Source organism: Neopelma chrysocephalum, unplaced genomic scaffold, assembly GCF_003984885.1.
Source record: "Neopelma chrysocephalum unplaced genomic scaffold, ASM398488v2 Primary Assembly neopelma1_26b, whole genome shotgun sequence".
Classification (NCBI taxonomy): domain Eukaryota; kingdom Metazoa; phylum Chordata; class Aves; order Passeriformes; family Pipridae; genus Neopelma; species Neopelma chrysocephalum.
The window spans coordinates 1380481-1452569 of NW_020897696.1; the positions used below are offsets into that span (position 1 = coordinate 1380481).

The 72089-nt window shown below is 42.0% G+C and overlaps 2 protein-coding genes across 2 annotated transcripts in view; one reads left to right on the forward strand and one right to left on the reverse strand.

Moving 5' to 3' along the window:
• Positions 1-12473: 12473 nt before the first annotated feature.
• NEDD9 (neural precursor cell expressed, developmentally down-regulated 9) lies at positions 12474-50217 on the forward strand. The gene is made up of 7 exons (XM_027676197.1): positions 12474-12539; positions 28580-29020; positions 44350-44451; positions 45619-45720; positions 46162-47385; positions 47723-47812; positions 49102-50217. The coding sequence occupies exons 1-7, from the start codon at positions 12507-12509 to the stop codon at positions 49609-49611; spliced, it is 2502 nt and encodes an 833-aa protein (XP_027531998.1). The 5' UTR covers positions 12474-12506; the 3' UTR covers positions 49612-50217.
• Positions 50218-63316: 13099 nt separating this feature from the next.
• The window catches only part of SMIM13 (small integral membrane protein 13), a 14264-nt gene continuing 5491 nt past the window's right edge, over positions 63317-72089 (reverse strand). Inside the window, exon 2 of the mRNA XM_027676198.1 lies at positions 63317-66704. Coding sequence (XP_027531999.1) covers positions 66511-66704 — 194 coding nt within the window. The 3' untranslated portion in view covers positions 63317-66510. The remainder of the gene's footprint in view (positions 66705-72089) is intronic.

The window sequence follows — 72089 nt, forward strand, 5'->3', positions numbered from 1 at the left end:
CAAATCCACAAGTTTTTAAGGAACTCTTTCATTTTTCGAAAGAATGAAATAATGAAATATCTACTATCATCCTCAAAGATGAGAACTGAGGTCAGAAACAGAGCAGCCTCAAAGCCTGAGGGAACGGGGCAGGAGGAGCACTTGCTACTCACCATATGAATGGTAAACAAAGAAAAAAGCAGACCTGACCTTTCAGGGAGACCTGGAAACAGCCCCAAGAGCGCTGGTCATTAAAACAAAACAAAACACACAAAAAGGCATTAAGAAAACCTCACTCCAATGGGAGGAGGAAGTGGTTTAAGGGGATTAGCTCCTGAAAAACAAAGCTCCACTCTTCCTCAGACTGCCGAGAAGCTCCAGAAATATTCTTCTATATTGATGGGGCTGTGAAAACCGACAAATGTTGGCAACCACTCAACAAATGACAATAACATGAGGTGACATCTCTGGACCTCAACCAGCTAGCACACAATTGTCTCATTTTCATGGTGTGTCAAATTAAATTTAGACTTAAGCTCTTTGCTTGTCTTGCAGTGTTATCTCATTTCCAGAGCAGAACACAGAAGAATATTTACAAATTTACACTAACTTTGACCTGCAAACACAATTGCCAGCCCTCAAAAACTAGTGCTGAATCACTTCTTTTCCTAGCTGCGACCTTTTTACCCTCCTTCCCTTTCATGTCAGTCCATTTCTTCATGAGAGGCTCTCATGCATCTGTATCACAGAAGAATTTGGGAAGATTCAGTAAATTTGTACTTGATTAGCTGCAGGGAAATTTTCTCGGCCAGGAGCCTTTCATGTTGGGCAACAAACACAGTGCCCCTTTTCTGACTGTCCCTCTCCAACAACCAAAGCAACAACTACAAACCCCACAACAGCTTAGTAACCTATTTCACAAAACTGAAATGCCCTAAAATCTCGGGATGTTACAAACCAGCAGATTGGCAAGACATTCGTGGATACAAAATAGACACAAATTTTGTCTTGGCACTGTAAAAGTGTGATAGCTGACAAAGTCTTCTCTATCTTGACACTAAACTGATGACACAGTGGAGTCACAGCCATGCTTAAGTCAGCTTTGATAGGACCAGGATTACACCCTCTCATTCTTTTACTGGAGCAATAGCTGTGCAAACCCAGCTGATCTGGAAATGCTGTTACTGAGATCAGACTCTTTAAAAGCATTGATGCTTTTTTTGAAGCTGGCATTAAGAGTCCGACATCTTGCTGCATCAAGGCAAAAAATATCACTCCCTTGAGTTGCAAAATTACTCAGAGATTTGAGCTTGAAAACGGGAGAGAGTTTATGGACTCAAAACAGGGCTTAAGTTAAAGTGCTTGAAGTTGGTTGGTTGATTGTGTGACTTCAGGAGACCCTGAATTTGAATCTCAGACTCAACAGAGAGCAGTTGTAGAGATGGATGAGGAAACTGCATTGGGGACTTTTTAAAAAGAGTTATTGGCATGACTTCTAGATTAGATCTGAATTAGTCTGAATTTACCACAGAAGAGGAGGGGATGTCTCATACCACCAGCTTCTGCTCAAGCTGGAAATACTAGAAAAATTCCCTCTGCTTGGGCATTTTGGCACTTCTGGGTTCCAAAGATCAGTACACTGAGATGAATAAAAAGTGGAGAAGGGCCTAACCAGAGCTCTATCCAATATCCATAAATCTGAGAACTCATTGCACATGGTTAAAACTTTGTGGCTAAGTTGGATGCAGGAGAAAAAAACCATGATGACTTCTCAAAAAGATTGAAAAACTAACTCCTCTGAACACAATTTTGTTGCACAAACAAAGAGTTATCAAGGACCCAGTTCAGTGAAGCACAGACACACAAATGACTAAGGAAGGAGTTGAGCACGTGCATGAAGTTAAGCACGAGTTCAGTCACTCTGCTGAACACCGAGCATAGGTTCTACTCCTTAGCAGTCATTTCCCATTTGGAAACTAGTTGGGGAGAGAAAGGGGAAAAAGGAGGCTTGTTTAGCATGATATTTTTAGATAGATTTTTAATGGAATGTTTGTTAAGCTTTCTTCCACCCTGACTCCCCCTGCCCGCTGTCTGGGTTTTGTATGTGTTTTTTTAATGGTTAGCAATGCATCACAGTACGGCTGCTGTTTAAATATTTGCCTTAAAAAAATGTAGTCTGTGCTTAAGAAAAGTGGTTTGGCACAAACTGGACATTTTCAAATATCCATTTACCAGATGGACCACTTTGTCCAATTACAAAGAAAAAAAAGATGGTGAAGGAGTTGAAAATCTAGTGGAATGTTCCTAAGCATACAGCATTGTTTACTATCTGCATGTCTCCTGGCATCCTGTGAGAAATTATCAATAAGCTCTTCAAAAATGTTCCTTTCCTTTAAAGAAGTCTGCATTTTTAACTATAATAAAAAACTCTACAATAGCCTGATGGAAAAATGTGCTTAAGTATTTCTATAAATCAAATGTAGCAGTTTGGCACTAGCTCTGAGGCAGTAAATTTAGTAAATTAGGACCAGATGATTTTAAAATAGAATCTTACATAACTTTCTAGCGTGATATATATTTTTTTTAATTTAACACAAGTTTGTCTGTCTTCATAAAGTTATCTTGGCTGCTACCAGAATGTGGTTCAGTCTTTAAGGACCATGTTTTTTGTTATTTATCAAGTGCAGAATGTTTTAAATATCAAAGTAAGGAGTGGAACAGATTTCTCAAAAGACAGAAAAGGCCATAATCTGTACTGATCCACATAAGGTGTGGGGTGCTTTGTATCCCTGATGCTCCTGACTATTTCACTCTCATTATTTTGATTAATAATAGTCTATTTCTCTATTCATCTTCCTTTTCTTGCCCTCCTTCCCTTTTCCCACAAATTCAAGGAAAGTCTCCCTCCATTCCTCCCCACAGTGGTTCCAGCTCCTGTAAAAGCCTCTTGGTGTGACAGACTTCTCTCACCCATGTGCTTAGGTCAGGAGTCAGCATTTGGGACTTTGCATTCCTTATGCTATCCCACTTTTGATCTCTGCACCAGAATATCCATCTCTGAGAAATAAGGAAAATGAAATAGTAGGAACAGTCTAAGGAGCTTATGCCACTGGCTTTAGTCCAAACCTTTTGATGCTATATACACATATATCCCTGGAACCTGCTCTTTCAGCATATCTTTGACTTTCACATGCCTTAGCCAGTGTTTACACCACTAGACAGTCATGTCAGACCACTGCTTATGTTCTAAGGAGAAGGGATTGCATGCATACATACATCCTTCATGGTCTTCTTTTTGGACAAACACTCAGCCGTACCATGGTCTTTCACTGGAAGCAACACCTTCTGCAGTAGCTACTCTGGACCCATCCCACAGCAGCTGTGCTCACTACGGTGCTACAGTGACTTACTTTGGAAAGCACGACTTAAGATCCTTTTACAGTGCCTACTTACAGTCTGGGGAGCCAGAGCCAAAACACTCTATATCTCAAAACTTTGAAGATAAAGGAGAGCCTCTCCAGTACCCTGACTCATGGCTTCCAGACGTACATACTTCACGACCTTATGACACAACAAATGAGCTAAGCCCCTCCTCAAAAGTTGTAAGTACACATGGAGACAGATCTTTAGAGCTCCCAGACAGGGCTGAACTCTGAGGACGTGAGGTGTCAAATCCTCGTGTCAATTCTTATGACTCAAGCCCTCATCAGACTTCAGGAGCAAACACCATGAGTCAGATGGGATGTGAGGAAAAGGGCAGACAAAGAAGAGAAGAGAGGTGTTGAAAGAGAGGTCAGCAAAGACTTGTGCGGAGACTTCCTTTCATGTGATCCCAAGACTTGTGCTTCAATCAGCTGTGCAAGTGTAAGTGTCCAGACTGAAGCAAGCAGAAGAATTACTGTGGCAGATACTCATGAGAGTCAAGTTATCTGTAAGTGCTGCCTCTCTCAGCAGAGGCAGTCTACTACAAGGAACCAGTTAAGTCCTTAGCTTAAGGCTTGGGATGCTACACGGTGTGGGCTAAATCCTGGTCCCAGTGAAGTTGAGGGAAGCTTTGCCAGTGGGTACATGCTCTGTCCTTTTCACCCCATCTCTGTCTACCCCACTGCTGGAAGCATTCAGAGTTTGCAAACGATAGCAATGGAAAAGAGAGGGAACAGAGTTCCCACGTTCCTTCTCTTCTAGTATTGTTTCCTAAGAGTCCTGAAACACACAGTAGAGCAATGATCTTTTCTTTAAATGACATCAGACTGAAATGCTTGTTAAAAATAACAGAAGAGGAGGAGGGGTTTGGAAATCAGTCATTTTCCTTTAAAGAATGACTGGGGAGAGTAGACCATAAACAGACTTAGATGGCAGCAAAGATAACCATTTTTGGCAGTTTTGTGGAGATTCAAATTTTCACTGAGTATGAGATGAGAGCTTAAACACCAACACCCAAAGAAGAGAAAAATAAGTAGACAGTGTGAGACATTTCACATGCTGTTCTCTGTTGTTATGGATATCAACTGACCTCCACAAATCTGGTTGAGACAAAAGGGAGAAAAGATGATCGCTTTCCTTATATCCTCCCTTCAAACACCTCCAAAAGAAGGAAATTTCCTTGAAATTCCTCAAGGTTCAAAACACTTCCAAGGTGAAATTTCATGGGAAGCTTGATGGTAAAGCCAAAACAGAACTTTCCCCTTTGGAATGATTTTTTTTTAAAATCCCAAACTCGCATTTCATTCAATTCTTATTTTTGCTTCTCCTCCCACTGGAAAAAAACTGGCTGCTGGCTAATGAACAACTACTGAGCTGATGGCCTTGCCAGAGTGAAATGCTTTTGGTTTGAAAGAGTTGCTGGTGAGAGATGGGGAGAGGGAAAACATGAAGATATAGAGTATAACAGCAGCAAATTACTTTTGCTAAAAGAAGTGTGGGAGATATGCAACAAAAGGTTCCTAAAAACAGACAGAACAAATATAACAAGCTTTGCAAGCAAAATGGACACAGTTGGCTAATCCAGTCACAGGACAATTCCTTGGATGATGCGTAAAACTGATGGGCAAATTACAGTAAGGAGAGATTGTATTTTAGGGTCATTTTTGATGTTTTTCCAAATTAAATAGCATGCATTTTGCAAATCAGGGGGAAGGAGAGAGTATTTAGAGAAAGTTTTCTTCCGTCCTGACTCCTTGAGATGGAGTTAAGACAGAGAAATGCTCTACATAGAGGGTTCATGGGATTTCAAGGATTTTGATGTAGTATTTTAAATCTATCTAATAGATGTGTAGGGGCTTCAACGCACACTCCTCTTTATACACCATTTTGTAGCTTCATGTTTCTGTGCAACCTCCTTCCACACAAGTTCAAAGGGAAGTGCTAACGTGTTCTTTGAATTGGGGCTCTCCACCCTGCCAGCTGTAGGACTGGGAAAACAGGAGGAGAGGAAGGAGAGACAGGTAACAAAGGTAGACAGGAGCAGAGACAGAGGACAGAGCAGGACAGAGACTGGAAAGAGCACAGCTTTGCACTGCTGTGTTCAAGAGAAAGCTTCTGGGAATGGGAATTGCTGCATATTACTCTGTGTGTGCATGTGCAGAGGCAAGAGAAAATGCATCTCCTGAGAAAAAACTTACTGATGCTAGTCTACAAAACCTTATCTTTTTAGGCAACAAACACGATGTCAGAGGAAACTGAACCTTTATACTCCAGACCACTGTTTCCTACTTAATTGTCCACACTCACACTCCTGCTTTCATGAAGAAACTCCTTTGCAGGTGGGTTATATGCTATTTGAGTCAGGACTTTGTTCCTACAAACTAGTATGTAGGACACGTACTCAAGAGAGCCTGGTGTGCTTCCAAACTGGGATCATAGTGCTGGGATGTGCTGGTTGACCTCCACCAAAAAAAAACAACCAACCAAACAAAAATCCCCACAACCCAACCCAAAACCAAACCAATCAACCAACTAAAAGAAAAGAAAAACCTTACTTAATTCATTCCTATTTTAACAATTTCAATACCTGGTAGCATAATGTAAGATGATCCACGTGGATAAAATCTCAGCTCCGGAGTTTCACCCAAACTGGGGAAAGTTCAAGTACAAAGTTCAGGTAAAGATCTGTGGTTTTGGATGCCAGCACCACGACTTCTTACAACTGCATGAAACACTTAACAGGCCTAAACTTTGTGCCCAAGTTCCTTGTCTAAGACAATTCCAGTTCCAATTCTGGATTCCTTTAATCTTAAATGAGCTGTGATATCTAAACATACATTTCCTCTTGAGCAACCTCCCTATATCACATTTATCATATTTCATCTGCGCAACTGTGAACCGAGAGAACAGAAGCCTTTTGCAGTCTCCATAGTTGCGCTATTTCTGTTTTTCTTAAGAAAAACAAAAAACTCCTCTTTTGGCATCAGTAGGTTGAATGGCATGCACGCCACACGTCTGGAAGCAAGCCTGTATTTTTTAACCCATTTATTAAAAAGATTCAGTGCTGGAGGGGAATATAAAGGCGTGTAGTCTGCGAGCACGACTATTAGACTGGTTTGTTTGTTTGGGAAATGAATAAGCCTTTGACAGTATCTCTGGAAGGAATAGGCCAGTGCGTGCTCCATGCTGACATTCTTTTCCCTCTCCAGTCTTCCCTGCATACCTCACATTCCTCTTCCCCTCCCAACACCACCGGTTTGTGGGCAGGCAAGCACTGGAGATCCCGTCTGCCACAGCTGTGCACCCATCTAGAAGCCAAGGGCTTCTGCCATCTCTCCTCTCACCAATGTCATCTGCACCAGTGCACATATCAAGGTCAGCAGAGCTCTTACTTTGCCTCAGCTTTGCAAATGGCGTGTGACAGCTCAGCTACAACTGATGTCTTCCACAAATTCCTCCCAATGCTGCTGAGAACATGAAGTCCTCCTGACCCATGTGCTCCACACCAGCCAGATGGCTGGGGAGCTGCTGTGCTGCATGGACCTGAAAAAGCTATTACTTTTCATCCTCATTTGCAGTTAGTGCTCAGCACTGGACCAGAGATAAATTTACTTCTTTTAGATTTTACATTCTCCTTTCACCAGAGTGAGAGTGTCCCTCATGCTGTTTTAATAGTGATTCCATTGTTTCCCTTTGCCTGTGGTCATTTTCCCTTGAGAAGATGACCACTTGCATCTCATAAGAAATGAAAATTGTAGTGATATTTATTTTCCTCCCTTTAAAACCAAAAACCAAAAAACAAAAAAACCTGAATAAACTTTTCAGGTTTTATTCACTGAGGCAGGCTGGTGGCTTAGTGACAGCCAGTGCCAGAATATCTAAATTCCAACAGCCTTCCGTGATTTCTCAAGCTAACAAAGGCTGGATTCACTTTCAAAACCTTTTGGGTGGGAGTACACCAGTATGTTTCTTTCTGGCTGGCATTTGAAGCGAAACAGAGAGGACAGAGGGAGCTGCATTTATTTGCTTTATCTGAAGGAGGGTCACTAAACAGGGCCTTACAAAGGTTGACTTACAAAGTTAAATGAGCGATTCCCAGCGAAACACTGCATAAAATGCCCTTCTCAAGAATGTGAACAGCTTTTGTGCTTTATAATGAAAAAAGGTGGGATGCTTGTAAGATTAGTTTGTATATACTAAAAGAAATGTAGAATTCTAAAGCAAAACAAGTGAGATAGCTCTGTGGTTAAAAGAGATCTTAAGTAAAATGGCAAAGGGCAGTCAAATTTAAAAAGATAATTCTCTACACAATTTTTATTCTCACAATTTTACCCTTGCATTTAAACCTTACCACTACAGCAATTTCTACCCACCCCTCTGTCTGCCATGACAGACTTCTGTTACTGTTAAATGGAATAGACCGCTTGCTTGAAAAGATTTCCATTACTGGTCAAAGAAAAACAGACCAGACTTTGTTTTGGTTTGCTGAAATGCAAAATATTCCCTTCTTTGGGTGAGAATTAAATCTTTTTTGCATTATCTCCTAGTGAGGTGGGAGAGGGAGCCTTTCTGTGCAGACAGACACTGAATCCTGTCCATGTCAGTGGTGAACTTTTGTTGACGTTCTTCTCAGGAAACATCAGCATTTCATCTTTTTTAACAGATTTGTCCAAGTAAGCAAATTCCACCACTCTGAGTGTGTATAAAACTATTCAGTACCGAAGAAATTCCATCCACTGCATACCCGCTGAACCAGCCTGGGTAGCATTATAGAGGTGGCAGGACACGTGGCTAATTATGATGACTCCTTTGCTCATAAAGTGCAGTGGCACTATAACTAAAATAATTTTAATTCCAAACCCCTGGCCAAGTATCACAGCAAGAAGCGATGTAGATGCCACACAACATTATCCAAGAGATACTTAGGGCTTTGTGAAGGGGGAAAAAAAAGACAGCTCAATGTTTCCCAAACACAGAGCTCACAGACCCTTCCTGAAAAGACTCTCTCAACTGTGAGGGAGACACTCCGCTATGTCTCTTTTCTCAGATTGTGTCAATGGGGAAACAGGAACAAGGGATTTTTGTTTGAGTAACCTTTCAGAGCAGGATATCTGTCTCGTGCTCTCCTATCAATTGTCACAAGGTGATAGCTGGCTGATCTCCTTCAACAGGTATTCCCTTCACAGCCTGCAGACAGCTCCATTTCATGTTGTACACCAAGGGTTGTGGCAGGCCAGCCGCAGAACCTAGCTGACAAGCAGCCCCTGTGGCTGCCCTATCATTTCTCCTGCTGCCATCCCCCAAATACCCCAGAATCCCAGCTGGCAAACAGGAGGGCACCAGGAAGACAGAGCAGCAGTGTGGTGAGAAATAAAGCAAGAGATAGCTTAGCAGGAATGGTGTATGAGAGAAGGACGCAATCAGTAGGTTGCCCAAATGAGCAGAGGGTAATATTAATTGCCCACGGCAAAAGCAAAGAAACAAACAAAAGCCATTGCTAGAACGCAAGACAAAGTCACAGAACCCATTTGCTACTCTGCTAGAATTGCAGTGGAATAAAATATGAGGCCGTGAATCAAGCCATTGCTATGCTGCGAAGCAAAAAGACACATTACATGAATTACCCTCCTGAGAACTTCAATAGGACCCTGTAGTTATAAATCCTGGCAATACAGCTCAAGTTGCCTCTAAAACACAGACATCAGTAATGCCAGGTTTCGGCTTTCTCATCAGCAGGTTCCATTATATAATTGAGCTGATTGTCTGACGCAACCAACTCAAAACTTTCCTACACTATGCCTGAAATACAATATTACATAGTAAAGGCATGGACATCGACAAGGTCATCAAAAGCAGCAGAGTGCATGCACTAACCACAAATGTGCCTGCTGCAATCCTGACTTCTTACAGTAATGCGTCGAGGTTAGGGGATCACATTTACAAATCTCTCTTTCAAGGTATATCTAATTCCTGATATTCGTGATAGATCACAGAGCTCCACCATGCTGCTAGCTCTGCTAGAAGTGTTGCACTAAGTAGGAGTGCAATCGTTGGGAAAATTAAAAACCCCCTCAAAGTAAACAGAGTAGGTGAGAGAGGGAGAAGGAGGGTGTGTGAATAAAATGAGCAGTGGGACTTCACTGTGGAGGTGGTGTGCGATGGCAATCCCTTTTCCTCCCTGTAAAATACCAGCTCTCACATCTGCTTCTTCAGAGTTGTAAAGTACAGCTATGAACACCAGTAGACTTTGTGGGTTTGTGTCCAAAGTGTCATTGCAGTGGCATCTAAGTAAAAGTTTTTAATATGAGTTATGGAGAGTGATAAAGGCAAAACAATATACGCACGGGAACAATCCAACTAGAATTTCATATTAACACATCTGTTACTTCATATTAAAATCAGTCAGGGACTTTTTATGCACATTAAAAGCAACGCAAGCTAAAACAAAAGCAGAAGGCACAGCTTTTTGAATGTGCTTAGGTTTCATAATGTGATTGTAAAGTGTTATGAAAAAATGCCAATTACAAGAAAAGTATCATTATTGGTAGGATGACTGGAAACCAGATGCACCCTATATTTAAATATAGGTGAAGTCAGAAATATGATGCTACTTTTCTTATTTTTGTCTCCAGTACTTATCCGGTTCTTATTGATGTCGTTTTACAATCTTTATCTTCATGGCAATGGTGCCACATAAAGAGATTATACAGACCTAATTCAAGGAACTGGATTTGGATGCTAACACCTTATCCATTGCATCCTCTGTACTTAGCAGAAATTTTCTCCCTGCAGTATGAAGGGCAAAAACACGCAAAAAGAAAACCAAAGGTTCTTTGATTCATAACTCTTCAGTTAAGAAATACTCAAAAGAGATTTGCACTCTCCTAAGAGTAAGCTGGTAATACATAATCACTGGAAGAATTCTCTTCTTAATTAAAGTGTCTAAGGACACAGCATACAAATGGGTTTTATTTCTCTCGAAACTACCCAAATTTATTTTGATGCTGCACTTAAAACAACACTGCCCTAAACCCAGTGCATATAAAATATTATCTGTTTCACATATCTTCTTGGGAAATCAGAAGAATCAATAGCAACAACAAAAACTGAAAGAAAGACCTAGGGAAAAACCCCTAGGAGGGGTCAGAGCTGGTGAAGCTACAGCACTGCATCTGGAGCCCAGTCACAGTGGCACGCTCTGCACTGCAGAAAGCAGGAGCTCACTCTTCTCACTAATTACTGAGACATCTTTTGTTCTGACAGGGGCTCACACTGATGAGCTATTAGGGCATGTGCAGTCAGGAAGACGACATAAAATATTTTTGCATTAATTTAGTAAATTTGTACAGTACAGCCACATATTTTATGCTGTAATTAGAGGATGGAGGAGATTACACATAAAAGTATGACATTCTTTATCAGTCAAAAAGCCATTTTAGCAACAGGATCCCTCTCTAGAGGATTAGTCACATGAGAATTTAAGAATAATGATGTAGTATGGAATGTAGTTATGTTTGTAATCTGGTAGTACAAGATTATTCTTTGCTGTTTTTCCTTAGGCCACTAGAAATAGCCTTTTGTCCATCTGTGACCTAGAAATGTTGGGTAAGATCCAGATCAGGCAAAAAGGAGAGAATTTATTTCCTGTTCATCTAAACAAGCTGGAGTATGTCCCATACACAAAGGTTCCTATTATGTGCACCATATTAATCATGCCTGATTAAGGGATCTGACTTAAAAAGCATGGAGGATCATGACACGTTTTATTTTCCCTGGTCTTTCCTGCCCCCAAGATACCAGAGTTAATTATTACTCTCTTCCAAATAATCCATATTTACCATGGTCACTCTTCATAATGGACATCTCTAGACCATTAAAGCATTCTTGGCCCCTGGTGTCTAATCAGTGTTTAAATAGCAACCAGGCAAAGCGAACACTTGGCATTTTGATTTGAGCAGTAGTAGTAAAAAAGATCATCTTCTGGGGACAAATGAGAACAAAAATAATTGCAAAGACGGAAATGGAGCAGTGTTCAGGCCCTCCAAAAGTGACAAAAGTGGCTAAGGAAGGGATGGATGGAAAAGGTTTACACCATCACAGAATCATTTAGACTGGAAAGACCTCTGAGATCACTGAGTCCAACATCTGACTGAACACCACCATGTCAGCTAGACCATGGCACTAAGTGCCATATCCAGTCATTTCTTAAACACTTCCAGGGTTGGTAACTCCACAACCTCTCTGGGCAGCCCAATGCTTACCCACCTTCTCCATGAAGAAATTCTTCCTAATACCCAATCTAAATCTTCCCTGGCACAACTTGAAGCCATTTCCTCTTGTCCTGTTGCTGGCTGCCTGGGAGAAGAGACCGCTCCCCACCAGGCTACGACCTCCTTTCAGGGAGTTGCAGAGAGCAATAAGGTTCCCACTGAGCCTCCTCTTATACAGACTAAATAACCCCAGCTCCCTCAGCTGTTCCTCATCAGACTTGTGCTCCAGACCCTTCACCAGCTCCATTGCCCTTCTCTGGACCCGCTCCAGCACCTCAATGTCTTTGTTGTAGTGAGAGGCCCAGAGCTGGGCACAGGATGTGAGGTGTGGCCTCACCAGTGCCCAATACAGGGGGAACATTACTTCCCTAGTCCTGCTGGCCACTCTATTGCCGATGCAGGCCAGGATGCCACTGGCCTTCTTGGCCACCCGGGCACACGGCTGGCTCACGCTCCGCCGGCTGCCGACCAACACCCACAGGTCGTTTTCCTCTGGGAAAAAGTCGACGCGAGCATCTTTGAAAAGGCACGGACGGGGGTCCCAGGGAGCAGGGCCGCCAGCGTTCGCTTTCTGAGGGGGCTCTGTCTGGACACCAGAGTTAGGAAGCGGCCAGACCCGCCGAGCCCGGTCCCGAACTCCGGTCACTCCCCCATCTCCCGCCTCCCCTCTCCTCACCGGCGGGGAGCGGGGCCGGGGGCGGGGCCGCTCGCGCCGGGCCGTGGCCAATGCGGAGGGCGCTATGCAAATGAGCGGGGCAGGCTGGCGGCGCGGCGGGGACCGGGGCGGGCACAGCCCGCGGGGATGCGGCGGGACGCGGAGTAGCTGCCGGGGGAATGGTGGAGCGCGCCGTAGCCATGAAGTACAAGGTGAGCCGCTGCCGGGCGCCGTTCTTGGGTGGGCTCAGGGGCTTGGCAGGAGCCGCAGCCCGGACAGGAGGCGAGTGGCGGAAGGCTCGGGGCTCGTTTCAAGGCAAGCCGTGTGCGCGGGAGGCGGCCGGGTATCCCTTCCCCTGCGCTGTCCCCAGGCGCAGAGCCCCAAGGAAGGTGTCTGTGGGGAACGAGGGTGCAGCGAAAGGGGACCCCGGGTGCTGTGGGGTGTTGGTGGGGAGGAGAAAAGGGGCTCCCCTCCCCGCCTCTCCAGCTGGCGCTGGATAACGGCGCGAGCCTGGGATCGCGGGAAACGGAGAAGGTTGGTGCGCGATGGCAAGACGCGGTTTGGGGCAGGTACCGCCGCTTCTCCCCGTGAGGTGATTTATCCCCTTTCCAGCCCTTTGTGTATGTTTCCTTATCACGGTGCTGTCTGTTTGATGGTTCACAAGCGAGAGAAAAAAGCCCACATGTATTTTTAAAAAAGTTTGTAGCCTATCCTCCTTATTAGATCCCATTATTCCCACTTATTAAATAATCGCTTTTAGCAACCTTTTGCCAGAGGTGGTTGGTTGGTTTGTTTTTTTTTTTTGGAGAGGCTTTTTTTTGGGGGGCGTTGGATTCTTTTTTCTTCAAAAGACACAAATGTGGAGGCTTTCATCTTAATATTACTCAAAAACGTCTGGGCAAGGTACAGAATTGCCCACAGGGCATTAGATTACAGTACGGACATACCGTAATCTTGTGTGATTGGAAAAAAAGGGGGAGGGAAGGAAAAACTTTCCTTCCCCTGCCAAAAATAACTTCAGCGTCAATAAAAAGGTGATTTTGGAAATGGCACGCTATATACTTACTTGGAGACTAAGTTTCTTTGGAAGTAAAGTCCATCTTCTTACTGAATTTAGGCAGTGTAGTGTAAAAGAGTGCTGATGCTATAGCATTGTATAAGGCTTTTAAAGCTGGGCAGAATGAAAAGTACAACTGATATCTCTGTAAATATGCACATATTTTCATGTTTTTCTGTAATCTCTTTGTTCAGACCAAGCTTTCTGGATCTCTCATACCCAAACTTTGGGAAAGGTCAGAATTAAGTTTTCAAAGCTGCTGGTGGTTTCTCCATCTCATGGTGGTTAAGAATAATAAGGAAAAAAGAAATTGTATAAGATGTATATCAACAAGGATAATCCACAACTTTGAAAATTTGATCTGGATCTGATGGCTGTTGTTTTTTTTTTTCATTGTATATCAAACAACTGAATGATCTGAAGTCTGAGATCAATTTCATCTCTTTTCTCCTATCTATTCTGCCTATAATCAGTTCAGGTTGACTTTATACCTGCTTAGAGAAGCTGTTACTCTGAGCACATTACATCAGGCACTTGAGGGTAGAAGAGCACTGTTGCTGTTAGTCCAGAGCTCACCAACTGCTTTCAGACTGCCCATGGCTAAGCAACTTTTGTATCACAGTAGCAAAATAATGGTCCTGATTTCTTGTCAAGTCACCACCTGTCCTTCCTCGACTGCAAAGGAGATCTTGTGTCCTATGTGGCCTAGAGGCACTGCAAGAATAAGGACCGATAAGGTGGCTCAAAAGGAGGAAGTCTTCCCTGCTCTGTAATGTTTCCTTTGCCCTGTCTAGTGGAAATGAGAATTTTGGTTTGGGTGTGTGATTGTGTAATACTAGATAGAGAAAGCTAGACACAGTAAGAACCAGCCATTAAAAAAAAAAAAAGACAAGACTGAGGGTTTTGGCTCAAAAACCTTCTCCTTAGACTAGAGTGTTTACTTTCCCTGGGAAATGTGAAGTAGTTATTTACACTGTTGAACTGCGACAAACATCCTTAGATCTATTTCTTATCCCTGGAGTATCGTATAAAGAAAGTACCTGCTCATTCAGTATTTGTTCTTCTGGTATTTTCTTTCTTTTATCTTCCTACAGGAAAACAAAAGTGTTATTTTTTATGTTGTATACATGAAATAAAGGAACAGAGAGTGTTCGTGGCACACATGATGCCTGGAGACATACCATCACTTCAGAGGCTTAGCATCCAGGTGCAGATTCGGCTCTATTTAACTGCTTCCGGTGTTATACTGGGGCCTGTCATTCTTTGCTTCCATTGTGATAGTCCATAAGGCCTCAATTAATGAAATAATTGAAATTCTTACTATAGTTTAATTTAGAGTATTAACAGCAGGACAGAAATGAAACTGATTCATGGATGAGACCCTGAATACGTCTCTCCATCAGTCATGGCTTTGCTTTCAGTGTGACTAATTCTGAGGTCATTTCTGGTCTAGAAATCCTTTCTGATACTCAATCTACCAATTTTTTACTCAAACATTTTCAAAACTTGTTCCCTCTCTCTCTTCCTTCACCTAAAGTCCATCTCCCTTTTTACGCATTCTTCCAACTTAATACTCAAGTCTGAATCCTCTGAAAGCCATGGGAAAATCCCCGTGGATTTAAGCAAGTTCAGAACTGACATGACTGTTTAAAGCAAAGACAAATTTGACCCCAGGTTAGGTCTAATCTACCATTCATGTACTAGTTAAATATTGGAGAACACAAAAGTTATTCTAACTAAGCTATGGATAGATAGGAAAGCTTAAGCATAACAAATATTTATGTTGTTTGTTAGCATGTCTTAGTACTAATTGTCTAAAAGGTACTTTGAGAAACAAATTGCTGCAGGGGTGTGGCCGTAATAGGACAACACCTCAGTTCTTTAATGACAGCAGCTTGCTTTTGTGCTAAATCTCGATGTACCACATAACTGCATCCCATCAAGTTCTCACAGGATGCCATTCCAGTATTCTGTGATCCAGAAGGTAAGGTCATCCTTTTCTGAAACGAAACCTAGACTATGATTCCAAGGATGGAGCAGTTACAGCTATAATATACTCTGTAGGAACAGAAATACCAGTGAGTTATCATGATCAGAGAAGAACATGGATTGGAGAGGATATATCTGGCCAGCAATTCCAATGCTCTTATTTCAGGCCATAAAAGTAAAAGTGCAACAGAAGAAAAAGGAAGAAGACGTTATCATAACAGGGCTTTTGTAGCTTGTGGGCTGTTCACAAGCAAGACAAAATAAGAGGGGGGAGGAAAAAAGGGGGACTTATCTGTTTACTAAAACATCCAAACTGTTAGTGAAAGAGGAGAGGAAAAAACGCTGCATTCCTTACCTCATTTAAGCCAAAAGGAATGACGTAGATGTAAAGTATGAGGTCTTGATTATCTATTTTTAGATAATTTGTTGGGCAAGGAAGAAAACTAAATAGGGTTTGAAATGCCTGCCATTTGTGCTAAGGCACAGTCCTGTAATATATAGACTTGATTACAATGTCTGCACGCCAAGACAAACAAAATAGTGTCCCTGGGAAGAAATACAATATTCCCAACCAGAAATGCTTGTGAAAAGCTGCTTGTAACCCTGGCAATGAAAGACTTTGAGTGTTGGACCATGTAAAGGGAAAAGAACTGTCTGTACTTTATTAACCAAATCCTCTCTGCTTTGTTTATTCCTCACTCCTGTTAGTTTTCATTTTTTTCAGTATCTCATCAGTCACAGGGAGACAATCAAACTTAGAGTAAATAGGAACTGTAAAAACCTTGTAATATGTAGTATTAGAGGAACAAACCAACAAGGGGAAAAACTGTCCAAGTTTGTGCTATCTCTCTTGCAGTGAAAACTTCATGATTTTTCTCTCATCTATGTGTGTACGAAGTGAGGTGGCCAGAGTCTAGAAGGCTCAGGCCTAAATGAGCATCAGCACTAGTGAGATGTAGCAGAAGGACTGTCTCCTTCACAAAGCTTGGATGGCCACTGTCATTTTCAGATTCCCATTCTTCCCCCCTATGGCCTCTGTGTGCCCCTCCCTCCCCTCCCATACTCCTCTGTAGATTTATGTATTTGTATACTCAATAGAGGTAAGTGCCTGAATACCTCAGGGTATTTGAGAAACTCCCACAACAGTATTCATTTGCCCTCCCAAAGTCTTGTAGGATAGCATAGTGCTGTTAATTCTGTTGTACAGATGGAGGTGCTGAGGTTTAGGGATGTTACAAGACTTGTTTTAGAGGAAGTAGAGCCATCACAAAGCATTAGACCTAACAGTATGGAGGTTTTTTGCGTGATTTCTAAACTTCTGTGTTTTTATGCTACCAACTGTTCTTGAGTAATGTAGCTTTAAATCTATTTAATCGAGAAGCTAGTAGCCTAATCTGTCTCTGTCCAGTAGTTCCTAGTATTTGATGGAGAAACAGAACTATCAGATGAACAGTCTTCCTTATTTCTTTGATAGTTCCAATTCAGTTTGACTCTAAATAGTACAAGAGGCATTAGATACTTATCGGGGGGGGGGTTACTCATACTTTTAAGGTCCTGCTAGAGGTTGCAGACATATTAGACTCTGACTTGCCCTTGAGGTTTCTTGATTCAACACTGCTAATTCCAAACAGTGCCATACTATCAAAAGACCTCATCAAGGGGGACCTTCCAGATAGAGCACAGGAGAAGTGCCTAGTAGTAAGACTTCATGGAAACATCTTCTGCAAAGATAAAATGAAAGCACTTTTCAGGAGAGTTCTGGAGCCTTTCTAAGCCAATAACCACTATTTTGCAGAACATACTGTAGACTTCAGAGAAGTCTTATGCAGCATTATTGTGAACTTGTTAAGCGTTGGAGCACAGTTAAATGTTGGAGCGCAGTTCCCACGTACAAACTTGTCTTTGGAATCTTACAGTCTCAAGCACAGCAACAAGTGGGGTTAGAAAAGATTATACTTTGCATTGATATCTGATCAGTGAACATTGAAATCCTGTGTGGGGTATCTTGGGAGACATTTGTATTATTGAACTGCCTGTGCTCCATTATAAATACCAGAGTCCTTGCAGCAAGACCAGGTGCGTCTAGTGACCCGAGTGAAAGTGAGAGGCAGTTCTCACAAATCATACTTCCATGCACCAAAACTAGAGTGGATGTACCTACTGACTGCTATGGCCACCTTTAGAAACAGCAGGAGGCAAGAAGCCTATTTATCTTCCTGCAAAGAGCTTGCATTCATGGCAGTCCTCAGCCAAGCATGAGGTCTTGCCCAGAAGTACAGGAGAAGAGGATGTTCCCTCAGTATATGGAAACAGCAAACAGCCTTTTATCTCTCTGCATCCGAAAAAGGAGAAAACCAGGAGCATAGAGCTTCCTACTTGTCATATTGCTGTTATCAAAGATGTTAGGGGCATGGGAATGCCTTCTGCATACAATAGATGGGCTTAGGTCACTTAAGGGCCTAAGGAAAGTCAGTTTCATTTTGCTTCTTTTATTTGGACTAGCTTATCACAGACATTTAAGTACTTAAATCCCATTCATACCATCAGCATTTAGGAACCCACCTGTCTCCCAAGATCTAGAGTTTAATTCCATTTTTGAAATGACATAAGCACTTAAGAGGAGCACACACAAGTCTCTGCCTTAGCTGCAACACTTGTGGAGAACCCTTATCTTCTACTGCTCCCATTTCTGGCTGCACTTGATGGAGACAAGTAGCTGAACTTCTTAGGACATGAAAGTCCACACATCTCTGTAAGAGCCCACATTCAGTGACATTTGGAATCGTAAATGCGCAAATCGCTTTTCAAGATGCTTTTTTGTGTAATACATGCTCTCTTAGCATCCATGAAAGCAGTGGACATTTATGTGTTAGAACAGTACTCTGACCCCTGAAAAATTCTATACCAAGGCTTCAGTAGGCTTGATCAGACAGTCATCTGGGACTGTACTACAAAAAGAATATTTATGGCATGTATTTAGCAATATTTATTTGGTCAGGCTACTGCTGAGTAAAGCTGCATTTAGAGGTTCTCCTGCCTGTAAATGGCTGCAGCTTCCAGCATCAGTGAAGCTGGGTCACTTTATAGCAGCTCAGAGTGCGGCCTTTGCATATTACTGCCTGATTTTCATAGGCTGCTCTTGGCAAGTGACCATTTTCTTTTGCCTTTTGGTCTAGACATTGCAGTAGTGGAAACTGTCTTAATTTTAAGGAGTTCATTTTTCCACAGCAGATTTGGATGTAGCTTCCATTTGACATGAAACAGGACTGCTAAAGTTATAGTTTGCAGTCCTAGAAACACAAGTGCCTAGCATGAAAAAATTGTATATTTTTTTTTCCTTGATAGGATGAAGCAAATTCTCGCCTTTTGATTTTTGTGTTTGTTTTAAAAACACTTTATTCACAGTCAGAGTGGATTAGCCTGCCTGGAAAAGGAAGAGTATTAAGAATGGGTTTACTCTACAGGAGTGCAATCAGCACATCAGAAGCACCTTCTTAAACAGGCTTCATTGACAGCAAGGTTGAAAATTTTAGCAGTAGCAATACCATGAATCATTTGGTGAGAACAAATCTTAGAATATGCTGAAAGATCCTAGAAGTAAATCTCAGTTCTTCCAATGAATGTTGTGCTTTGTTGCAGACAGTGAGAGGAAGATACAGATTATGAAAATTCAGTGATTCTCTAAGGAAATTTTTGATCCAAAGGGTTAAGTACAAAACTAGAAGCACGTTGACTGTTGAAACAGCTTACAGTAGGTAGGGTCATGAATGCCCTTATCCTGTGGACTTTACATCCAGTTAAAATGGTTAAGGTAATAAACCAATTTTTACTGCTATAGAATGGCCTAGTTTACAAGCAGATACCTTCTTTTGTTTTCTCTCTCTGTTTATACTGCTTTATCTTGTTTGCAACCCAAAAGCTGCACAAACCAGTCTCAAGCGATCAGGAATGCAGTTAAAGTTGTGTTTCAGCCCAAGACTAAGCAAAGTAACTATAGGTGGTTAAAATGTACTCACCATCTCCCTTTTCTGGGGGTACGCTTACCCAGAAAATACTAGTTTGCCAAAATCGAGCTGTTCTGGGAGGCTTGTTGACTTTTGGCTGCCACCCTGTAGAATGGAAATGGCTCTGACCAGACCTGGCAAGCATCGTCTGCTGGCCAGGCTTGGCTCTCCTGGAAGCCTGATTCACTGGCAACATGCTATCTTTTCTTCCCACCAGCCTGCTGAGGGCTGGTAGGAGCCTGGAAATATGAGTTCCCAAGCTTGTTTTTCTTTAGTAAGCTGAAGTCCCGGGTCAGCCCAAGTTGTAGTTGCTGTGTAGTATCCTAGATGGTGACACTAAATTGACTAGAGAAGAGTGACTTTCCCTACTATCAGAATATCTTTTGAGAGACTTGGGGGAAGAAGAGCATGTCCCAGTTCATCTAAGTTCTAGATTTAAAAAAATAATTTAAAAAAAAGTCATATTTTTCAAAGCTGAAGACATCAGATAAGTAAGTTGGTGACAATACTGAGGGCCTATGTCTACCCAGGTATGGTTTCTTGACAAATTGTAATTGTTGTTATTGTTTCCCCAGAGCCACATAGGAAGGGTTAAATTTGGAAAGAGGGTGTGGTTGTTTTTAGAGGAAACTTTGTCTGGGAGAAGACTGCTCACAAATGCCAGAAAATGGAAAATGCAGAACTCAAAACTCACGTTTCGGAATTCTTTCTTTCTGTCCTCCCCCCCCCCCACACCTTCTGCTCTGCTTCTTCAGTTCTTAAGCATTTAACATCCGATCTCCTCTCATTAAGTTTTTAATTGCCTGCCTGAGGGAAAGAGGTTAGGTTTTCCATCTGCCTTTTGATTTTGATGTACTGTGGTTTAATCACAGTGAGATCATATTTGCTCTAAGGCTATTGTTTGCACGCTTGATTTTTTTTTTCTCCTCCCTGTTGATGTCACAAAAGGCACACAGCCTTCAGACAGATTTGAAAAGGCCTTTTAAAGTCATGGAACTAGATCACACCCTTCCTTGGGTGGGGGGAAAGGAAACCGGTTATGAGGATGAAACATATACAGAAAACTTAGTGAGTTAGGTGTGGTGGAATTTCCCAAAATATTAATAGGTCTTGAAGGTAAGTCAGGGGATGTGGTTTGTGTTCCCAGAAAGAGTAAAGAAAATGGTATTTCGGCACTCCTGTAAACTTCGTGAACTCAGAGGGCAGGGGAGTAAGATCAAGATATGTCATCAGTAGATCAGTGCTCTGCTTCACTGTAAATGTTACTGTCGCAAACCCTATGGGACTTTGGTGATAGCCCCAAACAGGGTGGGTGGTCTGACAGCACAAGCTGTGTGCATTCATTCTCAGGAGTGTTCCCCATGGCTGAGCGAAGGAGCGTTACCTCAGATATGCCCTTTTCCCGCGTAGCTGTGACCCACTGTGTCTCACTGCACAGACGCCAAACACAGGGTTGCTATGGAAGTTGTCACTCCTCTTAAACTCCTCCTATGTGCTCACCAAGCACCTCGGAGCTTTTGTGGTACAACACATCCAGCCTTCACCACATCAGAAACAGAAGGGGTAAATGAACTCCTTATTTAACATGTATGATATTATATTTCTGTGATTACCTTTGCAATACCTCACATCCTCTCTAACTAAAATAAAACCGGACAAGCCAAAACCCAAAACTGAAATCAAGTGACAAAAGAATATCATGTGAACAAACAAAGAAAGCCTAGCTTATTTTCCTTCTAGCTAGTGTAGAAATTATCGTTTTGCTGTTCTTAATAGATAGAGAGCCAGAAAAATTTCTTTTTCAACTCAGTTGTCCATTTTGAAACTTCATTCATGGCAATAAGCGGATGTACACAGTGCAGAATAATGAAGTATTTTATTCCCACAGGCTAAAGCTTCAGTTAGAATCTTAGCTCTAACCTTCATTTTCACATTTTTCCTTTTTTACTTCCCCTCCCACACCTCTTCTATCCTCCTAATTCCTTCTTTCAGAGTCATGCATTTGGATTGCCTCTGAAGTTGCAGGTTCACTGCTGTGCCTCCATTTTGCAAACTACTTTGCCAACTGCCTACCAAAAAAATGGGTGCAAAATATCTCCTATTTACTTAAAATGGAGCAGCTATGAAACAAAAAGTGTTTTCAGACCAGAGAGCCTTCAGTCTCTCACGTTTATGTCACATTTGAATCCCAGACTTGGGTGAATCAGTGGACCACATCAGCATCTTGAGCAGGAGTGTGAAGTGCCTGGGCCCTTGCTGGTCCACTCGCTGCCTGCCTGCCCCCCCTGCTTGGTGGAGTATTGTGCCTGCAGAAACTGGCAGTGAATATTCCAGAGCGTGACAGCCGTAGTGCCTACTTTGGCCTACCCAAGTGTGATCCATTAAGGAGGAGATATTCCCATTTTTCATCTTTAACTTTCTGTGTAACTTGTCTCACTACCAAAGAAACCCCAGCCAGAACAAACTCTGAAATTCAGGCTCCTCAGGCCAGACAGGCAGGCTAGGACAGCTCAGTGGAACACTGAAATAAGACCCTTTCTGCCCTCCAAACTCAAGGTTTTCCACATCACAACCTCCACACAGCGTGGTGTGCTTTAGTGTGACTGACAGCCTCTGTTGCAGAGATGTACAGGATGCAAGGATACTTAGGGTGGATGAAGACCTGTCCTCCTTAGGGCTCTGCTCAGGCTGTTAGCTCATAGGTCTTTCATTAGCTGTAAAGCTACCCTTCCAAATCTGTGCATGGAAAACTGCTTTAGTTTCCACCCAGAATTGTAATTATTTGGCCTAGCAACACTTGACCAGAGAAGTATCTTCACTAAATCAAAACTTGGGGTTTTTGGTGGAAGAAAGCAAGAGAGTGCCTGAAAAGTGGAACTTTGCCTGAGGAGCAAACTGAAACATTATTGTGCTGAGCATTTGCAACCAGGCTCCTTATTTTGCCATTAGCAGTGAGCCAAAGAGTTCCCAGAGCCAGGCATAGGCTAAGGGCCTCTCAGAGTGCTCCCTCTGAAGCTGCGGTCACTGTGATGCCCTGCTAGGGCAGCAGGCTCTTTTATATATGCTGTGATAGCACTTCCTGCCTTCTCTGCTAGCTATCAACTTGAGATAAAAAGCAAGTATCTGCACACAGCTTGTTGCTGGTGATGAGTTGCTCAAGGTCTACACGTGTATGGGGACTGTTATGGCCAAGCAGTGCCATTTCGTAGTCCATGCCCCACGTCACTGCCCACAAGGACATGTCTAAAAACATGCCAGTGCAGCTTTGTGTGCACCAGATACTGCCTTTGCTGTTCACTCTGTCTTCTTCCAGCTTTGAGGAGACCAGCAAAAGACGTTTTTCAAAGCTGAATATCTTGTTCAGTGACCTCTGTCAACTTCTGTTAAGTAACCTTCATGATAAGTTGCTTGTTACAGATAGACCTGTTACCTATTGTGCTTCAATAGTTGCTTTCCTTGCCAACACAGCACAATAAATTCTTTATTCAGGGGCAGTGACAGTGAGAAATAGAAAAGGAGATGAGAGCTAAAAAGCACCGAAGTTAAACTGTCCAGTGGCTCTTACACTGAAGCACTTGTGTCAGAAGGCAAGAGAAGCACAAACTTCCCTCTCTTCTACCAGTACTGCTTGTAGTCAAACCACTTCTCTCACAATAAAACTCACTCTTAGTGGGTTTTCAGATCGGTTCTTTAATCTCAGGCAAATCATTACTGTTGGGCTTACTGCAGCTGTACAAGTGTATGTAAATGCTTAAGCATACTTTGGAATGGCAGTGATTCATTTTAAAGAAACCTAAAAGATGTGAATCTATATCAAAAATATTATGTGATGGATAATGAAAAGTGACCCAATGAAAATTAAGCTACTGATTTGTTCACAGACACTCCTTTGGGGTGTCTCCCCTCAGCTTTCCTTCCTTTGTTCCTCCCTTCCTACTCCCAAGCTAGCTAAACATAGAAGAGAAGCTGTTTGTCATTTTAAGAAACAGTTTGTCCAGTAATAGAAAAAAGGGGTCCCACCCTTTTTCAGTGAAGAGCACAGGCACTTTTCCTACTTTTGTTTGCACATAAACTCTACACATAGGAAGCAATATTTAAAAACAAGATAAAGCGGAATAAAACAATATACCTCATCAGCCAAGCACAGAGCAGGGATCAGTATCCTCATATTGCACCTCTCAGGGATGTGATAGAAATTCTTTGAGCTTACGGTTGGTTGAACCTTTTCCTTGAGCATTCATTCATTGTGGAGCTGGCTGAGGAGTCAAGTCGGCAGCCCTGCGCTAAGAGCTTGGCACCGCAACACTCAACCCTTAAAGAGTCCATTGTATTTAATCTCATAGCATGTAATTTATTATTCCTGTGTTTGCTTCCGTGGCTGTGGGCACCTCACACACTCTTGTTACCCACGTCACTGGATGTGTTTACTCTAACAGAAATAGTAGATGTTTCCACCACTCTCTTTAACTCTTGCCTCTTCCCTCTTCTGCCACTCAGCCTCATCAGCAAACAACCTCCTCATCCTCCAAACTGCACATTACAGAATTCTGTCAGTTCCCTTCACTGCAGAGAAGGCCAACCAAAACAGATCATGTTCTTCAAAGTATTTTCCTGTGTTTTTATCGAGCTGCAGACATGTTAACCATCAATTGCAGTAGGCTAAGGAGAGAGTAGACACCTTTGTCCGTTCTATAACAGGCCTCATTTATGCGTCTGAATTTGGCATGTAATTCTTTCAATGTCTGAGAAGAAAAATAGTGTACAGAGTCTTTTTTTTTAAATTGGGTTCTGCAAGTAGAACAGCTGACAGTTTTCGGAGCAGCATCTTTTGCTCTCAGTCAGGTTTCTCTTAGGACACCCATCCTGGATGCAAAAGAAAGAAAAATCTAAGGTGTGCAGAGAATACAAATTGCACCTTTCCAGGGTTTATCTAATGGACTTGCAACTGACACTAAAGGAAAGCTCAGAAGTTTCAAATCCCAGGCTCACTTTACCTAGAGAGAGCTTGAAAGCTTTACTTTTGTCTCAACCAAGGTAGAAAGTTGGGACCACAGGCACTGTAATCTGCATTTAATCTAGAGAGTATCCATTTCAGTTTCAGTTCTTTTAGACAGAGTTTCTGACACAAGGCATCAGCAAAGTCAACTGAGCCTTTTCCTGGGGCATGTTCCAGCTAAAATCCCCGGGGCAGTAGTCATTGGGGTCAGGCTCCCTTTCACTTTGACCTGCTGACAACTGAGATAGCATTTTGTTTAACAGAAGACTGAAGAACTTCCGTTTTTCAGTGATTTTACATAAGATGCTTTCTACTGCACTCATGTGTCCAAGGTTAAGAGGAATTCAAGCCTCTTGAGAATGAATGTTTTGCCTGTAACAGAGTATTAACACAGTGGGGGCCTGACCGTAGCTTCAACTTCCAGACATCCCAAGTATTGCTAGCTAGGTTGAGGATGCAAAAGCTGAACGGAATCTTTCCAGTCAACCATTAGTTATACAGAAGTGCTCCTTAATTGAAGAATGGCTGCTATAACACAGGGGGCCAGGAAAATGGAGCTGCATAGAGACCACAAGTACTTTTGGATTTTGAGAAGGGCACCACTGCATCTATCACAGAATCAACCAGGCTGCAAAAGACCTATCATGCAGTTAATTTAACTGAACCAAAGGAGGGCAACAGAGACTTCCATCCTTATTCTTATTAAAAGAAGGTGGTAGCTGCCAGTATGTTCATTTTATGAAGTACAGCTTATTTCTATGACAAACCAAATTTTTTTCCCCTCTATAACATCAGATCATTTCTCCCTACCATTACAGAACTTGAATTTGTAGTTCTCAATCTGTTGCCCTCCTTTTTTCTTGCTGTATTAGAAATACAAAGGGACTTCTGTGCTACTTGCCAGTTGCAAAAACAAGTTCCAGGACAATTTTCTCATTCCCTTTCTCTATCGCCGATTTGTTTAGGAAATGGCCAAGGTTTTTTTAGCGCTTACACAAAAAGGTCACTGCTGTATCTTCTCATATCAGATCTTAGTGTTTATTTGATGCCTGTTTTACAGACAGATGAGCAACATATCCATGCGTCTTCAGAGCAAGTCGAATTAATTCCGTATAATGCTCCCCATTCTCTGAGCTGATGAGAACAAGGAGAGGGACTATTGAGATATTGGCTATGATGCCCACAAAATCAAAAAAATAATCAAATTTGTCCAGTCAGTTGAGATAAAGCCCACAAATGTTGAGAGATATCTTCGATCGGAAGTTCTTTCCATGTGTAGAAAAGTAAAGACTACAGTTTTGATCACCACAGCAGCTTAAAGGTACCTTTGTGGTTTTGAAAAGCTTTTCTGATAGCCTCCTGTGGTGACAGTTTCATTTTTCTCCAGGCTGACTCTGCTGAGTAATGAAAGTGACTGTGACACTGTTTCTGAAGCTCATGTTAAGCAATCCTGTGAAGGAAGAATGAAGTCAGGGAAATGCCCAAAACACAGATTTGCTTGGCAGGATCAGTGCCTTTGCTGCTGGCACCAAGCAACAGGCTTAGTGTTTCTGGTCCTAGTCCTTATTTGGTGGAATATTTTGCCTGGTTCACTGCTCCATCAGTGACTGGTGCTGGTGGCATGGCTCTGGGCTATTTAAAAGGCCTTGGGGAAATTGCTGTGAAACAAGTGGCAACCAATTAGTATGATTCACATAATGGTGCCTGAGTTAACACTGACAATGAGAATCTGAAGCTGTTTGCAGCAAAGAAGTTCTTGAAGCACATCCAGAAAGTATTAACATGCTGCGTGCCAGGTGGTGAGAAGGTCACTGGGACAGAGATAATGAGCAACTGGGAAAAATTCACATGGGAACTTTTATCTGCTCTAATTCTACCACCATTCCAGCTTTGTTCTGAGAATTGCTTTGCTGTAAAAAGCTAATCAAGCTTTTCAAATACCTTTAATCACCAAAGTGTAGAAGAATATGCATTTATCATTGATTTAGCCTGCTTTCTTTGGGCCTCCCCAACCTAGCCATAATCTTCCTCCTTTAAACAACTCCTCTGTGAAAGCCTTCTTTAAATACTTTGTCGGTTGCACAGGCTCAGATAGTCATGTTAGTAGATTTCGCCTGTGAAAGACATGCTAGAAAGAAATGTAGAAAGATAAGAGATTAACTTGAATATTCATACTAGGTAGGGGCTTTTGCTTTATGAGCTCTGAGGACTCAGCTAAGCAGCCAGGTCAACACAGCAAGAGCATAGATGTAGTGTTCAAGAAGAGACCACTGTTTTTGACCATGCTTAAATAATAGTTTTGCAGTCCTGCCAAGGCATGGACAAAAATCACTCTCTGCTTTATCTATATTCTTGTTTCTCAGTGTTTTGTTACTGATGAGCTGAGTAGACGTACATCAGAGAGAATGGTGGGCCTCAGCGCTGCTGTTTACAGGGGAGTTCAAAATGGCAATCCTGCTTTTCCAAGCCAAAGCTTAATTTATACTGACCTCATTAATGATGCTGATGAAAGGCAAAGCCAGTGTTTCTCATACATTTGAAAGCTGATCCTCCATTTAGAGAAGAGGAAACTGATCTCATGCACCCCATTTCAACACTTAATGTCTTGGAAAAAGCATGGCCGCCTACCTTTTATGTGACATCTGAGCTTACCCTTTTTCCATCCACCAGTCAGCCCTGCATATAGCCTCCTGACTGAGCAAGGTCAAATGGAAGTCTGCTGTCTTGATGAAGCACAGAGATGATGGGAAAACATAAGTGTATGTCAATAGGGAAAGATATAACAAATGAGGGATAAAAAAAAGTTCTGATATATCCAAGGAAGAGGATAAATATGACAGATAAAAACACTAAACTGTACTCGACACTATCCCTTTAACAAAGGGAAGATAAATGTTTAAGACAGCTGCATATCCTTTTTGGTGGATTAGCACTATTTCAGTTTGTGTACTGCATCCAGGTATTTCAGCTTAAGTGCTACAAATTCAGGGCTCCGTGTATTTTTTCAAGTGCGCATGATTAGTTTATAACCATCTCTGCTGAATGCCTTCACTGAAAATCAGGCAGTCATGAAGCAGTTGTTTCCAACACATTTGGAAATATCACCAGAGCCAAAAAATTAAATGTTCATGGCCTTTTTGAGGGGTCCAAGAATGTTAATACAGACAGCCTGCCTACTTTCCATTGAATACCTTGGCCAGTTACTCAGAACTAGATGTGCCATTCAGACCTGCCAAGGAAGAGGAAAGGGAGCTGGTTCCATCTGTGATAGAAGGTGGTGCTTATTATTCTTAGTAACACATTAGTAACACATCACAGACCACAATCTTACATCAACTCAGTTGGCTTAAAACTTCTTAGCAGGGGTACTGCTGGTAGCACAGCCACAACACTTAGGGTAACTGGGCACATTATTTTTTTTAAATAATGTTCTCTTCAAGATCTTTCTACAGAAAGTGGGACTCAGAGGAACTGTGTCCTTTGAGGTTGTTTTGGAGGGATTTTTTTGTGGTGGTGGTTTTGAGGCAGTGGAGGGAGGAAGCTCTTTGCCTATTAAACTGATGCTGTGCTGTACTGCACCACCAAGGAAGTTCACAGAAAGAGTGAGAAGGCACTCAAAACCTGTGACATTTTGTCAGTTTGTATTTTAGGACAGTTTTTCTCACCAGGTGGTCTACAGATCCCTGACTTTAAGGAGCCTGCAAGTGTCAGCTAAGAAAAGCCAGCTAGCTGACTGTCTTTACCTTAATGGGATCTGCACCCCCATGGAAAGTCTTTGGGGACCCCGCAAACGTAAAAATGTTTGGGAAAAACTGCTCTGGATTATGTCCCTGAGAGTCTTGTTCAAGTTTTATTTTAAATAGCAGCTAGTTAGCTGTAGCACTACAGAGAGAACACTTATATGCAAATCAGTGTCAAGAGATGAAGGGACAAGCCCTCATTCACAAGAAGAGCACCTCAATGCCAAGTGCAGAACTCTCCTGACTTCCTGTCCATTCAGGCCAAATAAAGAGATTCCATCTGACCTGCTGTTACTACTGGGACAGAAAAATCCTCTGCTACATTATTTTCCATGTTATTTTGATTTCCTGCACACTTCTTTTTCAAATTCTGTTCTTTTTTCATGTCACCTAGAATGTGCTTGAAAATTTAGAAAAATTCTAGCTTGTTTGTTCACTTGCTGTTCTTGCCTTTCTTTCTCCACAGAATCTTATGGCAAGAGCCCTGTACGATAACGTCCCCGAATGTGCAGAAGAGTTGGCCTTCCGCAAAGGAGACATTTTGACGGTGATAGAACAGAACACCAAAGGTCTTGAAGGATGGTGGCTCTGCTCCTTACACGGCCGGCAAGGCATCGTCCCAGGCAACCGTGTGAAACTCCTGATAGGTCCAGTGGTACAGGACGGTCTGTCTGGCCAGGACATGCCCAGCTCAGGATTGATGAATCAATCTTTCAACCAGCAAAAGATCTACCAAGTGCCAAGCTCACACGCTGTAGCACGGGACCCTGTCTACCAAGTGCCACCTTCCCATCAGAATCAGGGAATTTACCAAATACCCACTGGTCATGGTCTAGTGGGACAAGATATTTACCAGGTGCCACCCTCCATGCAGAGGTGTGCTGATGGTCCAGCTCTGACTAACAAGGTGCGTGCATTTGCTTTTACTTCACAGCTCCAAAGCAGCTCTCTTGTGCTGCCCACCAGTGAAGTTGTTAATGCCTAGTGCCAGCCTGTCAACTGATTTAAAAAAAAAATATATATATATATGAAAGAATGATATGAAGTTATAGCAGTAACTTTAATTATTTGTAATTAAACTAATCAGCTTAATTTGCAAGTAGAGCATTTTGGAGCTGCTGCTAAAGGTGAGGGGGAGTATGTGTTCTCACATCCTCCCAGGCTGAGGCACATCTGGCCTATGGCACTCTTGCATTAGATGTTCAAAAGTGCTGCTGTAGCAAGATTAACTCTCCCACATATTAATGAACGGTTACATCATCTGCCCAAGTAATTTTTGTTTAATTAAAAATTATATACTGTGTTGCTGGAGAAGTCCCAGTGGGTCTGAACTATAAAGAGGAATACATGATTGACAAGAGCCATACTTGTAAGAGCGAGGGAATAAGAGGATGATCGTAATGAGGGATGTTTGAATACTGAACCTAAACCTTGTAAAAGTGCATTTACATTTACCTACAGCTAAATTTCTTGATTGAACGTGGGAGCTGCAAGAGCTCCATGATGCAGCCATTACTGCAGCAATTGACAGCTCCCAAGGCTCCAGTGAGCGGCACTGCATTAAGTGGGTCCCCCCTTATTCCTGCTGTCCTTCTTAGACTCTCCCCATCTCCTGCCACTCCCTCATTTTACCTTAATAAGATACTTGCCAGGTACCCTGGTACACACAATGCACAGTCACACTGGTGGAAAAAGATTAAGGAGATACCCAAGGAATGAAGGAGATTCTCCTGGTCTTCCAGACCCCTTATTGCAAAACCAACAAGAAGTTCTTCCATTCCCTCCATTCCCAGTTCAACAGCTTCAGCTATTAGCAGCATCCTTCTTACCTTTAGAGCTTAGGGCATAGCATTTATATCAAGGTTACATGAGCAGATGATGTCTCTTGTCAGGAAGTTCTTGTCTGGTTTAAACTTTGATCTCCTAATTTAGATTAGCAAGACAGTCAGTTTTCGGTTTCATGTTTTTCCCCCACCTCTCCCGCAACTCAGCCTTTTTCATATCAGGCCTTTGGAAGACATCTTCTAATGCTTTTATTTCCTTGTTATAATTTCATTTTCCCTGATAAGACTAAATGGATTTTTTTTCCTTCTGAGCAAGAGAAAAAGATCTGTGAAACTATTCCAAGTCAATTTATAAAGAGGTTTGCTTGCTCAGCTTTTCCACAATAATGCTTTCTAGGCTGTGCAGGAAGATAAAATGAGAAAATTGCACTTACTGCACAGGCAGAGATAGGAGCTTTGTTGGAGCAATTATGTGGGTTTTCTTGACAAGTCTCACATATTTTTTCTCCTCTTCTCCTTTCCCTATAGACTAAATATAGTGAAATGTTTTTCAGGGGCAGTATTGTTTACCTATCCACAGTAGCATTTAGATACCCTCTAAGATAGTCACTGAGCACCCGGTAAATACGCATTAATGGGACAGCAGAGAAGAGATCAGGTTTTAGTGTATGTCTGTAGGAAACATTTTACAGCACTGAATGTTTTACAACCTCAGCTATTCGTGGGCCACAGGAGCTTCACTGTACTGCAGAGCTGCACTGAGATCTGTTGAAAAACCCAAGCTTGGAATAGTTTTAGGAACTGACCTGCCTAAATGACTGTTAGGATAGTTTGCTTAGCATAATACGTATGTGTTTGTATACTGCACAGAAAGAATTTTCCATCTGCGTGTGAAATCTCTTCTCCCTCCTCCCGCCCCCTCCAGCTCCACTGAAACTAACAGGACATTCTGCATAAACCTGATTGCTGCTAGGACTGTGTTAAAACCCTCGAAACACTGAGAAACTGAAAGCTTTGTTTTAGTTTAAGTGCAAACTTCTTGTTGAGATGCAAAAATCAGAAGCAGTGAAGCACCTGTTTTCTCCAAGTTTCTGCCTAGAAATTTTTTCATCAACCTTGAATATGCATTTTTCTGAATTCAAGTCATCTTCTGTAGAAAATTAAGATTATTTGTCTGCCTTATAACTTGTTTTCATTTAATACTCTGCAACCTATGACAGGCCAGCTATGTTGCATAAAAAGAAATGGCTACGGTGCTAAGTGTAGAATAACTAAACACATGTATTTATAAAGCATTTTACCCTCATCAAAGTAGATATCAACCTGCTTAGCACTAGCTAATATTTACTACTTGCTTTTATCATGACTTCAATGTATTTAGCCTAAGAGCCCTTGGTCTCAGTATTCACTGTTTATTAGTGGCAGACAAACCTCACGGCAGTGTTCTGCTTTGATCAGAGATAGACATATCTCTAGTGCTTTGGAATTGCTTAGTTCTACACTAAATAGAACCCATTGGGATTGAAACCATGGTAGACAAGAGAGAACTACAGGGTTATTAGTGAGGGTGGATTCTGAGGTAAAACATACTCTGTTCTTTGTCATCCTAACCTTGCTAAACTGCTATTTAATGCTAAAGCTGCAACTCTCTGCTAATGGGTTTGTGAAAGAAAAGCCTAATTAAAGGGAAGCACTTTAGCACTTGTGTTCTTTGTCTGAGGAAACAGTCCGTCCTCCAACTCCTCCTCCTCTAGGGATCAGTAAAAACAATCCTTAATATTAAGGAAAGCTGGACATCTTGAAGATTTAATTTGGGGGATCATTGCTTTGTCTTCCAAAGATAATTAATCTCTTTTCTTGGACTTGTGACACCTGCTCCAAAGGCTTAAATGAACTACTTTGCCTTCTTCCATCAGTGGAATCAGCTGGTCAGCAAGCTGTGGGTTTTGGCAGTTTTAAGGACGTTGAGGAGTTTTGCTATGAGCACTTCCTATATGGAAGCCTTCTCCCTTCCCATAGCAGTAGCTAGAGAAGAAGACCATGTCCTTTAGACACCACTCCTAAGTGGGACCAGCAGCACTTTCTGTCCTGTCCATTTCTGCACACGTCTGCCTGTTTTCTTTGTGCAGATGTGTGGCTTGGCTGCCATACAGGTTTTACAGGCAAGGAACTGTTGTCAGGCAGGAATTGTCTAGCTTCAAGCAGCAGTAAATCAACAGTGGGCATGTTATTAAGCTGCGCTGAGGTAACACATCTTGTTAGCCAGAAAGGCAAAGTTAGTCAAAAAGGAGTCCTGAGGCAGGTAATTACAATGATGAATTGATTCTGACCAAGCTGGTTGTTGACAACAGAGCTATATTGGCTCCCTCTATCAAATAAAATAGCACCTTCTAAAACTCACCCTCCCAATGACAGAGATAATGAGGGACAGTTTAAAATTAGCCTTGGTTAGCCCCAAGCTTTTATAGATGTGTTGCAAGTTTAGTCACAAAACGGTTACACCCCTAAGTGTGGAGAGCGTCTGAGGAGCATAAAGATGTGAAAGCTGTGTCTTAGAATTTATTCCCTCCTTGTGTGCTCTGCCTTGAAACTTACTCTCTTTTGCTGCAGCCAGCAAAGAGAAGGAACCTTGAGATGTTCAGGAAACCTGGATTTTATCCTTGCTGCAGAATTCTGCGTGGGTTTGAGGGGTGTTTCTGCACCTCATCTGTGAAATATGTGGGTTAATTATGAGGGAACTCATTCTGTACAGATTACTTTAAGAACATCCTCTGGGAACGGTGCTGTCAAAGCACAAAGTCTTGCATCTGTGATTAATCATTAGTTCACACCTGAGCTTTAAACTGGGGAAAGCTACACATGAAAAAAAGTCACCAGAATCATTTAAACATTCTTTGTCTGGTTCAGTGTTTCCCCTGGCTGGTCTATTGTGCTCTCCCTGCCATCCTGAAAATAGTATTGGCCAAAAAATTTAAGGGAATTATTTTCTTGTTGGAAAACAGTTTTGCAAATTCTGAAAGCTTTCTATAGGAACCAGTAGCTCTCTGGAGAACTGCTGATCGAGAGAACTCTGCACAAAACAGAATGAGGCTTATGTACCACAGCTGTTTGACCAGGGAAGAGGCTGCACTGCAAGAGTTACCAGCCTTGAACAACAGCTCCCACGGGACACAGACTAACTCAGGCAAATAGAGATTAATGCCTTGGAACATACCAGCTTTTTTGTTTTTTGGTCTGTTTGAATTAGAACTCTGCAGTTCAGGAAACACTTAAGAGTTACCCACCTTCTAAAAGTGGATAGAGCAGAATAAGGGAGGAACTCATCTTCATCCCTGGCCTATTTCCAAGTATAAACATATCCTTGACAGATGAAGGGTTTCACACCCCGCCATCCTGCTAACTCCGCCTTTTTCAAGAGGTCACTGCCTTCAGCAGGAGGCTTGGGTAAACCATGGCTAAGGGAACAGACCTTTTTCCCTGGTCTTTATTATTATATTTTTTATTATTATATTATAGAGTCATGTTGGTTGACCGAACTAGAAAGTGGAAACGCCACACCACAAGCAGCACCACTCCGACAGTTCCAGCACAGGCTTCAGTAGCAGGAGCCAGTTAGCCCCATTATGACATTTTTCCTTCCAATTAAATAAGTACTGTCTTAGCTGGGAAGAAACAAATGGTTGTATGTAATATTTGTTCCAGAAATAAGCCTGCCTTTACATTATTATCTGTTTTTTTCTTGCCTATTTTCATATTTGTGAGGTAAGAAGAGACATACATTAAGCACAGTAAAGAGTTGTGTGGCAGATATATTTTATTATCAAAAAGAACCGGCGCATATGTAGTATTCTGCAGTTTGTCAGCAAAATGTATTTTCATTCAAAGTTAGAATAATGTCCCCATTTACCCTCAAGGCTGAAGTACCACAGTTTCCTGTGATAGGGTTTACATAAATTACCCAAACAGTGATCATATAGTCCTTTTTTTTTTCTGCTTTCACATTACAAATTCTATTTTGGGGATTTGTGCCCCTCGTAACAAAATACTGCTTCAGTGTAAGAAGTGCTGAACACACAGGAAGTTTGCTGAGTACAGCAGGAATGGTACCACATACCTCAACACTCAGTGCTCTGTTTCACAAAGTGCACTCTAAAGGATGAAAATCTCTCAAATTAAATGCAAACTCAGTGGTTAAAACAGCACACAGCCTTTTTCTTAGACTGAGGAGTTTCACTTGTAATTTTCCATGTGACGGTAATGGAACAGCCATTTTACTGTAAAATTTAGTGCAGTTAATCTATTCTCAGTAGTCTTCCTGAAAACTGAGTGAAGAAACCCTAATCCACAACTCAGAGTAAGCAGTAGTTATTCACTGATGTGATTTGTAGAGAAGATTTATAAGAAAAAAACTGCATTTTATTAGGGTGAGCAAACATATGAGCTCAACATTACTCCCTGTTTCTTCCTGAGTGCAGGGCTCATTTTAATCAGTTCTATTTGTAGACCAGAGGCATGCATTTTTCCCCTGGAGTATCACAGAAAAGGCCAGTCCTGTAATCTCCTCCAATAACCAAGGTCTCCAGGGACACAAACCTGTCTGCACAGGCACAAGCACAGGATCAAACCTTTAATAAAAAAAAAAGAAAAAAGAAAAAGAAATAAATAATAACAAGGAAAATGCAAGCTTATGGATTCTTTTCTTGGTGGTTTAAAAACTAACTGGAGCTTTGGCTGTGTCTGAAACAGACACTAAATTCGGGTAATCTGAATTTCCTTCCAGGTACTAAAAACTAAGCACAGCAGCAGAGCATTTTAGTGGAAAACTGATTATTCAGAAAGTGAATCTAATCATAAGGAGGAAGTGTGGTTTATGGAGATAGGAAATGAGTAGATGAAGACAGGTTGCTGACCGTAAGAAAACACAGTTGTAGTGAAACCTAAGGCTTGGCAGGCATTCTGTGATTTTGGAGATGTTTTGATTTGGGGGAAGGCTAATTAGCACCAGAATATCATCATTCCACGTCTGGCATGAAATGTTTCAATTTTTCTTTTTTAAGTAGCAGTGATAATACTGCATCTTTTTTTTGTTGTTGTTGAATCTAAATTAATCTTTCTCCCCAAACAGATTTGTTAGAATGGAAATAAAATGAAATTAATGTAATTAAGTTCTAGGGAGACAGACACCTTCTATAAGACAATCCATCCCTAATCCATAAAAGACAATAACATATTCCCATTGGGTCTTACTATCACAACTTTTTCATATGCACAGTCATGACTGAGGTCTGATATAATTATTATACAGACGCAACAAACAATTAATGGTGGAGTTTATATCCGTTTAAAAGGTGTCTATACCTTCCATAAACTTGCCACAGCAAGCAGTGCTAATCTAAACATCGGTTACTAGGAGCACTTGTCTGTACACATGCCCAGAGAAACCCACACAAAAATGGCCTGTGAGCCAGAGAACCTCTACAAATCAAATTAAATTGAACTGCTTCCTGATGGAAGGTTTTATTTGCCTACCTCTCTCAGAGCAACATGGTTCCCAACCTAGATGATTTAGGGACACTTCCGTTGTTTCTACCCAAGTGTACCTCCGAGAACACTCTTGTGGAATTGAAACTCTTTGGCAGTGCTTCATCTCAACCATTTTTTTTGCCCCCTGAGAAATGCCGATTCACAAAAACTGAAATTGTTGACAGGGAAGGATCTGTTCTGAGAAATGTCTTAAAGGAAGGGGAACGAAGTCATGGAAATACCCTATTACAACAATTCCCAGATGAAGCTTTCCTCCCCCAACTTTCCATTCAATATAGGAGGAAAGAAATAACAGAAATAAGATGAAGCCCCTCAAAAGAATTAAAATTAGTTGTTTGGACTGAACCAAACTGGTTTATTGCTTGTGAGCCTTTAGGATTTTATGTCATTCACAACAAGACACTCTCTGCCCTACCTGTCCCACCACCTCATATTCTCATCCTTTTTCTTTCTTTCCTGTCCTCCTCCAAACTTGCCCTAAATTTTGGCTTCTGTCTTTGAGAAGAGACAGAGTATTTCCAGCATAGAAAACATATGCATGTTAGCCAAATGGTTCTTCATGTGACAACCTTTTTATAATGGAAAGACTAGACAGACTGGGATGGACAAAGCAAAATGCTGCTTTTTTATCACGGGCAAGATACCCAAATGCTGAGGTGCTGAGTTTTGCCACATGCTTTTCATTAACCAAAACTGCAGCTCAGATTTAATCCCAGGTTTCCAGGGAGTGCTTTAGCAGATACACATATTTCTCCATTAAAACTTATCACTCAATAATTTGAGGGGTTTCTTTCTCCATAAGGTCCATCCATAGACATTATTTCTGAGTGTGTGCCTGTTCTGTCACCAGTGCTGTAATGCATCAGCTCTTTAGCCCTGTTGGCCAATGCACACAAAAATGATGATGTCACTGTCTGTCTGAAAATGAGTAATTGTCGTGGGGATGGCATTGGTAAAACTCTTAGCAAGAGTGTTGATCAACTATCCTCTTCCACACTCCTCTTAAAAATGCTGATAATTTAATAGTATTGCATATGTTTTGCTTATCTCTCTTGTTCTCTTCCTTTCCTCTGAAAAAAATGGGACACTCTCAGAAGTGTTGGTTTGACTTTCTTTAATCACATTTTGTAAGCAAGAATGACTCTTACCAGAAGCTAGGAAATACCCCTTCCCACTCAGCCTTGCAATTCAAGGCCAGCCAGCACCAACCCTGTTCCACTGAAGCAAGCAGAAATGTTGTTCATAACGCAACTGGCAGAAAGCCCCGGAGTTGATGTGAGAAAGAGCAGGATCAGGTCACGAAAACATCATAAAATAAAGAAAAAAAACCCCAGTAAAATCTTACCAGTGGCAAAATTGTTGAGCTTTTTTGTGCTTTGTACTGCTCATTCAGGTAAGGTCTGGAGAGAGAGAGAGAGACCTTTCTATCTGCATTTAGTTTGCAATCATGAACTCCAGTAAGCAAAAATTCACTACCATCATTAAAAGCTACAGTTAATGTAATGCAAGTCAGTACCATTCCACCACACTTAATACATCCCTGTCATTTTATACTAGTCAGAGCGTAGGCCATTTATGTAACTGCACAGATTTAAAAAAAAAATTGTTTGGAAAGACAATAAACCTGCACTTCAGTTTTAGGAAAACTACAAACCTGAAAAATAATGACCCTGCTTTTGTGTGCCGGTTAATGGAAGAGGTCACACCAGAAGTTAAAAAATCAGGATTAGGCTAGTTGCAAAGCAGTGGGCTATGCTGTTTTTACCAGCGGTTGAGGGTTTGAATCAAGGCCAGCTTGTGATTTCACACTTTTTATTTTAAATTTGTTTCACAACTTCTGCTCCACATCTTCAAGACTCACAACCCAAAACTGGTATAAATCTTGTTGAAATAATACAACCTCAAAAGCAAGACACCCGTTTCCATTACTTGTTGTTATTTACATTACAGTAACGCAGGGATGTTTTTTAAGGCTGAGCATCTACTGGTGAGGGAGGCACTTCATAGCCGCATTTAAAATTTCTATTTAAATGCCTGAGCCTGCAAGGTAAGCATTTTTAATTTAGCACAGCGTGAATCAGTGACATCTGGACATGTTTTAGCACTGAAAGCAGTTACAGCAGAATCTTCATAGGTAAAGGTCTTGGACAACAATTGGACAAAAAGTAGAGGAGAAAATAAGCAGTATTTTGAAGATGAAAACAACATCAACAAATCAATTCTGTATCAGTGTAGTATTTGTCATATATTCTTATCTTCACACATCTGAATATTCTGAGAAAATTCACTGGTGAACACCCGCTCAAAGACAAGCAGAGGTGTCTCTATGTGCGTTGTTGCCGCATTTCTTTCTGCCTCGCAGTAGAGCTGATAACACAGCCCAGAAAACTAATATAGGCGTTTCTGTTGATTTCCTCTTGCCTTGCAGAAGCATTTGGACCTATAGCACTAGAAACAATGCATAGTTGCAGCTACAAGCCCAGTGCATTAGAAGAAATGGTCTGCAGGCTTCCTCCTTTCTCTTTCAGCTTGTGAACCTTGATCAAAGCTTCAACAGTTCAGTCTTGACAGGAAATACTATACTAGAATGATTTATAGTGGCCCAATGTTCATGCATTATTTAGGTTAAAATAAAGCGTTATGAGTTCATAATCTAAGACCTATAGCAACTTACAAACCCAAACATTTATAAGAGCGAGTATCCTTAGCACATGTCAGAGAGAAGCTCCAATGTTCACTCACTGACAGCAGGGAAACACTGTATGTCATTGTATATAACAAAGATATAAGTTTGCTCTTTATTTTCAGAGCAGACAACAGAGAGTGATGCAATAAGTATTACTGTCATGAAATTCATTATCATTCACTGGATATCTTGATGCAGCTTACAAAAGACAGGAGTGGAAACACTATGTGCTTTCTGTAAAAAGGACAGAATTTTAGCCAGCTAGACAGATTCTTTCAAATATCCAGTGTTTTTTAACATAACCTTCTTGCAGCTCAACTTAGCCACAGAAACTTTCCCAAGGAAAAAAACCCCAAAAACATTTTAGGAGACACGTGCAGCTTCCTAAGTAGATGCAGCAAAACTGAAAGAAGGACCAAGAGGTGGTTCACTGCCTGATCTGACACCATTCAGTGGCTCCTGCCACTGCCTTGCAAAAGGCTAGGAGTTCAAGAAATAGGGATTAGGGTTTTTTCCCCTTAATTCTCTCTGATAATGATTTCCCCACATTCACTTTGTCTATTTCATGCTCCTTACAAGCCTAAAAGAGCCCAGGTAGCTGTTACACATCCACTTAACAGGCTCAGGAACAGAATGTCAGTGATTAATATTTTTGTATTAAATTTATAGAAATACTTTACAACAGACAACAAACATGATTTTTTTCCATTTACTTGCATTTTGATGAATTTTTCCCATACCCAGGCTTTATGACAGCCCCATTTTATGCACCACCACTTGGCCTCATCTGGGGCATAACTCTTTCCAGGGTAAGCAGTGAATGGCAGTAGCTCATGAGCTGCTGAGAATTGCCCATGGGGGGAAGAGGAGAACATCGTGAGAGGAAATATGTTTTAATACAGTTCTTCATCCAGATTTAAAATACATATATAGGATTTGCCTCACATGCCTCTTCTTTTCCACCTTCAAAAAGCACTGATCTATTTTAGGTGATGCAGTCAGCAGGCATCAGTAGGTTCTTGGGGTTAAGAAACCATACCGGGAAATAGCAAGCTGCCCTTTTCAGCTCCCCTCTCTGCCTGTGGTTTGGGTGCGGCAAAGCGTTACAGAGGTGAAACATACCTCTGCTTCAGTTCTCTCACCTGTAAAACTCACTTGTTTCCCATCATTCTGCATATCAGGCATCGCAGTTCATGGGAACAGGCCACGGTACAGCTGTAAATTCAGAGTAATTTTGTTTGCTTCAGTAAGTTTATTTGCTCTTTGTCCTTGTTAAACAATGTAAACTACAGTGGTGTGTATCTGCTGTAAGCACGAGAATGGTCTTGTTGCCTTAGTTAGGAATGTTCTCTATTGCAGCCTAATATCCATTTTAGTCCTAGAAGAAATAGAATGTTGGGGGTTTTTCCACTATATTTAAGAAAGAGGGATTTAATGAACCACAGGACAGGATATTTTGTAAAGTATATGCACATTCAGCTCTTTTTCTTGGTTAGGAACATGCCATTGGCATGGAAAAGGCTCAAGTAATTGCTTTTGGAAGAGCATGGTCTTCAGCAAGAACAGAACAAACTTTCTGCTCAGTTGTCTTTGTTTTGCAGTACTGAAAGTTTGAAAGCTCATTACATGTTTCACCAGAGCCAAACCTGGGCCCTGTTAGTTGCTCTGCATAGATTAAGTGGTTAACAATGTTTTGAGAATGTTGGGCTAAATAGTTTGTGGGAACACCATCTGTTTCCTTTAACACATAAACAAGGAAAATTGCTGGTTTGAAATGCAGGATTATTTAAACTTTGATGACCACAGGCATTCTTAAAAGAGAAGAGGTAAAAGGAAAAATAATCCTCATGAGGTATGAAGTTCAATGACATTTGTTAGGAAATAAATTTCTGAGTACTAGACAGGGCTGCTATCCCTGTTCTAGAAGTGAGACAAGGGGAATGTTTTCTTTGCAGTCACCTACTTCCTTTTAAAGTCCATCTTCAAAAGTTAACTGCCATCAAAAATGAAAACCATAAAAAATGGTTCAATAATGCATTGAAAGGGCTGAGCATCCCACCCAGAAGCAGCAAGTTCTTTTAATATATTTATGGGTGAATATCCAAAATCAAAAGTTACTTTTGACTGGGTTTGGTACCTTTCTTACTTCATCAGCCCAGCTACCTTTCTCTTCCTGATTTGGAAGAAGCAGTGCAACCACATGTTCTGAAGTCCCATGTGAGGTCATGTCTTGGGGAAATGAGACTAAGAACAAATGCTCCTCATTTTCACTTTGTCAGGTAGTGTGGGTATTCTTTTAATTACGGTTACAAAATGTTTACTGGAGATAACGTTTTGGTGATGAGCTGCTTCTGTTGTGAATTGACTAGGAACAAGCAGTCCAGAGGCATGTTTAGCTTAACAAAAAGGGTTGGAAGAAAAGGTACAACAGGAAACATTCTTGTACTCAGTAAAGACCCAATTAGCATCTCCAGGGAATTTTATGATGAAATTGTTCACAACATGTTGTTACTGGACAATAATCCTCCACACAGGAAAATATACCTGAGTCACTGGAAGAAAAAAGTTGTTTTTCATGTTATCAACAAACTTTGGTTGTTGCTGGGTTTCTTGAGGTCATACTTTATGCCTTTCTTATGGCTTTTTCAGAAGCCTAAAAAGGAGCATTTTTATTTGGAAAATAAATGTCACCTAAAGCAGAGCGGCCCTGCAGACAGCTCAGGTCTTCTGTCCACAGTCACTCATGTAGGCAGACTGGACTCCTGAATACCCAGAATCAGGCATTTTGTGTTTTAACCTCTCACTTCCTTTGACAACAGCTGGAAGCACCCACAGAAAGAGTTTGTTTCAACCAAATAAAGGAGTGAGGCTGTTTGACCACTGCTTCAAGTTGGTCGGGTCTGGGAGAGTGCAAAAGTGTCAAGACAGATGATATAAAAAGTGTAACTCTGAGTAAAACTGGCTTCCTTCATCTGTCCTGTCTAGCCTTAGTGTAGCTTTTTAGAATTGTATCACAGCACAGTAAATAAAACCAGCAGCCTTGTAGTACTGTAAACCTTTCATATGCCATCTGGTATGTCAGCATTTTTTGAAAACTGGGAAGGGTCTCTAAAGATAAGCTACAAGAGTAAATGCAGCTGCATGTATGCAGAATGAGGGAGAATCTTTCTGCAAATGCTGAGCATGAGCACAGCTTCTCTTCCATGTGTGTTCCAGGCTCCACAGTGCAAGGATATCATCTGCTTTGCAACCAGAGATTCTTCTTGCAAAAGCAATGTTCACCTACAACAACCATGTTTAACAAGAAGAGCAAGTGGTTTTACATGCATGTACTTAGGGACGTGGCTTAGTGGTGGACTTGGCAGCATTAGGTTTGTGGTAGGACTCAATGATCTTAAAGGTCTTTTCCAACTTTCTGTGATTCTATGGCATATTAACTGTGCTGCTCAGATCAGCTCCCTTTTTATATTAGAGGCCTGTGATTTTGCTCATGGAGATTAATTCTCTGAGCAAGAAGAGAGTGGTGGTGCCTTGTATCCTGAATGAGTTTTGTCCTAAGATGCGTAGTACAGTTACTGTCGAGCCTGCTTAAAGACACTTCTCTAAAGTGCTGTGCAAGCCTTTTAGAGCTATGCTAAAGCTTCTGTAGAGGTGCCATCTGTTGCCTTCACGGGCAGGACTGTCAGAAGCATCACACATCTGAGACCTGGAGAAGATCGGGTCACATTTTACTCCTGCTCTGGATTTAGGATGTAGTTTGGCTTCTGGAGTCGAACACAACTGAGCAAAGGGTTATAAAAATTTCAGACTGAGGGACCAATATCTGTCCTTTTGGAGCCTGACATCGCCTGACTCCTGCTTTGCCTGGCTAGGCAACAACCATCAGGTAAAGCAGAGACAAACCACAGCAGTGCACTGGTCCTCCCTACTTCCAAGACTGCGAAGAGCATCTTGCTGCCTGCCATGAACACCACATTGTTGCTTTTCTCTGGGATGGTCAAGCAGTTTCCCAGCATATTAGCAAGCAGCCTAATGCCACAGTGTTCACAGCAGCAGAAGGGCTCATGGAGATGGGCTACCCAGGAAACAGCCCTTTGTTTTTTACTGTACATTGTCTGTTCTCCCAGAGAAACACTTTTGAACACCCAGTGACTCATTATTGAAGCAACTTCATGATTGTAATTTTTGAGCCCCTGGAAGGAACCTCTGAGTAAACATTGCTTAAAACCAAATCCTTCTGTTCTTGGGTAGAAAGCATTTGACTGGCAGCACACAGCTGGGAAAAAAGAAAAGGATGCAAAATATATATGTCAAACTATGCTAGTCTGATCACTAGCCCTCACTGGCAGAAAAAGCATGAAGAAGTGATGTTGATACAAGTTAGAATTTTCTCAGGCAAACAAAATAATCCCAGTATTACATGAGAGTGGCCTGGGAGGGATAATGTCTGAAGTGATCCATTATTGGAAGCTTCCAGTAACTTCAGAAAGAACTTCTTTAAAAGTTTTGCCTGTGGATACCTTTTACAATGCAGCAGGTGACTCCATGGAAGAGGAACAGTCTCTCATAAATGTAATACATTTTTAGATTCTTTTTAAAAAAACTTGTACATTTGTAAGCCCTATTAACCACACACACAATTTAGCAGGAGTTCTCTCACTGAGAGAACTGACCCAGCGGTGAACTGACCCAGCACTCTGGAGACTCTGTCGCTTCCAGTTCCTGTCTTCAGTTGCTTATTCAAGGAAGAGCAGTTGCAAAACCCACTGTCTTCCCCCACTGCCAGGCATGAATGTTTCTCCTTCCCTTAAGGCACATGCAGTCAGTGCAGTGGGTGGTGCTGCCAGGAGCACTGCCTTGGGCTACTCACATTGAATCAAACCTGTGTGCTGGTATGCTGGTAGGGCAGCCACCTCAGAGGGAGGATTCAGTGATTGTTTCATGGTACAGGGACAGATTGCCCAGCAACGTCTGGGCAGCAGGTGAAAAGAAGGAAAGACTCCGCTGTAAACATAGCAGAGAGGAGGTAGCAGGTTAGCATGAGGGACTTTCCCTGAAGACCTCAGTCAAGCAAAACTCACTCTGAAATCTGGCTCCTTACAGCAAAAACTGTAACAGGTTTTTGACTGAGCATTTGGGGTCAGTCTTGGTTACATTTTCAAAGACAGTTAGGTAGCTGTGGTACAAAACTTTCCCCGGCTGAGTACAAAGCCACATTTTGTATGAGCCTATGTAATTTGCCATTTTATGCCTTTGGGTTACAATATTTATATTTTTTTCTTAGAGCTAAGTAGTACCAGCAGAAGTTAAGTTGTCAGCCTTTCTACTACAAACCCAGCTCTTTTTTGGGGTTAGGTAACATTTCTTTTGTACCACATTATACTGAAATTCTGCCGTGCAGATGCTGTCCAAGACATAAGGCATTTATTTTTCACAAGATTTTATTTGAAGTCATTAGGGTAGTTAATGGTTTACAAAATGTCCAAAAATGTAAATTCTAAGCTTTTCTGTTTTTCAGAGGCTGTTATTTCATTATATACTTGAAGAATGGCTTAACATTTCCCATCTCTTAGCCGCTAACATAGAAAAACCAGAGACAGCAAAATTGAACGTCCTGCTTTGGAAGGTTTAAGCATAGCCTTTCTACGTAAACGATTTTCAAAGCCACAGCTCACACTCAGTTCTCCAGGATGTTGTGCTATGGAGCACAGTAACATAAGAAATCCTGCCATAGGAGGTGGGAAATACCCCCGCAAGTAAGGGGGTAGATTCCCAGAGTGTAAACCTTGTATTTAAAGCCTCTGACAATAAGTGGGGACACACACTTATTCGGATGAGCATGTACACAGCCCTGATCTCAGCAAGTGGGTGGTGTAACCATCACCTCGTGTGGGCTATGCTAATGGGAGATCAATGGGAAGAAGGGACCAAGCTCTCAGACCTGCTGGAGAATCTGTGCTTGACAAATGGAAGATATTGTAGAGCAGTAGCAAGCAGACATGTCAGGACTGGTCTGGAAGGAAAAGATGGTGCATTTGTAGCTACTAACAGTCATATTATGGTGTTCAGCTCTCAGAAGTGTATGCAAGACTGGTGTTTCTAACATTGCCACATGAAGCGTGAACGTTAATAGGACTAGATTGTTTATACCCTGTACAGTAACAAAGAGAACATGCCAAGATCCTCAGAGACTTACATTTCCTTGTTTCCTTTTATCCACAGGTAATAACGCCCGTGAGGTCAGGACAAGGTTATGTTTATGAACTCCCTTCCAAATACCAGAAGGATACCTACGATATCCCCCCTGTTCGGCCTCTCCAAGGGGTAGGTACCAATAAAAGTGCCAACAGGGCTGACAGGGCACAAAGGGTGATGAATTTCTACCAGAATTTTACGAGCAGTGCAAATTCTCTCATTTCAGAGGGAAAATATGTTTTAATTAGATGCTGTGGCTTATTCACAGATCACAGAAGTATTTCAAAGTTGTATTTGATGTTGACTAAGATTTGGCAGCACACCAAACGCAAAAGTCCCATTTGTTCTCTGTGTTTTGATCAAAGAGTATATCTAAACAGAATAAACTTGCTGCCTGGGAACAATTTTTTTTCTGTACTTTGTTGTTGCATAGTTGACAGTAATTCACTCAGTAAGGGTAAAATTATCGCCTAGATGAACAGCTGCTATGCAGGGAGTTGTTTTCACCACATATCAACTGCACCATGTCACTGAACTTGAAATATATCTTTGTTCTGGGAAACACCTTTAGCATTCAATCCCCAAGACCACAATGTAGAGTGGATGCTTGCAGAACCTGTAACTCAACAACCCTGTATCTCTCCAGAGCTCTCTGACAGAGCACGTCCTTGAGGGAAAAGTGTTGAAATCCAAAACTACCTAACACCAATTGGCTGGAGTCATTAGGAAGTCTGGGTTAAGAGACATTCAGACAGTGGCCTCAGACCACATGCAAAACCCTCTGTAATGTAGGACAAGCCACCAAGTCCAATGCTTGAAATACCTGACAGCTGTACTGTCTGCTAGAAAGGCAGCTCACACTGCACTCGATAAAGCAGATGGGCGATGCCGACAGGGACAGCATTAGTTTCAGAGAGTTTAGGGTGTACTAGTACAAGCTTATTCCTCAACCCCTCTAATCTCTGTCACTATGTCTGTGATCAGTTCTGGTCACATGTGCTCCCCTGTTCACCCCAAGAGGTACCCATAGTAGACTGACCTTCATTTAACTCTCAGCTGTGACTTCATCTCTCCAGCCTGCTGTCCACACAGTTGCCCAGAGAAGACCTAGCAAAGTGCATTTCCTCCCAGCTGTCCAAAATACCAGGCAAATCCAAGCAGTTCTCCCATATGAAACAAGCTAGAAGAGCTCTGATCCTGTTCAGAGTGTTTGAGAGGAAACACAGAAACTAAGAAAACTCACCTGAGATCAGAGCTTTCCCTGAGGTGACTGTAACCAATTTATTCTTTCTTCAGGTATATGACATTCCCCCCACATCAGTTAAGGGGCCTGCACTTCCAGTTCACATGGGAGAAGCAAAAGCTTTAGGAGTGTATGACGTACCACCTGCCAAAGGGGTAAGTATTACTCTGTTTCCACAAGATCCTGTATTTTCGTATCTGACCAAAGACATGTTGAAACAAAAGTCCATGTATAATCCTGAAGGAAAAGGAGATTCAGTACTTCAAGGATTTCCTTAGGTTCTTAAACTGTTAAAACTGGTAAAGTGAGGCACTGCCCCAAAATTAAGGTTATGGACTATGAATTGATAATTAGACCTACACTATCTTTGTGGCAGCATGCTGTCTCTTTGGATCTTGCTGCCTATGACAATTGCATCAAGATAAATGATAAAAAGTGAGATGTTAAAACTGACTCTGAGTCAAACTCAGGGTAAGTAGCTGACTCTTTGAAAGGCAATAGCAGATCTTCCATCCCATCATTTTATAGGCCGTATGTAAGGTATAACCATGTGTTTTTCTAGTCAGAGGTTTCATGGTTTACTTTCTCTCATTCAGGTCTATGCTACACCTCAATCTGCATGCCAAGATGATACAGGCCTGAGGGAAAATTTGCAGGATTTTTCATCTTCACTGGGCCACAGTGTAAGACCAGAAGGAGCATATGATATTCCTCCTCCGATCACCAAAGCAACTGGAAAAGAACTTAATAGATTTTCCCCTGAGAGCCTGTTATTGCCGGGTGGAATGCCACAGACACAAAGTGTTTATGACATCCCTATGAACCATCAAAACCATTTTCTTGGACAGCAAATTGCAGCTGAAAAAGATGTTTATGATACCCCGAGGGGCATTGCATTTCCAGGACAACAGGCAGGACTCAGTAAAAGTCTCATTGCAGAAGGAAGAGAAGGTGTATATGACGTGCCACCAGCAGTCCTCCAAGACAATAGAGGCTTACAGGATGTGACTGATGGGATGAATAGGTTGTCTTTCTCCAGTACAGGAAGCACAAGGAGTAATATGTCCACATCTTCAACAACATCAAAAGACTCTTCTTTTTCAGCATCAACTGCACAGGACAAAAGGCTAATCCTTGATCCAGACACTGCTATAGAGAGGCTTTATCACCTCCAGCAGATGGTGGAGACAGCTGTCAATAACCTCACAGCCTTCATTACACCAGACTGGCGGTCCTATGGATATATGGAGAAACACATCAATGAAATTCACACTGCTGTGGATAAAGTAGAGCAGTTGCTGTGGGAGTACCTGCAGTTTGCAAAAGGATCAGCAGCCAATGCTTCCTGCCTATCTGAATTCAGCCTTCTTAACAAAATGAGGAGGGAGGTGCAAAGGCTGGAGGACTCTCACCAGATCCTTACCCAAACTAGTCATGACTTGAACAGATACAACTGGTCTTTGAATGTCCTGGCTGTTAACAGAGCACAGAACAAATGTGACGACCTGGATCGGTTTGTTATGGTGGCAAGGACGGTCCCGGACGATGCCAAGCAACTGACCACTACTATCAGTGTCAATGCAGAGGTGCTCTTCAAACAGGCATTGGGCGGCTCACGTTTCAAAAACATACCTGAGAATATAATGAACGCTCCCAACTGTGTCTATGACAATCCTCAGATGCAGCATCAGGGAGAGCAAGCACAGAACCCCTGCAGTTCCCTTCCTCCGCTCCTGAGTAAAGGTCAGCACCCATACAGTACCACCAGTGAAGGCTCGGAAAAGAGCTGGATGGATGACTACGATTATGTTCACCTGCAGGTAGGTCAACCCAACACCTTGTCCTGCAGAAGGCTGTGCAAGAGTTGTCTGTGTTTTTTGTAGAAGCTGCTTGCAAGGAAGTAGCAATCTATTGTCACAGTAACACATATTCAAGAGTAATTTCACCACGGTGATTCCTTCCTCTCAAATAGGGTTTTCCATATGTAATAATGATAGCTTTTTGCTCTGCCACGCCATCCTTTTATTTTCTGTACTCTTAGTGGTGCACTACCAGTGAAAAAGCCAATACAAAGCAGTCTGTTACTTGACCCGTGAGTTGTCATTTAGCTCAGGAGCAGTTTTGATTTAACACAATGTCTTTTGTTGTGTAAAACAGGGGAAGGAAGAGTTTGAAAGGCAACAGAAGGAGCTGCTGGAAAAGGAAAATATCATCAAGCAGAGCAAAGTGGAGCTAGAGCACCATCAGGTATGTTCACTTGGGTGCTACAGTCACACTGAAATGCAGTGTTCCTCACACATAGGGAGTATTGGTCAAATAAAGCAGGAGGAGCCCTTCCCTCAGCCACGTTCAAAGGCTGTAGTCATGTAAGCTGTGTATGCATGCCAGCACACACTGTGAAGTCCCATGTGGGGTTTGTGCCAGTCAGGCTCCATCATTAAGGGATTTATCAACATAAAAGACAAGGACATGCATTGTCACGTCCAAATGGAAACCAGTGAGCATCAAGACTTCTGCACCTTCCTGGCCCTCTACACCTGTGTCAGCATTTGCTTATACCAAAGAAATTTTAAGTATTTACTGCAGAGTAGTTATTCTGAAGATCAGCATCTCTGCCCCATTCATTTCCCTGATGCCACTTCACAATTGAGTGGAAGCACAGCCACAGGTCTCAGTGTTTAGAACAACATCTCTTATGGCAGGAATAAGCCTTTCACCTCAAAACAATTTTGAGTCATCTCAGTTTAAGATACTAATTGTTTTTTTATACAGTGCACCATTGCAGTGGGCCCAGTGCATACAGATAATAAAAAGCAGAAAGTTTAAAAACTCCAAAAGTTTACCACAGAGGAGAAGCAAACTGTGATGTCTCACAGCAGGGCAGTGGCAAAGCCAGCTTGAGAACTTAGCTTTCCTGACCTGCAGTTCAGGGCCTTAATCACTGGACCATGCTGAACACGCATTCTGCCTGCACATCTGTTCAGTGAACATCAATACCATTAACTTAAATGTTATGCTGAACATCACTTTAAAAAATAGGTCACATAAGACTAAGGGCTGTCACTTTTCCCTCATATTAATTCTTCAATATGTTGTTGCCATATCGTATGGCAGAAAACTGTACAAGCAATGAGGAGGTGAGAGTTAAAGGCTTTTCATCTCAAAATCCCACAGTGATGACAGCTTTTTAAAGATTGTGTAGGAGTCATTGCCACTTGGATCCATCTCTCTCACTTGTGATTTCAGAATACTCCAAATGAGCAACAGCCTGTAAATTCAGGAATTTGGGTTGTTTGGTGGTTTTTTTTAATGTAAATGAAGTATTTTTGATGTTTTTTCCTTCTGAACTCCATGTGTTTGAATTTATGGTAATCAAAGCCCTTGATCCTAGAAAACCTATTGCTATTTTATTTAGCGTAAGGTCAGTCTAGGATACTTGGGAGTATCCCGAGGCATAAGGTGAAATTGTTACACATAACAGCATCTTAGAAGAATACTCTCTGAAGAGAGCTTTTTTTTTTTTTTTGGCCTTTCAGATCAATCAGTTTCAACATCTGGAACAAGAGATCACCAAGCCAGTAGAGAACGACATCTCAAAATGGAAGCCACCTCAAGCTTTCCAGAATACAAACAGCACTGCCACCTCCCAAGACAGCCGCCTGCTTTTATTCTACTCTGACCAATGTGAGACTCATTTCAACTCCCTCCTAAATGCCATTGATGCCTTTTTCAGTTGTGTCAACTCTTCTCAGCCCCCCCGAATTTTTGTGGCTCACAGCAAATTTATCATTTTGAGCGCTCACAAACTTGTGTTTATTGGGGACACACTCGCAAGGCAAATGACAACTCAGGACATATGCAACAAAGTGATGAACTCCAGCAACCAGTTGTGTGAACTGCTGAAGAGTGTTGTTCTGGCCACCAAGGGGGCTGCCCTGAGTTACCCCAGCACAGCAGCCCTACAGAAGATGGTGGACCGAGTAACAGAGCTGTCTCATCATGCACAGTTGTTCAAACTCTCACTGGTCCAAATGGCGTCCTTATGAAACCCAGTAAAATCCAATCCGTGAGCAGCAAAACAAGAGCAGAGAAACTGGAGCTATTTTTATGTAAATGTTATCTTTTTTTTTAGATATTTTTTATTAAATATTTTAAATACATTCTTGTGCATTAGAGAGTCTAATTAAATCAGGGATCTGGGAATATTGTTTGGTTCTGTATCACGTTACTTATACACGTTTAGATTTGTATACACTGCATATATGTATATGTTGCTACATTCCCTAAAACATCAGTTAAGCACCTTAAGAGTTATGCGTCAGGTAAACAGTGCATATCTTTTGTATATACAGCCTGTTTCCTCAGTATATTTGTTAACTGGATGCTGCACTCTTCTTGTTTCATTCCATCTTGATGCTGGCACATGGACTTGGTTGTGAAACCTACTTGTAGCAATCCATGAAGCAAGTGTAATGGTTCTCATAGAACTCCATTCCCTTCTTAGAAATTACTTTCTATAGGTTAATTCCATGAAGTTTAACTCCTCTTGAGGTTACTTTGGTATGTGAAACATTTGGTCATTCTGACCAAGATATATGCACAATTACAAGGAGCAACATAACAAGCAAGGTGTACAGCATTTGGGAGAAGGCAGAATTGTTCATACTTACGGCATTCAGATTTCACTGTTTCTAATGGCTATGCAACATTGGATTTCAAAATGTGGATGGATTCCCAGCAGTGTAATTTCATACATTTTTACCAATTGCATTGGCAATTTAATTTAACAGTCAGGGTTGAAAGCCTTATTGTTTAGGGACTCGGTGTTATCCTGAGGGCATCTCAAGATCCACTGGGTTCATCTTTGAAACTGCGGATGAGCAATGTTTCAAAATACCAATCCCTTTCAGAGGGATTAACATACAAATTGTAATTTGTATGGAATGAAAAAAGCTTAATTTGAAATAACAGATATTCAAACATCTCTATAGCATACACACAATTTAATGAAGAAGTAGCACTTAATTTTCTAGGACATACTATTGGGAATTAATTGCATCTGTTGCAATTCTGACTTCTGTTCAACCACTGGGCTTTTTTTTTTCCAAATTCTGTTGCGTAGGTGCTGATCCTTTCTGCACTACACTGTTGCCAGAAAATGACCTCCTGTTTTAATGGGGCCATTCCATCAGTAAGTACACAGCTAGTAATTTTTAATGTAGACACTTATAAATTGTTAGCAGAGTGGTAGACTCCTTTAGAAATTTCATGTATGCTGGTTGCTCTAAAAGATGTATCGGCTTATTGGTCTTCATTGCCATTTGTGAACCCCCTGAAATAAGTCACAGAACACTGTTTGCCTGTGGTCCGCAGCCTAAAAGCCGTGCTTCAAAGTGAGCAATACCTCAGGTAAGTTCCAGATGATTCCGGCATTTTTAAAGCAGAAACACTACTCTCCTTGTACAATTCAAGGTAGCCCCACATTGGTATGTTCTGAGCACTTGACAGATCACTTGTAACTACATGATCATGAGGTCAGTAGCACCTGGAAAACAGGCACTTCTGCCTAACTCCTTACTTTACCAAGTGTAGCCAAACACGTGCCTTATTGAAATGGGATTTGTCGTCTTAGATAACAAAACCATTTCAGCAGTGTGCGAAATACTGCAGCCTTAATATATTGTCTTAGAATGAAGATCACTCTTCACTATCATAATGTCACTTCCAGAGTCTGCAGAATGTTTCCGGAAGGGCAGTGGAAGCCAGCACACCCCCAGCTGGCTCAGAAAGGGCTCCAAGGCTTGGCCTGGTATAACATCCCAGAAGGGCAGTTACACTATTGTAGCCCATAGCCAGTTGCCAAAAAGCAATCCATGTGAACCTGTTTTGTACTAGTGTTGTTTGGGATTCTTCTGGAGTTCCTTGTTCAGTTTTTTCACTGTATATTCTTAGAAAGTGAAAATACAATTTGAAGTCTAGTGTTTATGTTGATAGTTTGTGCTTTCCAAAGGAGAACCTTTATTGCAACCCTGTATTACAGTTTGTTATCTTGTAGAGAGTCATTTTGAAACGATTAAAATTACTAGCTTTTTCATATAAAAAGCCAACTTGGTCTAATTTTTTCTTGTTTTCAGAGTCCTCTAAGCATATTAAAAGGAGATGTTGCTAATTGCTAATACTATCAAAGCCATTCTAACATGAAGAATTCACTTTCCATCTTTTCACTGGTCCATGCTTATACCATGAAGTGAGAACTTGAGGGTTTAAGAGAAAGGGGCAGACAGGTTCTCTGCTGTCCAGAATAAGCAGGTGAAGCATTTATCCAACTCAGCTACACAAGATACCAAGTCCAAAATACAACCAAGGTCTACAGTATGCTGAGCCACGCTCCTGCCCCATTCCCAGTGTCTATTCCTGCTACGTAAGTGGTATCCCGAACCACCTCATCATAGCACAGACACTGGTTCTTCAGGTGAGTGGGGCAGTTTCTCTGAACACGATCCACAGTGAGGTGGGGTGGCAGGACAGAGATATGGCTGTCCACCCATTCTGGCCTGCTTCCCCTCTCTAGCTCTTACTGGTGAAGCCATGATCTATGCAGGAACTGAAAAAGCAATTTTGCTCAGTACAGTCACCCTTTGCCCCTGACCCAGTGGTAAGAGTACCTCTCTTCTATTACACGCCAAGTTGAGCATTATCTGAGTGTGGGTTCCATCTGAAACAACCTGGTGGCTTTAAGGATCACGGAGTCTTTCCTAAAAGTTACTTCCACATTTCACTGTTGCCAAGGCACTGCCTTACCGCCTGTCAAACATCCTGGGGTGCAAGGATGAAAGAAAAAGCCTGGAACTGGCTCTGTGCTTAACACCGGTTCTCGACTGCCAGTGAAAGATGTTTTTGCCAGAAAGTGTAAGAGCAATGAAACCCTTGAGAGCAAAGTACCTGGTTTGGCTCATCGTGTCCTCACAAGGGGACAGCTGGTTATGCAGGGTTGCTTCCCCAGGGTGCTCATTGTTGTTCCTCTGCTAAATTTAAAAAGGTCAACCAACAACAAAGGAGGGACTGGACAATCAAAATGGTTCAGAATAGAAACCAGAGCCTCTTTGCTCTCCACCCTGAGCCAGTGTCCCCATGCAGTTGCCAAGAAACTGTTGCTGTTTCGCAACCAAGTTGATGGCCAGTGTAAAGTGACTGTCTTATGTCCAGTGTGGAAAAACTGTCTGCCTCTCACTAGTGGCAAATGTGGAATACACATGACTGCTTAATCCAGACATTAAGTAATTACTATTTCATATTAATTAGAAACATGCTTCCTTTCTCTTCTGGGATGATGAGCGAGGGAGAGAGAGAATGTTGAAATGGGCAGGTTTTAGAGAAGTTATCAACTCATAATGATACCTCACAGGAGATAACTCACTGCACAACTGCCTGCTGCTACCTCTCCCATTTCTTGCAAACCAGGACTCTGCAGTTTCTGCGTTTTCTGTAGCTGTGCATTGCTGCAGCCTCAGCAAACCCATTACCTGTTATTCCAGCACAGGCAACAAGGCTGAAGGAAAACAAGTTCCCACACCATCACCTGATACTCAGTTACATCCCAGCATCTTCACATCCCCCATAACTTCTGGACCCTGGAGCTTTTGGCATTCTCTGACATGAACATCTGGGCTGTGTTTCAGAAATGTCCCTCCCACACCTACCACCAGCACTCTTGATGTTGCTACACCAGTAACACCTTCCCTCTGCCCACATGCCAAGCATCTGTAGCTGTTCTGCTCCAAATCCAGCTTTTGCATATTGAACACCCACTTCCAGGTTGCCTGCGCTACCTTAAACGTGCCTCAATCTAAAGGCTATAGAAAGTCATGGGATTTTCTTAACCCTCCCTTGCCATTTCTCCTCTCTCAATGTCCACAACATTGGTCCACATTTAGACAGGAACATTTCAAGGGCAAAGACAGGGTCATGCCAGTCTTGGAGGACAACAAAAAGTGTTCCTTCCAACTCCAAAATATGCCTGTTCCTTTCATCTCAACCTTTTACACTGGCAGTTTCAAAAGCAGCATATGCACATCACTCTTAAATCAATGGAGCCCTTTTTATGCTAGAAGGTTTTCCCATCTCAGAGATGGACGGTCCAGATAATGCAGACTTCTTTTTAATATATTTTATTGTTGTAATTTGCACCGAAATTTCATTTAAGACAGCAGCTTTCTCTGTCTGGGAACCCTGGATATCGCTCTGTGGCTTTTAAATATCAGAGTAAAGCTACAGTTTTATCTAGTGCTACAAAGTCCTGCCTAGAAATTCTTCTGACTTAAAGAGGACATTGAATCCAGGCTTGAGAGTACCTGGATAAAGTGAATGGCTGCAGGAGAAACATCTACTCCAGCCTTTTCATAAACCTGCTGACTTCAGAGAGAGCAAGACTGATGTGAAGTGTAACTTCCTGGGAGGTTGCATGAGGGCCAGCACAGACTCTTAGTAAGTTGTACCACCTCATTTTCCCTCCAATGTGCTGTTCAGAGGCAATTTTACTTTGCTTGAATTAGACCTAAATTTAAAGTGCATTTCACATCATTAGCAAGGCCTGACCATGCTGGACATATTGCCGACCTTGGGATCATTCAGAAAATGGAACTACATCATTCTCCATTCAAAAACTAAATATTTAGTTTTCAGTGGCTGTGAGTTACGCTGGGCATGAAATAGCCAGTCAACAGCCTGACCTCAGAGGAGATGCCTCCCCAGGGCATTGCTTTGATCCTCTGGGAAACTCAGATTAGGGTGCTCTTCATCCTACCACCTTCCAGGTCAGTGGCTAGGACCACTCAGGGGTGGTGTCCCAGAGCAAAGGACCAATGAGGATAGTTTCAGGGCACATCTGGGCATGCACACTGCTGGCTGCTGCAGAGCCCTCCTCTTCAGCCTCTCAGGGCAGCAGAAAACGGGTAGTTTCCCATTCCATGGCAAGCAGCAAGGGGACAAAAGCTCCTTGTGCCTCCTGATAAACCCATGTCTCAGAGACATGGTCTTTGCTTGTGGATGCTGTGACTTTCTGAACAGAAGATGAAATGCCCAGAGGGAGGGGCAATGCTGAGCAGAAGATCACTTTCCCATCTCTCCTGGGGTTTGATTTGCAAATAGTAACATACTCACAGCAATTTGTGCTTAAATTCTGTCTTCTCAGCAGACAATGTCAGTATCAAGCTTGGCTCAACCCACAACCAAACTGCAGTTTGCTTTCTTCTTTCTGCACCTCTCTGGGTTTAACTTCTGGCCTTGCACCCCCACAGGCAAAGTCCATCGAGTCAATGTTCCTCATAGGAGCTCACCTTGTTGCTATTGACTAAACTCATTTCCATGAGTCCTCTGAGTCCCTGCCAAGGGTGAAACCCAGTGCCTGGGAAACCAGTGTCCAAGGAGCACTGCTGCAGCTGCAATGGACTCGGCATCCGTATCACCTCCCTGACAGGGGTTTCTTTTTCTCTGCTGAACACCAAGAGACAGGATATCTTTTTTTGTACATGCAGCAATTTGAGACATCGGGCTGACTTATGGCAAAAACAGAAGCAGGGAGCACGAAGTATCGGGTCTCCAGGAGACACGTGAAGCTCATTTCATCTGCAGCGTGCTGCCTCGGCTCAGCAGCACAAGCAGCAGCCGCCGCCTCCGCACGCAGCAGGCTCCCAGAAGGTTACACGTAACATCAGGCCAGACAAAGACTGCAATTCCCTGGTTCCATGCATGCTTGCTATCAGCTTCTGTCAGCCATGGGAGGGATGTAAAAATCCTGCTACTAGGTGGGGGGAATTGTCCCCTGAGATCAGGAGGACTTTTTTTCCTTCTTTCCTGTAATTTCCCTTCATTACAGAAAAAGTGATCATAGCTCTTTCCTTGATGCAAAGCTGCAGGAAACCAAATCCAAGAGGCCCTTCACAGCTTCCTACTTAGCCAGCTTTACCTTGCTCAACCCTGCAGCTGGGACTGCCCAAACCATTGCCAACCAGGAAAGCACAATGACAATGTCCCAGTATCATCTGCTATTTATATGAGGGCAGACTTAAGTGTGGTTAAATGAAAGTTACAGTGAAGGACAAGTAGAAATCTGAAAGGTGAGAGCAGAGGCCGGGGGGGGGGGGGAAGAGAAAAAAGCCTGCTCTGGCTTTAAATTTTCTTACAGAAAGGAAAATCAAACTATATCTTAAAACCTTTTGTGCAGTTAGAAGGCTCCAGGGCATTTTGCTGTGCAGTGATTAAAGTCTTCCTTTGTTCTCAGTTAAGCTCAAAGAGAAAAAGCCACAAAGTTGAGTGGCCATGAACATGAAAAATTAAAAATAGACTTTTAGTGTTTTTTCACCCTATGCTTTGTTTTTATGAAGGATGGTAGGAGCAGCCCACCCAAAAGCCTTTTATCTCAGGAGATTACTTGAGCTGGAAACAGGTACCTGTAATTAACTTGGGTTCCAGAGGGGGAGAAGTTAACTTACATGGCTTTTCTTCATCAGGCATTTCAAAGAGAATTTAATGAGCATGTGCATTCTGCAGTGCATTCTGCAACCTGCAGTTACTTTCAGGCCTCAGTGCTTTAGACACAGCTTCCACTTGTCCACTCTCAGGTAAAGGAATAAGCACAACAGCCCTGGTAGAAACTTGTATTGCTTTCATAGGAATTGTTACGATGACCAAATGGACATTCCTAGAGCAGGGCTGCACTGCAGAGGACACCTCATTCCACTTTGTACAGACCGAGAAGAAGGTGGGTGTGGGATCCAGCTTTTCCACCCCGAAAGATCAGCGGGTGGAGCTGCCTTTGTTCACTGAGAAGTTAAGGTGGAAATCCACAGGTCCCCCAAATGCAGACAGTACGCAGAACCACCAGCCCCATCCAAGGCATAAAGCTGCAGAAAACACCAAAATAGACAAATGAGAAAGCCTCTTCCTCACTCCCTCCTTTCTTCTCCATGTAAGTGGTGAGGTTCAGAATTGCCTCGATTTGGATTAGCCTATATCTGCTCCCAGCGTGAGACAACCGAGATGGAATTCATCCTGCATACCTGAAGATGTTTGCACGTGAAATATCATCAGAGTCCCCTTTAAACTGAATAGAGTCCAAGCCATATGATTAAATCTATTTCAGGATGAGATAAATCCTCTCTAGGCTCCAAGAATTATGTCTCCTTAGGTCCTCAAGGGCAGCCAAGACAGGCAGCTCAGCTGCAAATTACCATATCACAGGCTCCTAAATTTTGAGGATGATGAATACTACTTGCAGACCCTACACCTGCTTCCCAAAACTTAGTGTGTCCACATACACAGTTTAAGTTACAACCTGAACACTAAAACACTGCAGAAACCTATGGACTCCTCCCAGCCCACCAAAACTGAGGCTGGTATTGGTACCATCAAAGCATTGGTCCCAAGGGCCCAAGTCAGAGCAGTCCTGGAACCTGAGCCAGAAAGTGTCACATCCCACATCCAAACTGAGAAGCCCCAGCACTGCTACCTCCCCCTGCCCTCAGACAGCCTCTAGGCTTTGCAATCAGCCCTGACTCTGAAGTCCCATCAACCAAAACATGCTCTTTGCCAGATGGGGAAAAAGCTGGGCACACAGGTAACTCCCACCTCTGGGCCTCCACTCCCACAGCAGTTTTCTTGCCAGCTCTGGGCTTGTTGCAGGTAGTTACAGAGGGCTTGCTTAGGAGCTCACAGCCTGAAGGCATTCCTAGTTTAGGTTGCTCTTCCTTGTACCAGAGCAGAGAAACACAGGGGTCAGGAGATTAGGCAGATTTCCTTAGGTCACAGAGGTGGTTGTTAGGTGATGTTTAGGTCCCCTCAATAAGTAATCCGGCATACATCTCTGCCTTGCTGCAAAAGCGTAACAAAAAGTTTCAGACACTCATTTCCAAGGAGATTATGCACCAGATGCCAAATTAAGTGGCTGAACATTTGGAGTAGGTGTCTTTTGGCACAGGAAGGGCTGAATCACCAAGAGAGGTGAAAGGAGCTCCACGCAAAAGAACTGCTCTTAATTTTGAAGTGTGGATTTCAAAATCATTTTCTAACAAAGTGGGTTTGCTTTCTTTTACTGGTTAAAAATGTTTTGTGAAAGTATTTTTTCATTGACTCTGACTGCTCCTCCACTACCAACACATATGCCTCATCCCATTTTTGTCTGTTTTTTTTTCCTTGTACATTTATGAGGATGACACAGCTGCAAACAGTAAGTACCTTACATGGTGAGTATGTATATCCAGCTGAAAGAGTTTTCACATTTTTGTTTTTCTCTTCAAAATATATAAGGAAAAAAGCTCTTAAAGAGCTTATTCTCAATGCTGTATCTAATGACACAAGCAATCGAGACTCCTGCGGTTGACCAGTTTTCCAACAGATTAATCTGCCTCAGGCTGATTCTAGCACAGGGGGAAGTCCCTCAATTCATGTATTTCATATGGAGCCATTACATCTCATCAGCTACTTATCAGAGGGGCTCTGCTATGTTAACTTTTTCTGCCAAGAGGGCAGTAGCACAGCAGCCTGTGGCATCTCTTTCACAGCAAACCTAAATGTTTAGAGCAACCCATCTGGTCCACACAAGTTATTCACAAGTAATAAGTTCAGCAGAAAACACCAACCTGTACTACCAGGCAAGGCAACTGAGAATAAAATCTCCATACCTTGTGATCACTGCTCAGTTTCTCATCCTATAAAAAAACAATCAAGAAGAAAAGTGAAATTCAGTGTTTTCTACCTGAATGCATCCATGGCTTTCCAGGAAGACATTTTATGATATGCAGCTAGGAGACCATTTAAGTAGGCTCTGTTACTCAGCAGTGCTGCTTTTCCACACACACAAAGATGAGGGCACAAGCCTTACACACAGAAAAGCCACAGCTGTGGCTTCATCACCAGCTGAGATGCATCTATTTTTAAAGCTCACTCCATGCACACAGCAGTGAGTCCACCAGGCCTGATTTGTCTCTAGCCCTTGCACTTCAGGTAAAGAACAAATAACACCTTTTGCACAAATAGGAACTAATTAACTATTTGCAGCTTCCTTACAGGTGAAATCAGCTACACAGAGGGTGGGACAGTCTCACACCTGCTGGCTGGAACACAAAGTCCGAAGGCAGAGCCCAGCTCTGATCTTTGCTGGTCTTGCTCAGTGTGCAGGGCATCCCAGGCCATGGGCAGAGAGGGGCAGGAAAGGCTCCCATCTCCTGTCTGTGTGCTGCACTGAATGCTGGCTTCTTACTGGCCGTTTGTAACAGTAAACGTGATAGTTATTTGTAAAACAAAGAAGTTTTTTTCATACCAGACTTTGAACTTCAAAGACTTTTTTAGTTGAGGGGATACGTGTGTGCAGTATTCCCTTGGTTTTGTTCTCTGAGCATCTCTAGCTATCAGCCTGCCAACATTTAAGAAAGAAAAAACTGCCCAGTTGGGTCAGGCCAAGGCACACACAGGCCTGATTCTATTTCTGAAAGGGGCAGGTGGGCCTGCTCAGGGTACAATCACTAACATGACTTCCTCTAGTGCTCACAATCATTGGATAGGGGATGTTAGGAAATACATCCCTGCCTATACCTCTCATTATCCTATGAACTTGGGATTTGCCTGTGGAAGTCTCCATTAGACTATATTTGCAGGTTCACAACCTTATCTTTGTGACATCCTGTGGCAGCAGATTATAGGCTTTCATTACCTACTGTGTGAAATGTTTATCTACATGTGGGACATCCCAAGAAATCTGTGGCTGCAGGCACCACTGAAGTACTTGGCAATCCTAGAGAAGACATTGCTCCTGTCATGTACCTGTACCTTGAAACAGTGTCCTCAGTCTGTTGTGTCTTCTTTCTAGAGCAGGAAACATGCACTGAACCCCACCAGTCACACACTTCCCTCCTCTCAGCACACTTTCTTCCTTTCCCTACGGCAGGCCCACCCTGCTATCCATCACAATTACTTTTGAAACAGTCCAGTCCTGGTTAAAGCATTGATGATGAGCATATCTCACCTAACATGAACTGAGAGCAAGGGTCTTGGAGAAGGGAGAAAATACAATGTGACTGAAGTATTCCCTGATGTTGTAGATGGATCCTGGCTAGTCAATCTCAGGTTGGAGTCTGGACAAGAGAAAAATAGAAGCCCTGTCTGTTTTAGCACTTAAACGACACACATGCAAAAGGTTGGCTTCAGCTGTTCCTCCTGCTGGCTGTAGGGCAGAGGCTTCTTTTCCTGCCCAAACTGCTGCACTGCGGGTAGATGGCCGCAGCTGCAGTGCTCCAGTGTACTGGCAAGCATGTCCTTTCCAGTGGCTTTTGTGCTCCCCATGGAGCTGCCTGCTGCCAGGCAGAGGAGTGGTGTAAGAGCCAGTGTCACCCTCAGCCCTGCTAGGACATTACAGACAGCCCAAATTTTTATCCCAGCATTTATTCTCAGTTTTGACTTACAGAGTCTTGCCAAGTGCGAGAGATCATTAATACAAGAGCAGCAGCCCTCCAGACCAAAAAAGCAGATGAAGGACTCCTCAGGCACACACCTGCACAGCTGGAATAAGCCTCATTTCCCTGGCAAGCCACACAGATTGAGAAAAGAACAATTTTTTTTTTGGTTTTGATGCCAGCAACTCTTTAAATGTAAACATTAGGCTTGCTAATGGAGACTCACTGTAACTCTTGAGTAATAAATGAGGGGCTCAATAAAGGGAACACAGGTTTCTCCAAAGCCCTGGGCAACAAAGTGCTCCCTCCTTCTCCCTCAGCCTGAATACAGAGATTCATCAGCAGGGTTAACTCAATAAGGCTCCCACTACATCTCTATCCCATTGGTGTTCTCAAGGATTTTGGTCTTTAATCACAGAAAACATTACATAGGCTCTCTGTCCCCAACTCTAATATTAATATTATGGTATCGATATTATGCTATTAATATTAATATTATTCTACTATTGGTCTGATACTAATATTATACTTGGGAGAAGGTTTTAAGGTAAGCTGATCATGAGCCCTTGTTTTACCTGCTCAGTAAGCACCAGGATTTAGACCAGCTTTGATGGGATGGAATTTCACCTCACATCTCTGCAGCAGAACTATGAGAAGCATGAGGGCACAGCATCGAGAATTGGTTTTGAAGAGATCTGGATGGTGGGCAGATTGGGGGGAAAAAAACCACAAAACCAACCCTTTTCTTAAGCTGCTGTTGACACTGGTACCGTATGTTTGTAACCCTAAGGCCTGAAGAAGTGCTGCTGTGGTGAGTTTTGTGAGGTTTTTTCCTTAAGCACGGTGAGAGGTAAGAAAAGCAGACCTCTCTTGGCATTTTTGAGACCTCCCTTCTTTTGGCAGATAGTTTTTGAGGTCACTGTCCTTTACAAAGGAAAACTCAAGTACTTCTTTTGTGCCACATGAATGTCCCTAGATACCAGGCTCCACGTGTTCCCACAGCTTTTTCAGCACGTAGCATAAATTCAAACAAGAACCAGGCTCAACCCCTACAACGAGCTGCCCTTGTACTTTCCAACACCACTAAACACCAGCAGAATTACTACAAAAAATAAAAGCAACGGCACCCGCGAAGGACTCGGCAGCATCGGCCCTGTTCCCCCCGCTGGGAGGGCCCGTTCCGCAAAGCCCGGCCGCCCGCGCCATCTAGTGGTGACAGCCAGCCCCAACGCGCCCTTCCCATCGAACCGGGATACTGAAAGCCTCCAGGATTTCAGACTGGACGTGCTCTCTGAGCAGTTCACCCGTTTAAGCAGCCACTCCAGGGATAAGTGCTTTCCCCCATCCGTGCTGTCACTCCAGGGTTCAGGAGAAACGCGAAGACACCCTGGAAACAGGGTCAAGGAAAGGCAAAATCAAGTCTGCCCTCAGTATGTGAATCTTTTGGAAAATGTAAAATCTAAGGCTGCAGTAGGTGCCATTGCTAGTCCTTAAATGTCATAATTGTTAAATAGATCTTGTGATTTTGCACAGAGAAGCTGTGGATGTCCCATCCCTGGAAGTGTTCAGGGCCAGGTTGGATGGGGCTTGAGCAACCCAGTTTAGTGAAAGATGTCCCTGCCCATGACAGAGGTTGGAACTAGATGATCTTTAAGGTCCCTTCCAACCCAAACCATTCGGTGATTCTATGATTTTGGAAAATAAAGAGGCTAACAGAGAAAGTCAGTAAAAGACCTGCAAATCAGAGCCACAAAGTGAAATTCACAGCTCCCTGACCTTGGCATGCTTCCTCTGCTGGTCAAGAGGAAGGGTGAGAATTTCCCCATGTGGCTGTAGTACCTGTGCCGGTTCAGATGTGTGAATGTGAACCCAACCCTAAGAGTCTCCTGCCCCTAAGAGACTTCTCGGCCAGATTTACATGTACCTCCTCCAAAGGTGACTACATCCCCAGACATTAGCACTGGTTAGTTCTTCTGTTGACTCCATAGTCCTTCCATGTCCACCCACAGGTCCATCTTGCCATTCCTTTTGCCTGAAGTCGAATCCAACACCACTACATGTCAACATTAGCCCTAGACCAGATGCAGAGCCTTCTCACAGGCTCTATGAAGCACTGTCAAAAAGCCTCTGTTCCATCCAGCTTTCAGAGACAACACTTTGATTATAAACACCCACAGGGATAACAGAGATGATAAAAATATAAGAGCTTCTGGTTGACATGAAGAATACAGCTAATATACTTAAATACTTAATAAAATACTTAAATAAACTTAAAGGTTTAATATAAACGCCAGCATATTCACACTGCCAACTTCCAGACTGATCCCACATAAAAAATGTTCATGTAAGTATAACCCAAACAAGATGCAACACTACCTGTGTTTTACAAAGATTGCGTATTTTAATTATGTAGAACCAAGGCCAGGGGAGAACTCTAAGAGCACATGAGTGCTAAGGCATGGTACCAGTTAAAACGGCTTTTGGTGGAACTTTGAGCAAAGTTGTACAATGACATCTTTATTCATCCCACTGGAACAGACCACAAAGTGGTTCCTTGGGATCAGCACCAAAGCAGAAAAGCAAGCATGTGTTTCACAAGCATTTCACACCAGCTGCCCATCACTGATTGCTCCCACTTATATTAGCCCCCTCACACAAAGCCAGCTTTCTGAGGTGAAAAGACCCAAGTGCTCAAGTCATGTTAACATCAGGACATTTTGCTGCACTCCATTATTAGCCTGTTTTCACAAGTGAGAACAGTAGGACAATAGCAAAACAGCTTTTTCCCTCAAGATTAAAGGTACTTCATATTTTTCTTCAAAATCTTTTTAATGTCTTATTATTCAACAAAGGAACCCAGGATACAATTTATGCATTTCACTTAAAAGAAGCAATCGGGAATGAAGCATGTTCTCATTTCCTTTTCCTGTACATCTTCATTTCCAAAATAAGAACTTTCTACTTTACCAACAGACTTCTTTTAGAAAAACTATGAAGTCCACAACCAATTTTAGAAGTATGAAGAAAATCAGAGTGGGCAAGGTGGTTTCTTTGTTTTGGATTTTTTTTTAATTGTTAAAATGAAATTACAACTTTCAAGGATAAGGCAGAAAAAACACCTTTACTAACAACTTCTCTAAAAGATACACACTAACCTGCCCTTTAAAATGAAGTCATCTGCATTTATTACACCAGCTAGAATGTGAATTTTGACAAGTCTTCTTTTGCAGTGCTTGATGCTCAAATAAGTGGTCTTATTCTACAGACAAAATCCCATTCAAAAAGTCAGAAAATCACTCAGGTCAAATATTCATATCAAGTCTGGTTACTTTATTTTTTATCTGTGCAGTCAGTTAAAAGAACAGTTAATGATGAAAACAGACAACCACAGAAGCTTTAGGTACAGTATTGTAACACTGAAGAAGCAAGTGACCACACTGAACACATTCCTTATGTTGGTCATTTTCAGACAAAACAAAAGGACATACACAGGTCTAGTTCAGTGTAAAACCTGATATTAAGCAGCAAGGTGATCACAAATTGCAGCACTGTCACATAGAACACAGGTAATTACTGCTTATTCAAAGTTACACAGCCCCTGCAACAAAGGTGATATGACTATTTTTAAAATAAAAACCCAAAATACATTCAAGAGAATGGCTGCAACAATAAGGCAATAGTTTTAAAAATAGATCCCACTAAACAAAACAAGACCAACTGTTTAACCTGTTGCCTTCATATGATTTCAGACTTGGATGGGTCAATTCAAAGTTAAGTGCTTACCCACCACTAACATGTCAGAAGTACATTGGTAAGAACACCTGAAGACATGAGTATATTGGACTGCCAGCAATCACAACCCAGGTCTTATCACAAGTACACTTCCACACACACAGCTTCACTTTTACAGGTTTGCATGAAGTGCCCTATACAAAGATTTTATTACAGATTCCTTCAAGAAAAATTATGCATTGACAGAAGACATCAGCACTCCAAAATTCTTCCAAACCACATTATATAATATATACCTTTGGCCTGCTACTAGTAAGATCATTAAAGTTATACACTAGGCAGACAGCATTATTGGCAGCTATGTCACAACATTAAAAAAATAGCATCAGCTGTTTAAAAAAGAAGAGACTGAAAATAACTTTGGGGAGTGAAACGTACACCTACAGACAGCAAGGAAGGGAGAAGGAAGTTGTTTGGCTAAAGCAGATGAGCTACCCAGAGGTTCCACATCCATCTTATTGCATATTTGATCAGTGTCAGCATTCAAACCTACATGGATTTCTCCTTCATTATCTTGCTCCAGAATCTTGATTCTTGCACCTTCAGAGCTACCCTGAACTAGCTATGTATATGGCTATAACTTCACATTTCTTCACAGCTCCTAGAGGCAGGGACTAAGTTAGTGTTTCTTATCTCAGCCAGGGATACTACAAGCATCAGCCTTTTGCCATCTTCTGTTCACTGAAGTCTAAAGTAGAGTGTCAATATCCCATGTCAGTACAAAATAAGTATCTTTATTTGTAAGCCTATTTAGCAAAGCTTAATACAAAGACACTAGTTTTGTAAGAAAAATGGACCAGTGCTTGGTTAGCACTGATAAACTGAAAGTCTCATCAGGTGACAAGACATTACAGAGACAACAAAATTGTGACATTAAATTGTGTGAGGCAAACTGAAAGCAGCAGGAAATAGAATCTGATTGCTTTTGCTCAGTTTAAATAAACAGGAACTTAACTAATTAAAAAAAAAACAAAAAACTGAAAAAAACAACCAACCATCATTAGACATTCCCTTGCTAGCACACAGGATAGAGGAGACTATCAGTATTTCTACATGTATTTACAGGATATGTGCATAGCACTGTCTAATCATGCTTCAAAATGTAACTTTATGCTTATACATATACACCAGTAAATAAAACAAAGTCTTTTAGACTCCAAAGGAAAATCAGGGCTGATCTTACATATTTTAATACTGAATCATCCAAATTATTTTAAGTGAATGCCCTCATTAGCTTTTGAACACTATTCACAGATGACAAATTAAAACATAGAGGCACTAAAAGAGTGCTCTTTTCCCAGATGCAGTCCTACTTGATCAAAAACTGAAATGCTGCTGCTTTTAGCCATATAATTTAACCAAATACAGGTTTGGAAGCCATAGGTTTAAACTTCTTAACAGCTGAAAATACAAGACAATTTTGTAGTCCTGATTAAATTTTTATACATGGAACAATGATCCAAACACTACCACATAATCAAACTTTGAGAGAAAACTGAAGCTGTTCAAGACAAGATCTGTTGGTAGTTCTTTCTCATACACACATCAGAGGTGGTACATGCATGTTCCTCCTCTTTCCAAAATCTCATGCATCAATCTTCGGAGTCGCTAGATAAACAGAAGTGGAGCTCTTCATTCTGAAGTGCAATGTCAAAATAGCTGTATAATTAATCGTCAGAGAAGACAGGAGCAACTGCTTATTACTGGTAAAAATCCTAAAGTCCTCCAGCAAACACGAGGTACCAAATTCACTACTGTAACACTGTCAAAGTGTTACAGAGATGCCTACCAAACTGGTCAGAGTGCCACAACTGGTTCCAGGAAAAAAGTGATGTCAGGTACCATATACCTGACTGCAAAGGTGTAAGAGGTGAACCAGAGAAGCGCTTAGTATTCAAATACCTAAGATGACACTTCAGAATACTAAACAGTGAGCAGTACATAACCCAGGCACCTTCCCATCTCCAACACAAGTTGGACTTGGAGTAAAAGGTTCAGGAAAAACAAAGAAACCTAGCTGTTTAACCTGTAACCCTTCTTATGCCAAAACCAAGAAAACGGGTCTTGTCACCTGATTGCTTTCTTTGTCCCTCCTTGTTTTTTTTTTAAGGAGATAATAAAAACCTCCGAATCATGTGCATCTAATATTAATTTTTCATATTTCACTTATACTTTTTATATATACAAGAACTTAACTAAAATCTCACTTTAGAATATGTTCTAAAGCAGGATATCCTTTCAAGTTTTTTAAGTTCATGTGCATTCTCAAGGTTGAAAAAATATATATATTCATATACAGCTAAGGAAATAAAACTCGATTTCACTATATGTAATTACAGTGCTGTAAGAAAAAATAATTTAGAAACTATTTCAAGTCTGAAATGTTTACTATGTTCAGACTAATGCAAAGGCTAACCCTATAGTCCAGGACCTGTTTTTCATCTGCATGCTGAGATAGGAGCTACAGAAGCTGAGCATTTTTCTGATGGAGGTTTCTCTCCACCCCTCCATTCTTCCAGTATTCTACGACTTGCTGCTGAAGCCCTCCCTGAACCTCTACCGGAGTAGCATCATACATATGTAGCTCAGAAGTCAAGGTCCACAAGTATTAATGTTACCTCTTAAGTCAGTTTTTCGGTAAGATCACACCACTGAACAGTGCAGAGGTGGTTAACTATTCATAGTTACTCAGGAGTTCAATGGAGTACTTTAAGTCGTGTCTTCTGCGGGTGCCCTTCGCTGTCGAGCTGATTTCTGTCTACTTCTCTGAGGCGAGGGTGGAGTCTCCTGCTCAGCTTCAGTCTCTGAAGGCTCGTTGTCTCCCTGCTGGGACCCCGTATCACCTATCAATTCTCTCAGGAATTTGAATTTAGACAAAAACAATTGCCAGACCACATACCATCCTGCAGGAGAAAGAAAAAAGGTACTGCTTAGTTACTTCATACAAATTGTTAGTCATCTATCAGGCAAAGTATATCAGAAAAGGGAGAAAAAATTTCATCAGCTCCCATCCTCTAATTGCCAACCCCAACAGCCCTTGCCAACACATGTTGGCACATGTGTGCCAACACACATTGGTATTTCTACAATCCTAGAAATACCAATTCAACTTCATAAAGTTTGTCCTCATCCAGAAGCAACATGTAAGCCTCAGGAAAGGACTTACACATTCTGAATTGAACTGCCACAGGAAGTAGTAGGTGGATGATCACCATCACACAGACAAAGGCCTTAACCATCAGGAGAAAAAGAATTCCTGTGGCTATATCAAAACGAGGACTTGGGATTTATTACACACATACTGTAAAAAGGCAGCACTAGAATTTCTACCCTCAGCAAACACTCCATTCTGAAAATCACATTTTAAAAGCTGCATTACATAATTGCTATTAAGCACACTTGCTGAGATCTTCAAATTAATACCATGTTTTATAATAAATCCTCTTCTGAAATGCACAAGGTCTTCTTATGTTCACTAAAAGACCATATCCCCCAAATTGAAGGAGTTCCCTCTCCATGACCAAATTCCACTAAAGTAAAATTAACATTATCTGGTAAATTTATGTTCCGCTCTACTGCTAAAACGTTCTAGGTCTCAAAATTACCCAACTAAAGAGTTGAGAATTCAGAATCTCTCTTTGAAATATTGAGATTTCAGAATCTCTCTTAAAAATAATTAAGATCTACCTCCTCACCTCTCACTTGTCTAAGTCTTTCTCTAACAGGCAGCCAAGAAACTTAAAAAACAGATATAAATTTATCTAAACCTAAACAAATACTTTCATTTTAAAAGGTCTCCCTTTTATCTATGTATTTAGGTCAAGAGAGTCTTATGCAGCTAAAAACTACTGATATCCCTTTCCCTCTAGCTAACCAGTCAAGTTACATCACCCACAGAACAGGAATACAACTTCTCTGTGAAATACAGTTAAGTGGAGGAAAATTCAAACAGCTATTTGAAAACAAATGCTATACAACCATCATTTGCACCACCAAAACCCATCTGTCTTGCATAGAGCTATTAATTAACAGTCCCATTCTCTGTTCAGAAGGTCTTGCTAGTTATTCAAGCCTATACTGCTGACCTATTCAAATATTAAAAGCCCTATTTTACCCATTCTCCCAAGTACACAGCTGTCATCAGAAACAGACTTCTGAGCATGGCCAACAGAGATATATTAGGAAAGGGAGAGAAAGACTAATAAGTGGCACTTACATAGCCACGGCACATAGCCACTATATTTCCTCTTCTGTAACCAGAGCTTAGGACAAAATGAGATAATACCCTTCCTTTTCCTTCTGGAATACTTTTCACATCCTGCAGTTTTTTTATTTCTGTAATTTCTCTGCTCCTTTCTGTTGGAGGAAAGCTTTTATAGGACAATTTTCTATGATCTAAATCAATTCCTAAAGCCTACACAAGTATTTCCTTTCCCATGAATACCTAAACCTGACTAAATTGAATCTGAAAGTTGCTTCCATTGAAGGGTATTTCAACTCTCCGAGACCTTCAATGCTTTGTGCATTCTGGAGACCTAAAATCAATCCATTCTTCTTATGGGCATAAACATTGTCAGAAGTAATCAAATTTCCAGGAGCCATGCTCATTTCTAGTTCACACAGGAAAGAAATGCATGAAATACTCCAAATAAATACAGGGCACTTGTAAGAAAGTGCAGAATATTACAAGCTGTTTAAAATTGCCTTCAACTCCCCAATTTGTTGACAAAGTTTGAGACACTTGACCTAGAAGTGCATGAGAAGTACATTGTACTAAATCCACTTAAACACATGGTGGGGGGGAACTCTCAGCCACAATTTTTTTCTTGGGGTTGCGCTTCTACTTGGCTGTTTAAAATCCTAACTAAAACACCTACAAGGTGAATTATCAAGAGACACATTACTTCCAGAGAACACCACAGGGAGGACGAAGGGAGGAGGATGAGCCAAAAATATTCAGGGGATTCCCAGAAGAGTTATAGGGCACTTTACAGAAGCATGACTTGAATATTTTTGGTGTCAATAAATACCCCTTAAAGGGAGGTATTTTAACTTAAGCTAAATAAAGCGAACCATATGCTTCCTCTACCACTGCAAACAGGCGACTTAACACAGGGAATTACTATGGTGTGTGTATTGAGAAATACTAAAGAACATTCAAAGTTCATTCACACTCTCAAGAAAAACAGCGCTAAACAGCACTAACATCAGACCAAATGCAGTATTTCATCTGATGAGTTCGAAAGCACAATGGTCTGAATATCCAAAACAGGGAGTACCATAAGCAGACTTTAGACCTTTCTAGCTCACGTTTACAAACAAGACAGCATAAGCAATGAGGCAACTAGACTGGTTATAGTAGACAAACCACCAGACCAATGATAACAGGCAAGTGAACAAACCACGATGTAGTGGATTGAAAAGAAAACTACAACAGGCTTAGCCAAAGATAACAGTGCAAGGGCAACCTCATAAGATCTCCCAGCCTGCACCAGAGACATTTAGGTACAAAGTAATCAAATTGGAAAGATTTTTTCTTACACTTGCTCTAGTTACTGTGCCAGCTTGGATGGAAAGTTAAAAAGAAAATAATCCCCAATAAACACACTTGTCTGAATCAAGACTGCCTCTTCAGCTGAGACTCCCTGTCGCCTCACTGTTACTAAACAAATAAGAATTTCCTTGGAAATAACCAGAGTACTAAAGACCAAGTAATTCTGGGTAAGAGAAAATCTCTCCAGCAACAATATCAACTAAATACATCATTAAACAAAACCACACACACAGAGACAAAGCCTGGAGGCAGATTCACAGTACTGCGTTACCTCTGAATAAGAAGACAATGCATTTTCTATTAATTTCTCATCTGTTTAATAACATTGCAAAATGGTAACACTCAGCACCATGCCATACCGAAGAACTGTGAGTTCCATAACTGTGTATTTTAAATTACTTTACAATTATTTTCTTTTTTAAAATACACACACAAAAAATTAAATATGTTACATTTATAAATACATCAATAGCAAAAGGAGGAGCAAGGAAAACCTCCATTCTTTATTGGATGTGGGGGGGGAATATAGTTACCAAAGATGAGGAAAAGTCTGAGTTATTTAACACCTTCTTTGCCACAGTTTTCAACAAGACAGGTTGTCCTCAGGACAACCAGCCTCCTGAGCTGGTAGACAGGGACCAGGAGCTGAATAGTTCCACTTTAATCCAGGAGGAAGCAGTTAGTGACCTGCTGAGCCACTTGGATCCTCACAAGTCTATGGGACCAGATGGGATCCATCCTAGGTTGATGAGGGAGCTGGCGAAAGAGCTCGCCAAGCCGCTCTCCCACCATTTACCAACAGTCCTGGCTCACCGGGGAGGTTCCAGATTACTGGAAGTTGACCATGACACCCATCCATAAGAAGGGCTGGAAGGATAATCTGGGAAACTACAGCCCTGTCAGCCTGACCTCAGTGCCCAGCAAGGTTATGGAGAAGATCAGCTTGAGTGCAATCACACAGCACCTACAGGATGGACAAGGGATCAGACTCAGCCAGCATGGATTTAGGAGGGTCAGGTCCTGCCTGACCAATCTGATCTCCTTTTATGACCAGGTGACCCGCCTGGTGGATGAGGGGAAGGCTGTGGATGTGGTCTGTCTGGACTTCAGCAAAGCCTCTGACACCGTCTCCCATAGCATACTCCTGGAAAAGCTACAGCTCACGGCTTGGACAGGGACACTCTCTACTGGGTTAGGAACTGGCTGGAGGGCTGGGCCCAGAGAGTGGTGGTGAACGGCGCTGCATCCACTTGGTGTCTGGTCACTAGTGGTGTCCCCCAGGGATCAGTGTTGGGCCCAGTTCTGTTTAATATCTTTACTGATGATCTGGATGAGGGGATTGAGTGTACCATCAGCAAATTTGCAGATGACACCAAGCTGGGGAGTAGTGTCAATCTCCTGGAGGGTGGGAGGTCTCTGCAGAGGGAACTGGACAGTCTGGATAGATGGGCTGAATTCAATGGTATGAGGCGTAACAAGACCAAGTGCCGGGTCCTGCACTTTGGCCACAACAACCTCCTGCAGCGCTACAGGCTGGGCACAGAGTGGTTGGAGAGCAGCCAGGCAGAAAAGGACCTGGGAGTTCGGATTGACAGGAAGCTGAACATGAGCCAGCAGTGTGCCCAGGTGGTCAAGGCGGCCAATGCCATCCTGGCCTGTATCAGCAATAGTGTAGCCAGCAGGACCAGGGAAGTGATTCTTCCTTCCCTTTTATTTGGCACTGGCGAGGCCACACCTTAAATACTGTGTCCAGTTCTTGGCCCCTCAATTTAGGAAGGATGTTGAGGTGCTGGAGCGGGTCTAAGGAAGCACAATGAAGCTGGTGAAGAGTCTGGAGCACAAGTCCTATAAGGAGCAGCTGAGGGAGCTGGGGTTGTTTAGCCTGGAGAGGAGGAGGCTCAGTGGAGACCTCACCACTCTCTACAACTACCTGCAAGGAGGTTGTAGCCAGGTGGGGAGTCGGTCTCTTCTCCCATGCAACCAGCATGAGAGGACATGGTCTTGAGCTCTGCCAGGGGATGTTTGGGTTGGACATTAGGAAGAAGTTCTTCACACAAAGGGTGATTGGGCACTGGAATGGGCTGCCCAGGGAGATGGTGGAGTCACCATCCCTGGAGGTGTTCAAGAAAAGACTGGATGTGGCACTCAGTGCCATGGTCTTCGATCATAGGTTGGACTTGATGATCTCAGAGGTCCTTTCCAACCTAGTTGACTCTGTGATTCTGTAAAATAGACGTTTCTATGCACTCTTGTGTGTACATGGCTCAGTTTAGCTTTGTAGTTTTTCTGCTGTAGAGTTCTTTCCGGACAGGTAACCAACACCATCAGTTTACAAATCAAACGCTTCCACTTCAGGTAAGCTGCTCTCAAAGAAGTCCTACTGGTTTAGCTTCACCACACACAAAGTATTTGATTAGAATCAGTCTTTCACTGCTTGCTTTATTTTTTTTTTTGGCCATTTGATTTACTTTTTCAAATCATCCTTAGCATGATTGAACCTGTGGAAGCCAAACAGCACGCCCACAGTATGTCTTCAGCAAGCAAGCAAGCAGTGATGACATGCAGACTATAACATATAATGTATCTACATTAGCTGGTGAGAGAAATTGCCTCACAGTAGTAAGCCAGATCAAATAGTACATCATTGCAGTGCAAAACAGGGGCTCTAGCTCTTGCTCTAGCAGATACTTGAATACAGTTGCAAAATCCAATCTACCACAAACAGTATTTTGCA

Coding starts and splice junctions, on each gene's coding strand:
- NEDD9 (XM_027676197.1), top strand. CDS start 12,507: ATGGTGGAGCGCGCCGTAGCCATGAAGTACAAG. Junction 12,540..28,579: donor CCGTAGCCATGAAGTACAAG/GTGAGCCGCTGC, acceptor CTTTCTCCACAG/AATCTTATGGCAAGAGCCCT. Junction 45,721..46,161: donor ACGTACCACCTGCCAAAGGG/GTAAGTATTACT, acceptor TCTCTCATTCAG/GTCTATGCTACACCTCAATC.